Source organism: Xenopus laevis, chromosome 6L, assembly GCF_017654675.1.
Source record: "Xenopus laevis strain J_2021 chromosome 6L, Xenopus_laevis_v10.1, whole genome shotgun sequence".
NCBI classification, from domain to species: Eukaryota; Metazoa; Chordata; class Amphibia; order Anura; family Pipidae; genus Xenopus; species Xenopus laevis.
In genome coordinates this window covers 41841986-41904991 of record NC_054381.1, presented here as the reverse complement: position 1 = coordinate 41904991, position 63006 = coordinate 41841986, and the positions used below count along the sequence as shown (strand labels likewise).

General features: G+C 39.2%; 1 long non-coding RNA gene and 1 pseudogene across 1 annotated transcript; both read left to right on the top strand.

The window, feature by feature from the left end:
• The first annotated feature begins 9185 nt into the window (after positions 1–9185).
• Positions 9186–18739, top strand: LOC121394572. Its single transcript, XR_005961786.1, has 3 exons — positions 9186–9425; positions 12574–12745; positions 18159–18739. It is a non-coding gene; the product is annotated as an uncharacterized LOC121394572 (long non-coding RNA).
• Positions 18740–28684: 9945 nt separating this feature from the next.
• Positions 28685–32373, top strand: LOC121394456 (annotated as a pseudogene).
• Positions 32374–63006: the final 30633 nt, after the last annotated feature.

Here is a 63006-nt window from a genome sequence, read left to right as displayed (position 1 = left end):
TGATTAATTTAAAACACTTTCATTTTTTGATGTTACTGTTCCTTAAAGTCTACTAGAAAATCAAGTAAATATTAAATTAGCCCAATAGGCTTGTTTTGCTTCCAATAAGGATAAATTACTGTATATCTTATTTTGAATGAAGTAAAAGGTACTGTTTTATTATTCCAGAGAAAAAGGAAATTATTTTTTAAAATTTGGATTATTTGGATAAAATGGAGTCTATGGGAGACTGCCATTCTGTAATTCAGAGCTTTATGTATACCGGGTTTCCGGATAACGGATCCCATACCTGTATAAACAATAGTAGTGTTTCTGAAGCAAACATAGCAGTTTTCCCAGTGCACAGCAATACTGCGTCCAATTCTTATTACTTTAATTCACTTATTTTTTGTTGATACTGTTCCTAAAAAGGTGACTCTGAGGTTGCCAAATTAAATTGGATTTCAGTTCTGCTTTCATTATCTCTGGTGTTACTTTGAGTGATTTTATTATGAGAATGACTGTGCTCACCTAAGCTTTGTAACCCAATAACAATGTTCAGAATTATCAAACTCTGCTGCTTTTATTAAATTCAGCTTTTACCTGTATTCTCTGCCTTAGTGAGTAGGTTTATTTATTACCACAAATTAATTTTTTTATATGTACATGTTAACATATCAGATCATCATATCATAAAAATATCATAAGACATTCAAATGCTGTTCATATAACTCAGTTTAATATGTAATACAGTATGGGATCCGTTATCCGGAAACCCGTTATCCAGAAAATTCCGAATTACAGTAAGGCCGTCTCCCATAGACTCCATTATGATGAAATAATCCAAATTTTTAAAAATGATTTCCTTTTTCTCTGTATAAAAAACAGTAGCTTGTACTTGATCCCAACTAAGATATAATTAATCCTTATTTGAAGCAAAGCCAGCCTATTGGGTTTATTTAATGTTTACATGATTTTCTAGTAGACTTAATGTATGAAGATCCAAATTACAGAAAGATCCGTTATCCGGAAAGCCCCAAGTCCCGAGCATTCTGGATAATAGGTCCCATACCTGTATATAAAAAAACAATAACCAGACTGTTTTAAATAGATACAAATAAATATGGAAAATAAAAAACATGCCTGTTAAAAGTGAAAAATATAAATTAAAATTTACATGACAAAACTCAAGCTTTTAGCTGCAACTGCTTCCTGTCTGTAGCCAAAGCAAATTTCTCATATGGTTTTCACTGTCTGGGTCAGTCAGAATCCCTGACAGAAACAAATTATTCACAGTTCTACTATTTTAGGATTCGGTCGAATCCTGGATCCTCTGTGAAAGATTCGGCCGAGAACTGAATCCGAAGCCTAATTTGCATATGTAAATCAGGGAAGTAAGGGGGGGTAAATAGAACGTTTTGACATTTTTGTGAATTTTTTTGAATTTCTTGTATGTGTTTTGGCACGCAGCTCGCTGCAAAAAAAATGTTTTACTTTCTTGTTTGTGTGACAAAAAGCCATGTGATTTTTTTTTTGGATTTGGTTCGGCCAGGCACTTGGATTTGGCCCAATCCTAATCCTGCTGAAAGAGTCTTGGCTGAATTCCAAACCTGGAATTGGTGCATTTCTAGTTGTACTGAATAGGTTGACCCCCCCAAATTGATGACTTGTAGGCAGAAACAAAATATATCTCTTAATTTGGAGGCCTGGACATCTCTCTAATGTAACTATTCATTTGCTGTACTAGCCGGCATGTACATGTCTACAATGAACCGTGTACCATGTTTGTGTGTTTTCTCTTATATTACTGTTTCAGGCAGTGTCTGATTCTCTTATGGGAATACTTAGTGAATCAAAGGGCTGTCAGTTAAAGGGGTTTTTCACTTTTGAAACAACTTTTAGTATGATGTAGAGACTGAATTGGGTTTAATTTTTTATTATTTGTGGTTTTTGAGTTATTTAGCATTTTGTTCAGCAGCTCTCCAGGTTGCAATTTCAGCAATCTTGTTGCTAGGGTCTAAATTACCCTAGCAACCATGCATTGGTTTGAACAAAAAATGGAATATGAATAGTAGAGAACCTGAATAGAAAGATGAGTAATATAAAGCAGCAATAAACAGTATATGTGTAGCCTATTTAACCCTTTCAACAACCAGTGTATGTGTATCACTTGCCTATTGTGTTCCATAGGACTGACTAGTACTTTCCATTGAGCAGAGTGTTGAGCTGGTGGATACGAATGATTTTATTCATGGTTCTCCATTAAGCACCATGGTTATCCAAATTCCCTATGCACTATACCTCTTATAAACACCAGTGGTTCTTTAAAAAATGTAAAATTAACAAAGTGACTGAGTTGCAACAGGTAATTTCCCTGAAATGTGAGTGAAACAGTAGAGAAGAAAATGTGTGTATTGTGGGTTTTCCAAAATATTACAGGAGTCACAGCATGGCAGGTTAATTCATATTTATTTGTTTTTAACAGCTCTGCCTCTCCTCATGACCCTTTCAAATCTCCCTCTGCTCCTCAACTGCCTCACACACAATTACTTCCTGCTTCCTGTTTCCCTGCACTGGTTACTTCAGCCTGATCACACACATCACAGTATCCTTGTCCTTGAAATGCATGTTCAATGTGCCCTGCATTAAAGCACACTTTGGATATCCTGCTCTATGGGGCACAACAGGGTCTGACAGGGCCAGCGGGACACGGGTGAAAAATGATTGCTTAAACACAGCTTAATAATGTATGGTCAGAAATAACAGGCAAAAATAAATCAATCACTGTATCTCTGTCTGTCTCTCTCTCTGTCTCTCTCTCTCTCTCTATATATATAGTCAACTACAAGAGTCCTCTGCACTCAACCCATTATCAATATATTTAAGACAGCGACATTTTGTGCATACTGCTACTAAAAAATGCCTTACCCTTTAAACAACACAGGGATTGTTTGTCCATATATTGCAATATATTTAAGCTGGCCAACTACGTCAAAGTCATCCATATCTGGCCAGTCCTACGCTTAATTTTCATCTGATTCATTAAGAATTCAATTGCTTCATTATACATTTTACAAAGGGACTAGGTTTTACCTGCAACTTACTAGCTGCTTTCAAAGTAAAACTCCCAAACTTGGCTGCCCTTTAATTAGACACCAGTGGGATCACCTGACTATAGCTGGGAAGAGTGGGAGCTACAACATGGAGCTGGTCACTGCTCCTGTATAACTATAACAAACAAGGGAAAGTTGTGCTCACCACTATTTTTTAAAACCATTAGGCGGGGGTGCAATGAGGGTGTGACCACAAAATACATATAGTCAACTACAAGAGTCCTCTGCACTCAACCCATTATCAATATATTTAAGACAGCGACATTTTGTGCATACTGCTACTAAAAAATGCCTTACCCTTTAAACAACACAGGGATTGTTTGTCCATATATTGCAATATATTTAAGCTGGCCAACTACGTCAAAGTCATCCCATATCTGGCCAGTCCTACGCTTAATTTTCATCTGATTCATTAAGAATTCAATTGCTTCATTATACATTTTACAAAGGGACTAAGTTTTACCTGCAACTTACTAGCTGCTTTCAAAGTAAAACTCCCAAACTTGGCTGCCCTTTTATTAGACACCAGTGGGATCACCTGACTATAGCTGGGAAGAGTGGGAGCTACAACATATATATATATATATATAAATATATATATATATTTGTAGTGAATACAATAGAAATAATAGTAACCTGTACTAACACTGGCATACCTCCCAACTGTCCCGTTTTTAGAGGCTCAACCTGCAGTCCCTCATTTATACTGGAAAGTCCCGTTTTTTCTGTGCACTGAACCGGCAGAAAAAGAAGCAATGTTTCTAACTTAATTGGCTTTTGGCAGAAAGCCCAGAACAGCCACAGCAGAAGATAAGATACTTTTGTAACAATTTCTAGATAAGAAAATGTAACAATATAAGATAACAGGTCTCTTGGGAAAAGTTAAACTCACAGCAAAACTGTAGTAACTGAAAAAAAAAAACAGAAATATGTTGAAACTTTCATAACCTGCCAAATTGTGCAAAATGAACATGGTAATTAGGGGGTGTGACCGCAAAACTGGACGCTGTGAAAAAATTATACCCGCATTACGCGCGCAAATTTTTTTGTCCCTCTTTTTATTTCCAAAATGTTGGGAGGTATGCTAACAGTAGTTAGTTTTGTTATCAGTTATAACACGTCACATGACTCACTGGAACTTGTGTATTATATGGGAAAATGTACCCATCCCCAAAGGCAGCCGGGAGTTTCACAGGCTGTATAAAGGCAATTGTATTATTACTTGGGCAGGGAAATCAGGTGCTGAGCTATCTAGAGTGATCGAGGTTAGTCTATATCAGCTGGTCTTGCTGTGTAATCTCAACAATGTTTCATCACTCGACTAAACTGAAAAGCCGCTCACATGACTGCTGAGGCATTTTGGGGATTACTGAGCATATTGAGCTGATTAAATTCTTAAACTTCTGACGTCTCTGTCAGATCTGCTCATCCCATCCCAAGTCCTGGCTATTGTCGCTTATGGGTAGGACTACACGGACGTTTTTGGCGCACTCGGACACGCTGTGACAAACTGCTGGTGTTAAATCGCATGTGACGGGAATGAGGTAAATAATGGAAATGTCGGATGAAGTCGCAGTGTTAATCAGACGCGACACGACTGTAGCATGCAGCATCCGACAATGCATTCACTTACCTTATTTCCATTGCGTGCGATTTGACGCAGGCGTTTTGTCGCAGCATGTCAGATCACGCCGAAAACGTCCTTGTAGTCCTACCCTATCTCTTCTCTGCAAGTTGAGACAGATCAAGGCAAACATGGGAGGGGATGGGTGGCAGGGGAAAAAAGTGCCAGAAGATGGCGCCGACGAGCTTCGCTATGCTTCCTCTGCACTGCTAGGCGAGTAAAGGATAAGGGGCACTTAAATGTGTTATAACCTATGCGGGGATCGGGGACTATGTAGGGTACTGGCCTGGGTAAGAGTTTTAATTAGTGGGGGGTTGAGTTCTCCTTTAAGGTAGGAGAAGGGAGAAAAAAAATAAAATATAGAAACAGTGAAAGTGACAATGCACATGAGAATATAGAAGTTGATGGATGGGTGACAGGGAACTGAAAAAGAACAGGCTGAAAATGGTAATACTATGGCCTTTACGCCATATATCAATGGTGTAAGGGTATAATATCAGGTTCAAACTCATCACCTTTAAAAACCCATGTTTTGTTGCATTTAGTGGTACTCTGTAGAATGCTGAACTCTGCATGTATAGCCATCTTTGAATGGTGGTTCATTATTGGAGTGGGGCTGAAGTTTTGTATATAAAAATGCCTGAGAAGTTTTGTTAAATTGGTCTTACCACGTTCAGACATATAAATCATACGCAGAAAGTGAGAAAGGGCATTGCCCTAAATATGCAGTGTGTGAGAACAATAGTGCATTAAAAAGTAACACTTAAAGGTTAGTGCAGAGAGCTGACTGATTCATAATTTTGATTTATTTTGTAAATGCAGTACAAGGTTTACCAGGGGGCACAGCCATACATATACTACAAAAACAAAACTTGTATGCTATTCCAAATGGTGTAAAATACCTAAATTGCTTGAAAGTTTGTGGAGTCTGACACTGACATTGGCCAAGCAAGACTGGCCTGCTGCTAGTCTTACCCTAGCCCCTTCCTTCTACAAAGAACCCCCAGCAACTATATTGTTTGAGGAATTAAATGAAGTAGGCTTTTCTGTGGGACTAATGAATTTTAACTTGTATAAATAAAATGTGACTTTTTTTTTTAACTCTCAGGCTTTACTCTATCAGGGGCAAAACTGGAGGTTCTGCTGTAATCCCAGGGCACCCCTGCTAGTCAAAAAAATGTGTTGGTGATGCCTCCTCCAAGACCATTATGACCATGACTTGTTGAGATGAAGGTCTTATACCCAGTGCTGAATGAGTCCCTGGGGGTACTTTCAATCCATTTCCCCCCCAATTTTTAACAGGAAAAATGAATGGAACCCACAGGCCCTAGGGACTAATACTTCTGCCACCCGTTCTGTCCATGTCAGTTAACACATGCCTAGTCAGGCAGCTCTGATAGAAAACACAAATGTGGCAGCAGCACAGTATGCTAAGGGGATTCCACTGATCAGGAATATCAATCATTTTCCTCAACTTTGTGTGTACTGATATTATTTAGGGACTCACAGGGTTAACAGTCCCTATGGATAGAAATCCTCTTATTCAGGGATAGCAAAACCTTTTGAACCCATGAGCAACATTCAGAAGAAAAGGGAGTTGGGGAGCAACACAAGCATGAAAAATGTTCTTGGGGTGCCAAATAAGTGCTGTTATTGTCCATTTGGTAGCCCCTATGTGGATTGTCAACCTACATTGAGGCTTTGTTTGGCAGTACACCTGGTTTCTATACAACCAAAACTTGCCTCCAAGACTTTGCACCTGCTTTGAGGCCACTGAGAGCAACATCCAATTGGTTGGAGAGCAACATGTTGCTCACAAGCTACTGCAGTGTCGGACTGGCCCGGCGGGATACCGGCAAAATACCCGGTGGGCCCCGACCCTAGTGGGCCCCGCCGGGCCAGTCCCCCTCTCCCAACAGTTTTTTAAAAAATAATAAAAAAAATGTTGGCGCATAGCAGCGCCGTTTGCGCATGCGCGCTTTCCGTTTGCGCATGCGCGCCGTTTGCGCATGCGCGATGCGCCGCCTGGGCGCCGAGCAAGGGTTCGCCTAACAAGTAGGTAGCGGGGCCAGAGGGTGGCCCTGGACACCAGTCCCGGTGGGCCCCGGACCCCCCAGTCCGACCCTGAGCTACTGGTTGGGAATCACTGCTCTAGTTGATGGGCAGAAGCCTTTGTCTCTAGGTTTCCTAAGTGAGATGTCTTTGTATTGGCCAATAATTTAGCTACCACTTCCTGTCACACTTTTATAGAGAGACTAGAAAGGGGCGTTTCTTCCTCTTTTGGCCTCTAGGTGGATTTTTCTGGGAGCCTGGTGCTAACAAGACCCAATAAAGAGATTTGCTCTAGAGGGACAGTCCATGTAGAGAAAGTTGGGCAGCAGGGCCCCTATTAAAAAGGTTTATGATTATAGGACTAGCTGTGTGTGTGTGTATGTTGTAAGAACGAATGAAAGAAAGTATGGATGAACCTAATCCACTGTTGGGATTCAACCGCATCCGCATACCGAACCAAATCATATTTTGCATATGCAAGAAAGCTTGCCACTGACTGAAGCCTCATTCATAGGACACCTGCTCCCCAGCTTTGCATTTATAAAGTCGGGCGGGAAAAGAAAAAGTGGCAAAAAAGTTTTTACTTCCTTGTGACGAAAAGTCACGTGATTTCCTTTCCCATCCCCAATTTACATATGCAAATTAGGATTCGGTTCGGCAGGCACCTTTCAGGCAATACCGCCCCAGGCTTACCTTAAGATCTCCAACGGGCGGTCCAGTGAGGGGCGCATTGCTAGCACAGAGTGTGAAATATCGCTCTCTGCGATAGAAAAGCCGAATTTCCGGTTTAATAACCGGAAAGTGGGCTCTTAAAGTTAACAGTAGTGGCTTTTTGCCGTCCCTGGAAACTTCCGGGGAGCTGTCGTCTGAGGCAAGGTACTCACCTTGTCTCATGGCAGAAACGCCAATGTGGTTCGGGCAGGCACAAGGGGTTGGCTGAATCCAAATCCTGCTGAAAAAGGCAGAATCCTTGCAGAATCCTGGATTTGGTGCATACCTAATAGAAAGGCATTGTATGGACCCATAAGTTTAGTATGCCCCTCTGACTTTAATTCCCTTCACTTCCTTATTTCTCCAATTACAAGACAAAAGCTCATGTATCCATTTATTCACCTACATATCTCTATTACTGGCCCATAGGCTTATGACCACTTAAATATAGTGTTTGCTTGGGGTGGATCTTTTTTTTTAGCCTGCATCTGTTGGATTGGGTGGAAGCTGCACTGAGCCTGGGATCAACAAGGCCCAATAAAGCTGTGCTGCCATAAAGGGACAGCTCCTGTTAGTGAAAGTCGGGGAGCAGGGACCTCGTGAATAAGGCTTTAGTCCTGACTACTGGCTGGTAAACCAGGCAACTCTACACTGGTGCAGTGGTTAAACTCTGATTGTATTCTCAATATATGTCTCTTATATATCTGTTAGCATAACCCTGCTGTATTGCATACATATTTTGTTATATGTTCAAAACAGCTGATGTTATATAAATCTCTTTACAGCAAAGGGAGGTGTAGTTTCACAACACACCCATCCTTCACTTAGGGAGGGTCCATGTGGAAAGAGGAGTGCTGTGGACTGGAGGGTCCATGTGGAAAGAGGAGTGCAGTGGGACTGGAGTTCTCCCATCAGTAGTTGGAAAGGGCATTTGGGCACCATGTTAGAGTTACAATTCAGTTGGCCGCACTATGATGAATCTGCTCAGCACCAACTCGCTTCTGTAAAATCAAATCTGTAGTACAGCTTGTTTTTTATTACTTTTAATCTACAGCTAAAGCTGTAAAGCTTGCAAGGAAAAGCTAGCTCCATGTGCTACCAGCCAACGAGAGATTTTTTAACTCAGAAAGGCCGAAATAAAAGGGGAGAGAAAGAAGCAAGAGGTGACAGTAAAGTATGTTGCTGTACCCCACAGAGTGCCAATGCTGATACACTGATCGCAGGATTGGGGAGCAGGTGCGCACTTGGGAAGAATAGACAACTAAATTCTTTTTGTTGAGCTTGGCGGTAGTTCCTACAGTTACAGCTCGGATGGACTGTCGCTTGCAGTATCTTGTCTTGACAGGACTCCTCCTCCCACACACAATGGCAATGGAAGAGCAGGAGGCAGAGTTTAGACTGAAGGCTGCGCTGTGTGGAATCCCCCGTGCAGTCTTTATGTAGGGTCCCATAGGGTTAAGTACCCCTGCCTTGCCAGCTAAGTGCTGGACCTAAATTGGATAAGGGAGGGGGAGTAAATCCCTTGTCCCTAATGCAGTGTGCCTTGACAGATTTGGGATTTGGCCAGAAGGTGTCACTGTTGTGTAACATCTTCATATAGCGAGCTGCCATGTGCTCAGTTCAGTCTATTTCCTGGTTGGGAGTTTAGGCACTGCAAGTCAAGATGTAGGGGCCTAAAGATATGAGGGACCCTGAAAGGCTTGGGGTACAGGAACCCCAGGCCTGAAAGCTCGACCAGGAGGGACTTGAGCTTGGATTCAACAGAGATAATTGATGTGCACGCATTGCTGATAGTACTGGGGGCAGTGTCATGAGGAGTAAGGGGTTTTGTTGTGCTTGCACTGTGGATAGTGTTGGAACTGTACCCTGAATATTAAAGCAACCTTGTGTGCTTTACTGGAGGATTGAGTCGCTGTGGATGCCTGACCCATCTCTGTGAGTCCCTGGTGAGTGTTCTGCCTGAGGGAGGTTAGTGAAAGGCTTGTTGAGAAATTGGTGTTTTTCATGTGTCTGCTATGTGGGAGCAACTACCTCTGTCCACCTGGAGAGGTATTTGGCAGGTAGTGCTACCTGGGGAAAGTTTAGAGCTGGAGGGTGAAAAGGGACTGTGACTTTCTTTGTCCACCCAGAGTGGAATGTGGGACTGAGCCTGGTAGGTACTGTGCCAGGGTTGGACAAGGGTTCCCCAGGATAGAGGGTATTGAGATCTGATTGTAATTTACTCTGCACTTTTATAGTTATGTATGGACCTATAGGATATCCTATTCCTATAGAGTTAATCCCCTACCTTTCCTTGTAGTTTCTCTTATCCTTTGTTATTGGGCAAAGCCCTTGCAACAGTTTAAGTGTAACCACCTCACCTACTGGACAAATAGTGTAATGACACTCCCCTGCCACACTGCTATATAGTGTTGTGCAGGGAGTGGCCTCTTCCTCTTTGGCTCCTGGTGCTGCTGCTAGGTGATCTCCATTGAGCCTGGGATCACCATAGGCCCCAGTAAGTCATTTACCCCAAAGGGACCTGACACCTTTGGTGCTTAAATCGGGGACCAGGTAACCCCGTGAACGAGGAACAGCTAGCATAGTAAACTCCTGTAATAGACTCTCTAGGAGAGTAAGACAGAGAGGTGTAGCAAATATGAGCAGTTGTCGCTCCAACAAGGATTTGTAGAAGGAAGTAGCTTTCCCACAAGGCCTGTTTGCCTTTAGAGCAGGGAACTCAGTTGATAGGCATTTAGGTTAGCAAAGACTTCCTGTACCCTACCTGATCGATCCAGATCCCCTCACTGACAACGTCAGTTAACTGGGAATTGATGTACACCTATCTGCTGATATCTCAAGGAGTCGCTTCTGTCTGACTGTATTCCTTACTATGTCCTAAGTGATTCCATCTGCTGTATCCTGTACATGCTGTGAGTAAACCTGAGGTCAGCTGCATTTGTGCATAATAATCCGTTCACCTGCTTTACTATTCAAGAACCTCCTGGCGTCCAATTCATCTATTTTTACACTAATTAGCTTGTGGGTTGTAGTTTTACCATATCAACAAGGGGAAGCTTCCATTTAGCGAAGGCTCTGCCTTGAGTGTAGATTCACAGTGTAACCCATGCTCATACGCTAGCTGGACATATTTAACTATCTATGTGCTGAATAGCCCAAGAAAGCGTTACAGTTATATAAAGTTAATTTGTTTTATTGTAACTGTGTGGTTAATCATTTGTTTCTAGTGGGGCCACATTTAGCAAAGTGGATTCAGGAACTGTAGTGTATTTGCGTGAGCCTTATTAGTTGTTTCCCTTTTTTTTACTGATAGGAGGGAGTTGCCTGCTGCATAATGTGCTGGCATAAGGTGAGTATCCAGTTATAAAATAACTCACTCCCTCTAGTAGCAAAATAGTCACGGTCACTTGTTCCCTTACGCCGGGGGTCCTTCAAATGCCTCAGTTATTTTTACTACATGAACCATTGGAAATGCTTAATAATAGTTTATTAAGCATTTATAATAGTTTATCGGAAAGGTGCTTAGCATTATACTTTAATTAAACAAAAAAATAAAGAAATGGGGCTGGAGTTGTTTAGCAGAAGAATGGGTCCATTTGGCATCTCTTATTGTATGTAAATACATGAAAAGTCTTGTGTCTTGGCACTCAGTTAGGGTGCCAAGACACAAGACGCCAGGCTGAAGATCTCAAAGCACAGTGCTCTACTCTCAGGAGGAGTTGCCTCAGGAGTGTGGTAACTTACACTTTGCCTGTTTTACCTCTCGGAGGGATCTGTCACTACTGTATTCTAATGTGCCTTTAAAGGAGTGACTGCTTATTTCAGTTATTGAATGAACTGTTCTGCTGTTAATAAACCAGTTATTTCTGCAAAGAAACTTCTCTGTAATTGAATCCTTGATGCAAAAAGAAGTCTAAAAGGTACTGGGAGTTGCCCAGGTACAAGTGGATCAGAGGCACACTACATTCAGAAATAGTCCTGGTCACACACTATAATTCACACAGCTAAAGTGCACTAAAGGGTGTGCTACATACAGTACTGGGTAAAAATGTCTTTATTATTGTGTGCTAACTACATGGTAAATGTATAATCTTGCAACATTGAGCATGCTGGCTTTAAAGGAGATGTACAGGATAAGTAAAATCCTCCTCATTTTGTAGGCAATAGTAAATAATACTTGGTACCGGTTTAACTCTAGGCTAAAATGTATCTCTAACTTTAAAAATTGTCCCTTAATTGGAGCTCCCAGTAGATCTGCTGCAGTCCCTGTATATGTTTCAAATGAGGGTGAACAGGCCCGGACTGGCAATCTGTGGGTTCTGGCAAATGCCAGAGGGGCTGCTGTAAATTGCCATAGACAGTCAGTATTTATTGGGCTGTTGAGGTGCTGCTTGGGCCTGTGTGTAGCTGAAATGCCAGGGCCTATTTTGAATCTCAGTCCAGACCTGGGGGTGAACGTGTACAGGTATGGGGCCAGTTATCCATAATGCTTTGGATAGCCAATCACAGCCCTGCAGTTACACAAGCAAAGACATTCTTCAGTTCCCTATCAGGTCAGCCTCACTGCTGATTGATTCCTGTCCTATAGTGTAGTATGCTGAGTACTGCCAGCTCCCGTAGACAGCCTGGGAAAGGAGGCAGCAGGGAGGGGAACAACTGGGAGGGAGTAGCAGGGTTTTTGTAGAAATTCGTAATAACAAATTACTTGGTATTTTCTTCTTGGTGAATACATAGTATTTGCCTATCAGTGCTCAAACTGAGCAAATTTCTGCATGGAAACAAAAATATACATTTTTTGCACCAACAACTTCCTGCGTAGTCTGACAGGCAGACCCCACAAAAAACACCAGTTGTGGCCCTGCCCTATACAGTTTTGCACCACATAATAACCTACAATTTAGATGGCACTTGAAAGGCAGAGTATACAGTATTTGTATTAGTCAGAAGACTGCATTGTACACTGTGCAATTTTAGTAGTCTCCTCACCAGCTGTGTTTGATTCTGAAATATATATATATTTATGTATGCTGTTCATCTCCTACCCAGCACTTACCTACTCTTACCAACTGTGCCATTTGTTCTCTCAATTTAAAGGCAGATTCGTTTGCATCATCCTCTTATACAACAGCTGCAGGAGAATAGAAATGATGTACTGTGTATTGTGAAAGAAAAGATTGTGACCACACAGAAGTGTATTATTACAGAGCACACGCAAACAGAGGAAACTTTCAAAGGAAAAGTCGGCATGAAAGCAAAAACCATAAAGGTAGGGAAAAATATTATTTATGAAATTATTGGCAGCACTGGTGAAAGTAATGCTTGTGTGTGTGTGTGTGTGTGTGTGTAGATATATATATATATTTGGATAAACAACTTTTTTTTCTAATTTTGGTTCTGTACATTACCACAATAAATTTTAAATGAAACAACTCAGATGCAGTTGAACTGCAGACTTTCAGCTTTAATTCAACTGTTTAACTGTGGACTTCCATGAACGTCCAGGTCTTTTTGCATTGCTGAGTTCACCGGTGCTTTCTTTCTTTCTTAGGATGTACCAAACTGTAGATTTTGTCACTCCTAATATTGTAGCAATTTCTCTGAGGTTTTTTTCTGTTTTTGCAGCTTAAGGATGGCTTGTTTCACCTGCATGGAGAGCTCTTTTGACCACAAACAAGCACCCCCCCTCAAATCAACTCCAGGGCTTTTATCTGCTTCATTGATAGACATAATGAAGGAATTGCCCACACCTGCCCATGAAATAGCCTTTGAGTCAATTGTCCAATTCATTTCGAGCCATGAAATGACATGATTGTGTTAAAAAAAGGCTTTATTTCCTCACATTTTTGTGCAATCTTTTGTTCAACCCAGTGAATTAAAGCTGAAAGTCTGCAGTTCAACTGCATCTGAGTTGTTTCATTTAAAATTCATTGTGGTAATGTACAGAACAAAATTAGAAAAAAAGTTGTCTCTGTCCAAAGATTTATGGGCCTAATTGTAAACTTTTATTGAGTTTTACATGTTAGACATTGAACAGTAATACTGAGTAGGAGAATGTCTGATACACAATCATTATGTAGCACATAAAAAGCCGTCAAAACAATTTTAGATGGAATTTCAAGGTAATCAGAGTTCTGCATGTATCAAGCACACTTTGCTCTTAGTAGGGGGAGGAAGGGACCATTGAAATGGTGTGGGGTTGAGGGGATAAGGAAGAAGCTTCTATGATTTTCGGGTCTCTTGTATGTATAATAGTCACTCACAACATCAAGGAAGTGGCCCAGGTGCACCGCCCTGAGCCCTCAGCACAAGGGGGCGGACAAACCGACGAACAATGGAGCAGGCACTCAAAAAGGCAAGACTTCCACCAGGCAAATGTTCAAGTGAAGAATTTATTGTGTCAAACAGCCTGACGCGTTTCGTGTTCCAAACACTTAATCATAGCTATTCATTCCTTTATTGGCGGGGGCGTGATTTCCAATGTAAAGGAATTTTGATTGGCAGCATTCAGTAAGTGCAGCTCAGTGGAAGAAAAAAGTGGAAAGTGGTTTATTCAAGTGGAAAAGTAAGAGGTAAACTGGGCTGTGAGGTATAGAGATATTAAGTATTTAAGAGGCTTCTGTCACCCAAAAGGGTTGAATTTTAGGGCACTCCCAGAAAATATGGAATAATGAGACCACCATTTCCTTGCAGTGTCAACACAAGTCTGAGGCAGTTCACCATAACTTGGTGTGGTGTGTAGTGCCACCTTAGTAATACAGGTATGAGACCTGTTATCCAGGATGCTCTGGACCTGGGGATTTCTGGATAAGGGGTCGTTCCGTAAATTTGAATTTCCATATTTTGTCTACTAAAAATATAAGTTTGGATCAGCTACAAAATACTGTTTTATTGTTAAAGAGATAAAGGAAATCATTTTCAAAAAAATTAGAATTATTTGGATTAAAGGGAGTCTATTGCAGATTTGGATTTGCCTGATAATGGATCCCATACCTGTATTTTACAGTAAAGGTTGTATTATGTTTCATGAATCACATTTTTCAATGTGTTATGTGACACCAAATAAAGCTAAAAACATTACTGGACAAATCTATAGATATGAGCCACAGGTAATCCATGACTTTGTGTACTGTAATACTAAATAAAGGAAGAGCTCAAACACCCTGTATGAATGGAGAATAATATTTGCTTTCATAGCAGTACAATGAACATCTAAATAGAGGTTATTGACCCTGGAGGCATGTGAATATGAAAGCCAGTGATAGGAAATGTCAGTACTGTTATTCAGCTACAAACACCAGTCTCTTGCATCTACCCCAAGGATTTTTTCATCTAAGGTTTAGTACCCAAAATGAGTCACCATGCTGTTAGTTGGTCCCCATGATCCCCTTTAATCATATTATGTTTTTTTACTATAGTGCAAAATAGTAATTATAACTAGATGGTGTCGTTTCTGAAGAAACCACAAGATGTTGGCTTTGAAACGCAAGAGGTGTTGGGGCCAGTCGCCCCTGGTGCATAGAGAGTACACAAAGTTGGTAGAATCTGGTTTAAAACTGTGGAAATTGAAGCAGATCAAATTGTACCATTAAAATCAATCAAAAAACCTGATTGGCTGTTTTTTGGCTCCACCCACTTTTAAAATTTGAATCCCAGTCCCCCTGTGACCAACTGTGCCAAGTTTGATGTCCCTGCCATTAACTGTGAAAGAATGGCAGCAACTTATATATTGACATTGATTAGCAATAGGTAACATTTGATTGGCTGTTTTAAGCTCCACCCCCAGTTTTCTGAATTTTAACCCCAGTCACCCAGTCATGGTCTGTACCAAGTTTGGGGCCTCTGGCTTTAAAACTGTGAGAATGGCAGTATTTGAAACTTTGACATTGAAGTCAATAGGTAAAATCTGATTGGCTGTTATTGGCTCTGCCCACTTTTCCTAAATTTTGACCACAGTCACCCAGTGAGTAATTGTGCTGAGTTTGGGACACTTGGCATTGACGCCATAATAATAGCAGCAATTTGGCGTTTTTCATTAAGGTCAATGGCTGAAATCCGATTGGCTGTTGTTGCCCCGCCCCCCTTTTTTCCTAATTCTGAACCAGAGTCACCAAGTGAGTAACACTTTAAGGTTTCGGAATCATGACATTTAACATGTAAAAATGGCAGCAATTTTATGTTTTTCTATTGAAAATCAATATTGGACATTTGATTGGTTGTTGTGGCTCCACCCACTTTTCCTAACTTAACTGAAGTGCAAACACACAGTGACCAAATTTGTGATATTCGAGGTCCATGACATCAATAACGTGCAAATGGCAGCAATTTTAATTTCCCCTTTTTCCCATTTAAATCATCGAAGAAATCTGATTGGTTGTTTTTGACTACACCCACTTTTCCAGATTTTGATCCCGGTCCTCCAGTGACCAACTGTGCCAAGTTTGAGACCCTCCCATGAACAATCTAAGAGCGACAGTTTTAACTTTTCCTATTGAAACAAATGGCTAATATTTGATTGGCTGTGGTAGACTCCGCCCACTTTTCAAAATTTTAACCCCAGTGACCCATGGTGCCAAGTTTTGGGTCTCTGGCTTTAACACTGTGGGAATGACAGTGTTTGACATTTTCTCATTGAAGTTAATAGGGAAAATCTGATTGGCTGTTTGTTGCTCCGCCCACTTTTTGGAGTCCCCAAAATGTGACAGAACTTTTCAGGTTGACCCCATGACTAAGTGACCCAAGTTTGGTGAGTGTAACTTGAATGCTGGACGAGTGGCAAAAGTTTCAAATTTTCCAATGAAAGTCTATGGGAAAAATGGGTCTTTGGGGGCCGCCACAGGGCCACGGAGGGTGGGATTGCTTAACACAGCACAAGCAACCTATTCGGGTATGAGCCGAACAAGTGTGCAAAGTTTCATAATTGTACTCCTAAAACTCTGGGAGGAGTAGCGTTTAGAAAATTGCTAAAATTTCATTGGCTGTTGGTAGCTCCGCCCACTTTGGGGTGCCCCCCAAAATACATATTTTTATTCGGGGTGGCACCAACAATATGTGGTCCGAGTTTGGGAGTGTCGATTCAAAACTGTACGAGCGGCAGCGATTTGAAAATTTTCCCTGTCAAAGTCAATACGGAAAACGGCGTCTTCGGTGGTCCGCCGCACGGGCGCAGTGGGTGGGATCGCTTACTAAAGCACAAGCAACTTACTTTGCTATAAGGCGAATAGGTGTGGAAAGTTTTGGCGCTTGTACCCTTAAACTGTAGGAGGAGTAGCGTATAGAAAATGGGGGGGGCGCTAATAATAAGAAGAAGAAGGAGAAGTAGAATAATAAGAACGAGCTGAACTAGTAGATCAAATTTGGCTTCTTCAAAGCCAACATAATAACAATATCCAGTAAACTGGCAAAAAGGTTGCCATTTGTGATGTGATGTCATAATGAGTGTAATGTAAACATAATCAGGTTGCCATAGCGATGTGATGTCATAATGTATGTATCAGTTTATACTCCGTGTAACGGACACAATCAGATCAGAGTTGTGAAAAGCTTTCGAAGTGTAAGCAACTCCCTACCATTTATCTGAAAGAAACTTTATTTCTACAAATTCTCGACATTCAATTTTAAAGACATTTAAGGTAAATTACGTTAATTACTTTATTGTCAATTATATATATACAGTATATTTATTGCAGTCTTAAGAGAATAACATTAATTGTATAGGGATATTAAAGTTAGAATTTAGATAGTTTGTTCTTATAGGTACAGTACAAACCAAGAATAGTGATAGATATATCATTATATTAGGATATGTGTGTGTTGAGATACAGGCTTCATTTTAGAATAAAATGTAGATTTTAACCATTAAAAGACCTGGAGGCATTGAGAGAGAGTATATTTTGATTCTGATTTAAGAGAGTTAGATGGATCCATATTAGTTGTATAGTTAAAAGATATTAACAAGAGAACAGAAAGGACAGCGAGCATAAGACTAAAATGAAAGATTCGAAAGTTTAACAGTATTAGATAAAATGCAAAATATTATCAATAATTATATAAAGGTTTGGGATGTGATGTGACAATTTAATATTAATTAAATGGTATCTGGGTGCCATATTGATGTGATGTCATAATGGTACCTGCAGTTTATACAGAGTATAAAAACAAAAATCTGATCAGAGTTGGGAAAAGCTTGGGGATCCATTATCTGGAAACCTGTTTTCTGGAAAGCTCAGAATTATGGAAAGGCTGTGTTTGTGTTTGAGCTAATAGCTTCATTTTAGAATGTAATATACATTTATATCATTAGAGAACCTAGAGGCTTTGAAAGAGAGCATATTTTAATCCTGATAAAGCATTTAATGGTGTTAGGTGGATTAGTATTAGTTGGGATAGTTAAAAAAGATTATCAAGAGAACAGAACAGAATAGATAGCGACTATAGCGAGCATCAGACTAAAATAAATATTAGAGAGTTTTGCTATATAAGATAAAATACAGACTATAAGAATGGGATGTGATGTCAAAATGGCACCTTCAGTAGTAATGAAATATTGTCTGGTTGCCATAATCATGTTGGCGCTTTATAAACACATGTTAGTAGTAATAATAATAATATAATATATATATATAATGTATTCATTAGATGAAGTTTAGAGAAATAATATAATCTTTATTTTGATGATGCAGAGAGAAAAATGAAGAACAAAACAAAATTTAATAATAATACTGATTCGGAAGACTCTACTTATCGAGATCCAGCCCAGAAACTCTTCTATATAGTCATATTTCTATTTGTATTCGCGGTTATAATATCTTGCTGGGGACAATGGGCACAACATCAGAAGATGATTGAAACGGAAAAGAGGATAAAGCTCCTTGACCTCCAAATGAGAGAGACGGAGGAAAAAATTAGAACAGCTGAGGCAAAGATGGCAGAAATTGCGAACAGAATGGCCGAATACCAGTTAGAGATCCAAGAAACCAGCAACACAGTGGCCAAAATTAATGAAAAACTGAAGGATGCACAAGAACCAACTTGGCCATTGACTTCGTTATCTGAGATTCTCTGTTATTACTTCTGCTCAGAGTAACACATATATGGATGAAGGCATTATTCTAAAGAAAAAGTAAAAAGTTGGACTTTCCAGCGACCAAGTCCTACATTAATGATGATACCACCATGGAAAGTGGCCAAAATGAGAAAGTTGTGAATGTAACATTACTCCATGATAAAGACTGGCTAAGACCTACCCGTCATCAGGACTGTCCAACAATATGGCCTTCATCGTACCCATTCCAGCCACAGGGCCAAAACTACTACCCAGTCTTGGCCCTAAGACATCAACAGCTGCTGGAAAACAAAGCAAAGCACAGCTACAATAAATAAATATTTTTTTTTTTAAAATTGCTGTACAGTACAAGCCCTATATATTTGGCTTATACATTTGCATTTGATCTTTGTACCATAAATTAATTTAGAAATAAATTTGTATTAAAATTCATTTCTGGTGAATTGTTTTCTGTTATTAGTGCTACAAAATGTATATTTAGTACTGAGAGTCACCTGCCAGCCTTCCATGGAATACACAGGATTAAACAAGGTTTGGCACAGAGAGGAGAAGTCTTAGAAGGGATAATAAGGAGAGCAGAATTCTTGTGGGAAAGCCTCATAGAAGAGGAGGTGTGGGGAATAACCATGAAGGGAAGCTTGAGGGGTCAGTAGAAAAGCTATAGAGTGGAGGGGTCATACACAGAAACTGAGGATAGGAACAGGTATGTAGGAAGATGGGGGCAGTATTACTTTTGGGAGCATATTTAAAGGAATCTTGAAGGGAGATAAGAAATTCTGTAGGAAACTAGGAAGTGGAGAAGTCCTGTAGGACTTTCTTTCATTCCTTCTCTGAATATTTGTATTTGCCATAATGTTTCCCTTAAAGTACAGTATGAGGGTATAGCTTATTATGTGCCCAGAACATTCCTTCTCTGTATATTTGTATTCATACATATGGGAAGGAGGTGCCATATTGTTTCTCTTAGACAGTACAGTATGGGGTATAGCTTATTGTGTGCCCAGAACATTCCTTCTCTGTATATTTGGATTCATACATATGGGAAGGAGGTGCCATATTGTTTCCCTTAGACAGTACAGTATGAGGGTATAGCTTATTCTGAGCCCAGAACATTCCTTCTCTCTATATTTGTATTTATACATATGGGAAGGAGGTGCCATATTGTTTCCCTTAGACAGTACAGTATGGGGGTATAGCTTATTGTGTGCCCAGAACATTCCTTCTCTGTATATTTGTATTTATACATATGGGAAGGAGGTGCCATATTGTTTTCCCTTAGACAGTACAGTATGAGGGTATAGCTTATTGTGTGCCCAGAACATTCCTTCTCTGTATATTTGTATTTATACATATGGGAAGGAGGTTGCCATATTGTTTCCCTTAGACAGTACAGTATGGGGGTATAGCTTATTGTGTGCCCAGAACATTCCTTCTCTGTATATTTGTATTTATACATATGGGAAGGAGGTGCCATATTGTTTCCCTTAGACAATACAGTATGAGGGTATAGCTCATTGTGTGTGTCATCTCTCCAGCATAAGCTGTCATCATATTTACTATTTCTATTACTCCATTTTGGTGAACTCAATCTGCTGGCTGTTCGCTGTAATTACACAAGACCATTTCAGGTATCTATTCAGCACCTCCATAAGGCCATTTACATTGTTGCATTTGAACTTATCTGGCTACTTTATTTCTATCATGTGACCCAGCACAGTGCTTTGTGGGAGATCAGACTTAATTTTACAGCTCATGGTGTGGATGAAGCACACGGTTTTACATTCTCTCTTATGGTAGCATCGCTGGTGAGCAAATGGACTTAAATCTACATTAAGCCACCTATAGGCACATGAAGGCCAGGGTTGTTACTAGATAACAAGAATAAAGGTCTCCATACAGTTTATATCTGATAAACCTGGCCTGATTAATTTAAACTTACCCCGAGCACTTTTGCAATTTCTATTAGTTGTTTTTTTTTTAAAGATATTTGCAGTTGAGACTGCTAATAGGAAGCTTTTCGCACATAAGGTACCCGCAAAAATATACCTTGTGCACCATGAGAGCAAGACATAAAAATAAAACATAAAGGATTAATCGCTTAGACAAATGACCAACAATAACTACAACAAAAAGTAAACTAGATGGTGTCGTTTCTGAAGAAACCACAACATGTTGGCTTTGAAACGCAAGAGGTGTTGGGCCAGTTGCCCCTGGTGCATAGAGAGTACACAAAGTTGGTCAAATCTGGTTTAAAACGGTGAAAATTGAAGCAGATCAAATTCTACCATTAAAATCAATCAAAAAACATGATTGGCTGTTTTTGGCTCCACCCACTTTTAAAATTTGAATCCAGTCCCCCTGTGACCGACTGTGCCAAGTTTGATGTCCCTGCCATTAACTGTGAAAGAATGGCAGCAACATATATATTGACATTGATTAGCAATAGGTAACATTTGATTGGCTGTTTTAAGCTCCACCCAGTTTTCTGAATTTTAACCCCCAGTCACCCAGTCATGGTCTGTACCAAGTTTGGGGCCTCTGGCTTTAAAACTGTGAGTGGCAGTATTTGAAATTTTGACATTGAAGTCAATAGGTAAAATCTGATTGGCTGTTATTGGCTCCGCCCACTTTTCCTAAATTTTGACCACAGTCACCCAGTGAGTAATTGTGCTGAGTTTGGGACACTTGGCATTGACGCCGTAATAATAGCAGCAATTTGGCGTTTTTCATTAAGGTCAATGGTTGAAATCCGATTGGCTGTTGTTGCCCGCCCCCCTTTTTTTTCCTAATTCTGAACCAAAGTCACCAAGTGACTAACACTTTAAGGTTTCGGAATCATGACATTTAACATGTAAATTATGGCAGCAATTTTAGGTTTTTCGATTGAAAATCAATGAATGACATTTGATTGGTTGTTTCCTAACTTTGAAGTGCCAACACCCAGTGAGCACATTTGTGATATTCGAGGTCCATGACATCAATAACGTGCAAATGGCAGCAATTTTAATTTTTCCCATTTAAATCATCAAAGCAATCTGATTGGTTGTTTTGGCTCCACCCACTTTTCCAAATTTTGATCCCGGTCCTCCAGTGACCAACTGTGCCAAGTTTGAGGACCCTCCCATTAACAATCTAAGAGCGGCGTCAGTTTTTTAACTTTTCCCATTGAAACAAATGGCTAATATTTGATTGGCTGCGGTAGACTCCGCTCACTTTTCCAAATTTTAACCCCAGTGACCCATGGTGCCAAGTTTTGGGTCTCTGGCTTTAACACTGTGGGAATGACAGTGTTTGACATTTTCTCATTGAAGTCAATAGGGAAAATCTGATTGGCTGTTTGTTGCTCCGCCCACTTTTTGGAGTCCCCAAAATGTGACAGAACTTTTCAGGTTGACCCCATGACTAAGTGACTCAAGTTTGGATTGTGTAACTTTAATGCTGTACGAGTGGCAAAAGTTTCAAATTTTCCAATGAAAGTCTATGGGAAAAAATGGGGTCTTTGGGGGGCCGCCACAGGGCCACGGAGGTGGGATTGCTTAACAGAGCACAAGCAACCTATTCGGGTATGAGCCGAACAAGTGTGCAAAGTTTCATAATTGTACTCCTAAAACTCTGGGAGGAGTAGCGTTTAGAAAATTGCTAAAATTTCATTGGCTGTTGGTAGCTCCGCCCACTTTGGGGTGCCCCCCAAAATACATATTTGTATTCGGGGTGGCACCAACAATATGCGGTCCGAGTTTGGGGAGTGTAGCTTCAAAACTGTATGAGCGGCAGTGATTTGAAAATTTTCCCTGTCAAAGTCAATACGAAAAAAGGCGTCTTTGGTGGTCCGCCGCATGGGCGCAGTGGGTGGGATCACTTACTAAAGCACAAGCAACGTACTTTGCTATAAGGCGAATAGGTGTGGAAAGTTTGGAGCTTGTACCCCTAAAACTGTAGGAGGAGTAGCGTATAGAAAATGGGGGGGGCGCTAATAATAATAATAAGAAGAAGAATAAGAACGAGCTGAACTAGTAGATCAAGATGTTGGCTTTTTCAAAGCCAACATAATAAGAATAAGAACGAGCTGAACTAGTAGATCAGTATGTTTGCTTCTTCAAAGCCAACATAATAAGAAAAAGAATAAGAATGAGCTGAACTAGTAGATCAATACTGTATGTTGGCTTTTTCAAAGCCAACATAATAAATTGGATGATTGGTTGTTAACCAATTTTTGATCCTCAAAGCTGATTCATTGACTTAATCTGGGTCCCCTAAGGAAAGAGACTAAGAAATACTGATCTACCTGGTCTTACAGGAGATTCAGGGGGACATTCTAACTGCCGTCTGTCCATCTGTATGTAGGGTTACCACCTGGCCGGTAAAAATGATGATTGATCCTAATGTTATTAATAGGGAAAAAAGATAGAAATATAGGAAGGCTGGTATTTTTTTCCAGAAAAGGTGGCAAACCTATGTGTATGCAGGGCCGAGCCAGGGGTAGGCAGGGTAGGCAACCGCTTAGGGAGCATTCACTGAGGGGGCGCAGTTCTCAGGGGGAATTTTTTTTTGTTTGTTTTTTTTTTTATTATTTTTACTATTAAGTTCATTTGGATTGTTGGCCTTTATTAGAACCATTATAATTCATCAAATTCGCATGCACAAACCCCCTATGGGGTTTGTTTTAGCCTGGCAAATATCTGAACGGTGAGCACGCTTCCCCACCCTGGAGTGTGACTTACAAATCACATACATTATAGCACTCTCAGTATTGAGCAGGTGCCATATCCTGCTCACTCACTACTACTACTCACTACTAATTTTTACTCTTTCTGAGCTATATTTATTAGCAGGCACAGCAGCCGCAAACTACAGTGAATCATAACTTCTTCTTCTCCTACAATGGTGTGTGTGTGTGAGGCATTATGGAAGATTCCCAACCGGGTATTACCACCTCCACAATTAATTCAACTCTTGAATACCAGTTTCCTAAAGAGAACATCAACAAGAACCACTTGAAGAAGCCACAGAAACCATAAGTAAGGCACCTCTAGATATCTACCATACCCTATTGGCACTCAAAAATGTGCAACTGATCTGATATACAGGGTAAATTTTTAAATCTCTGAATTTACTGCCTTCATGCAGAAGAAATGATTGAATTTCTCAACTACAAAGACAGATGTGTTAGTTACTTGACCTCTGATTCCAGGGTCGGACTGGGCGGCCTGAGACTCTGGGCCCCCCACCACTATGCTCTGCTGCATGCGCACTATGTTCTTCGGGCCCTTCTTCAGGCCATTTGTAGCAAGAAGAGGAACCACAGGGTGCGGATTTGGGCCAGCAGGACCCACGAGAGCGGGCGGTCCACTGGGTTTTTCCCGGTGTCCCTCCAGCCCAGTCCGACCATGTCTGATTCCAGGCACGTGCTCAAAACGCAGTTTACATGAGGTTTTAACTTAAATAAAATAAATAAATGACTGAGCAGCACCAATGTGCAACTATACAGAAGTGCGAGGGGGCATTTTGTTCCTTTAATGATAGAGGTTTTAGGGTATTCCCACTGCAGAGAAAAGTTACACTGCACTTGCATACATAAATGAGACTATATAGGCAGTAACATAACTATAATAAGGTGGGGGCGGGTCGTGCAGCCAGGCCACCCCCCCCGTGCCGATTTTTTCCCCAGCTGCAGTCGACTACAGCTGGCTGTGATCTGCTGGGGGGCCCTGCAGGGGTGCGGGCCCTGGTCCAATTGCACCCCTTGCTCCCCCGGGAGTTAAGCCACTGTATATAGGGCCAGCGCTCTCTTGGAGCTTGAAATAAAGGAAAATTCCATACATGCAACAACTACAAAGCATCCTGGGGCTCATTTATTAACGCAGCGCAGCGCTAAAAAGAGCGCAGTGGCCAGACATTTGCCCAGCGCATGCGAGTATTTAATAATGTAGCGCACGATACCTTAACAGTGCGATTTGCGCTAATGTAGACACAAGACAGGTGCGACGTGTGAAACTGCGTATCAGCTGTCGCAGTGCTTATAATAAATTGTGCGCACAGGAAGATACCGCAAAGGTAAGGATTAGTTGTGCTCATGTATGAATGCGCTGCTTTAATTAGTTGCGTCACATATTGCGCATATTGCGTTCACTTAGACGCATCTGCATTTGTTTCTGTGCTAATATTTGTTTGGTTGCAAAGGTGTTTAGCCTACCTGATACCCTTAAAGGAACCTTGGTCAATATAAACATGTTGGGGTGGAAGGCGTGGTTAATATGCACTTTACAAGGGTTGTTCATCTTGAATATACTAGCGCAGCTGGGCAGGAATGCGCATTTGAAGAGCGTTACTATTACGCCACGAAGAGGCAGGCGTAAAAATTGTGTGCTGTTGCCCGGTGCAGTTTTGCACATATACAGACGCAAATCTGCGACGGCCGCAGTGCAAGCGCATTGTAGCCACGCCCACAGCCACGCCCCTAACAACCACGGCATCGTTTGCGACATAAATGCCCAATCTTTTGCGCAATGCGCATAAACAAAACCATCGCAAAAGCTCTGTGTTATGCGCAATATCACGCAAATATATTAGCGATCACGCTTGTGATGGCGCAGACAACTTTTGCGTCCACTTATGCGCTGCGCTGCTTTAATAAATGAGCCCCCTGTCTTTTTATTGCCACTAGGGACTTTTTTTTTTTTTTTTTTTTTTTTTAAATCAAAACCCTTACAGGTTGAGTTTTGTCAGGCTCCCCTTAGCAAGGTTACACATATAGGAAAAAACACTCAATTATCAGTTATTCAACCATAGTTCCTAGAATATCTATAACAAAAAAATAAGCTTTTCATCCTTTTAACCTAACTGAATTGAAAGCTAGTTTTCTGCAATTTCTGATGAACAAATAGACTTTCTCCCCAAATTGCACAACCTTCAGACTGAGCACAGATTCCACTGCTACAGCCCCCCCCCAGGGAGTCAGCCCCACAATTTGGAAACCACTGTTATAGAGCATTCTACCCAAATGTGCTGTTCATTTCAAGAATCTTCCCTACTTGTTGTTATTTACTGATCATTTCATTACAAGCCCTAGAACCAGTCCTGCACTGGGAGTCAAAATAGGCCCTGCCATTCCAAGTACACGGAGGCCCAAACAGTCCCCCACCAGCCCAAACAGCCCCCTACCAGCCCACTATATGGTATTTTTTCTATTGAACCACACAGCAGCCCCTCTGGCATTTGCCAGAACCCACAGATTGCCAGTCTGGGCCTGCTAGAACCCTCTGCAAATGTAATTTTGTTTCTGCAGCACTGGATAGCAGGATAGAGAAGATACCATGCAAGAAAACTAGGTTCAGACACTGAGACAAAGCTATGACACCTGTGTTGAAGTTGTGTTTCGAGAACAGATTGACGGTCAAAATGTAATGTACATTATGCTTTAATTAAAGGATATTTTCTTTAGAAATGCCTCCTCTTGGACTTTCCTGACCACTCCAGTCATTACTTGAGTTACTACAGTAGGCTAATGCCACACTGGGCTGTTTTACAGCCGAAATCCACCCATGTGTTTGCACCTGGGCTGAGTGTAGAATTAGCCTTAGCATCCTCATCCATCTTGTAAATGATGCCAGAATTTTGTTGGCTTATAGATAGCTGCATATAAACAGCCTTCGCCTGTCCATCACCAAGATTAACTGCTGTGTTAGCTTTATTGTGCCATTCCAAATGAAAACAATGTTTCAGCAAATACACACCTCCCCTTGTCAGGTTGATTTGGTATAGTACAATAAAGCTAACACACTAGTCAATCATGGTGAATGCTGGACTCCCTTTATCTATATGAACTACACTAAGGGGCTTCTCTGCTGGAGGAGTCAACGCTAATTCTGCCCAATACTGCCCTACAGTATGGGGCAAATTTATCAAAGGTCAAAGTGAAAATTAAAATTTGAATTTTGAGTTTATTTTAGTATAATTTGACTAGGGAATCGTCCATATTTGATTCAAATTTAAAAAAAAAAAAAAAAAATGTGAATATCAAAATTTATCATGTACTGTCTCTTTAAGAATTTAAATTCAACTATTCACCATATAAAACCTGCCAAATTGGTGTTTTACCCTATTGGGGAACTTCTACAACCAATTTGGAGTCATTTGATGGACTTTTGAAAATCGAAGGTTTTTTTGTTGCCAACGTACATAAATATTTTATCACATTATTGCACAGCTCGGTACAATTGAAGGATGATTACATCAAACATACAAATCTAATTAAATAAAAACATACTAACTAAGGATACAGAGGGTTGCCACGGCCCTGCTCAGTAGAGATTAGAATATGTGTTTCTAAATATAGAGTTATTTTGCTATAATTTTTTATTCTAAATATAAGTATTTATATAATAGATAATGTAATAGCTTTGAATAGATACAGAATGGAAATCCAAATAATGAATAATAAAATCCAAATGAATATAGAAAAAAAAAAGAAACCAGTAATATTAAAGAAGAAAATGAATGGGAAAAAAGCCAAACATTAGTAAGTTACTTGTCTTTTCTACTAGATATAAAACAGGTTTATAATATATGATGGTATTTTTAAACTTTGGAGTTATTTTGCTACAAATATTTTAATTCTAAATTTAAGTATTGGTATAACAGATTATACAAATCTGTATAATCTGTTTTGTATAACAAAAAATACAGAGTAATAGCTTTGAATAGATTTAGAATGATATATTCTAGTAGAAGCCAGAATGTTCCGGCAATTACAGGCTATTGTGACATCATGAAGTGGCTATTATGACATCATCAATTACATCACAATACCCTATTATGACATCATCAATTACATCACAATACCCTATTATGACATCACCGATTACATCACAATAGGTTAGTATATCAGACTATTGTGACATCATCATTTGGCTGAATGCCAATCTATCCCTATTATGATATCATCTGTGACAGTTGTGCAGTGTTAAGGATTCACAGACACCTGTCATTATTGTCTAAGCTTACGTGGAGAGTGGAAGCACGTTTGTGCCAAGCTCTTGCGTAAATTTAGAAAATGACAAATTTAAATTTAAATAATAATGAAATACATATTAATATTGAAAAAGAAAAGAAACCAGTTATATTAACGAAGAAAATGAAAAGAAATCAGCCAAAGACTAGTAAGTAACTTTTTAGAGATAGAATGATAGATAAATGATAATAGAACCAGTAGTAGATACACATATGATTGAAATTATCCCAATGATTGCCTTTTATTGAATATAATGATGGCTGTACAGATCCTCTTGTTAGCTGTAAATGTGGGAGAGTCTATTGCCATTTACATAGTTATATTTTTAGAAATGTAATGTTATTCTTTATAGGATTTTAGCGCATGTCTATATTGGGCATTATATAACCAGTAGCTTTTTTATGTAACAGTGTAACAGTGTTTCCTGAATTTGATAGAAATGTTCTTTGTATTCCAAATTCTAGTTGTAGCAGTAGTGATGTTAGTAATATTTATTTATTTATTGGGGTTTTCAGCAACCAAATGCATATCACTTAAATATTTTTGTAGTTACAAGTTCTGATGAGCAGAAAGACCCTTTTAATCTCCTGTATCAGTCAGTATTTAACCTGTATGTAAGATATATACACCCATGCATTATACAGCGTTGGGAATTGTTTGGTTTTATAAATGGGTCTTACTAACAGACTCCAGCAAGCAATGATAATTGTACTTAATGAGTTGATTTCTGTCCTTTCAGCATTGGAACGGATCTTGGCTAAAATGCTCCCTACGTTGCTTTTCCGGTTTTTCTTCAGCAACAGTAATGAATATTATCAAGTGAAGTATTTCCTTGGAGCAATTGTTGGATTATGCATCGGAAGCGGTAAGAAAAAAAGTGAAAAAATGAAGTGTGTGTGAGAGACTGATACAATGAGAGTATGGCATATAATAGGGGTAAGGTGTGCGTAATCCAGTCTAATACCTTTTTCTCTTTCTCTAGCACTTTACTTTTTGCTGGTTTATCCATTAACCACCTTGAATGACCAGATAAAAATCTGCATGTTTATTGTTAATAATGGTGAGTATATACTTCTTTCACTGTTATCACTATTTATTTGTTATTTTATTGTTTGTAAGTATGTTCCTGTAATTTTTTCCTGTTATGGGCCCTGTATATTTATGTGATAGCAAGTTATGGCCCTTGTTGTACTTATAGGCTGAACCTAATGCATCTCCCCCTGTTGCTCTTTTCTCAGCTATATTTTCCTTCGGATGGGCAATGTCCACTAATTTCCGCTGCTCGACATTGATGATATTCCTGCTTATCATGTGCCAAAGGACAGGTGCCCTAACAACTACAGTTGCTATCAAAGCAATCACTGATGGTATGTACTGGCTAGTCATTCTACTTACTCCGTATTTGTTCTTTACAATGTACTAAACCCTCTTCTCTTTTTAGGCCCTGTTCCTAATATGATGAAAAATATAGAATTACTTGTAATGAGCTTTGAGTGTACAGGAGAGATGACCCTTAACCACACAAAGATGATGTACACATCAATGATGGAACCTGTAAAGAGGATATTTGGTCAATTGACGGTAATGAAATTTATATTTTTTAGCAGAAAATGGTGGACCACAATTATGATAATTAATGACAAATCTTCATAAGTATTTTTGTAAATGATGCAAGATGTGTTATTATAGGCTTAACTGTATGGCTCAATAATTTATAGGCCTGGGATTAAAAGCCCTTTCACATTTGCACCTTTTCTTTACAAAGTGCACTTAATGCTTTGAGGTCTTGAGTGGTACAGTCCTGTCATGTTAGATCAATGTGTATTGTTCTCTCAGTAATAATTTCATGGTCACCAGTTTGTGTATCAAATGCTGCAACTATGGGGAAAATAGACCTCCCAGTTCACCCAAGTGGACTTACAGCCTCTTCTGTTCACTTGAATTGGATTTTTAATGGCACATTTATCAGGGTGAAAAGAGAGTTTGATAAACAATTCCTAAAAATCCTATACAAGTAAATGAAGTGGAGTTTCACACTTTTCACAAACTGTGTTGAGCTCTACTTCTACACTATTTCATATATATATGCCCCCTATATGTCTCTTTTTCTTTTTATAGAAACGGTCATCGAATTTGACAAAGGACACCAAAGAAATAACTGATGATTTCCGTGAGGTAGAAGAAGAAGTTGAAAGCACTGAGGGATACGACAATGTGAGAGAGAAAGAACTGATAATGGAAGAAATCGAGAGAAACAAAACGTTACTAATGAATACTCAGAAGAAATTTAGCATGAAGACTTTCCTACGCTGTGAATGTAAGTTTCCAAGTACACCCACTTTCATCTCACTGCATTTCATTTTCCCAAATACTTTATGTGCTCAAAATATATCACTGTTTCTCAAACCAATGGCCACATGCAGGGCTGGAACTAGGGGTTGGCAGAGTAGGCATGTGCCTAGGCCCAAAGCTAGGAGGGCAGCAGACATGTACCTGCTCTATAGCCTATTCCATGCTCGGTCCCCTCTCTCTACATCTTTTTGCGCATCCGCCAATTCAGGCTTTCACGCATGCTCGTACACTGATGATTCACTCAACCGGTGCAGAGGCTGGCCAGGTTGCCTGGGGCTCCTGCCGCTCAGGCCCAGCTCTGGCCACACGTGGTTTGATACCCCATGAATCAGGTAAAACTTGGTGTAGGGGTTCTAGTAGCAGGACTGGTACCCTGTGTTCCTTTGTTCTGCCTGGAGCTGGAATGTTACACAGTGCAGTCTCCATATTCCCAAGCATTAAAGATCCTGAATCTTTTCATGATATTTATGTGTATGTAGAGAATTATGCACATCCTATATACTAGATACCCGATAATTGTGAGATGCAGGGTAACATGTAGGCTTTGGTGACAGCTCCATTACACAAATTAACGATCCATTTTCTTTCTAACAGATCTCTTTGAAATGGGCATAGGGAAGTGCCATGAATGGTTTGATCAGAAATATGATGAATGCATGGAGACAATATGGTTACCTCTTCTCAATCATGCATTGTGCTGGCCAATGAAATGAAATTTGTCTGCGGCGCTTTAAATTGTAAGTATCTTTAAACAAAATGTGAAACTTGTAACAAAAGTAGAAATTGAATTTGGCATTTTCACCATATATAGTTATTCAGTGACAGGGGGTTACAATTGGACAGCTTATTTGTGCTTTAAGCAAAACTTTTTATAAAAAAAATAAGCATAAATTGTCTATAAAATCCATAAATAATAAAAAGATAAATTTCAAAGTATGTTTGATTTGACCCATCTATATCATAATATAACATGTAATGTAAAGGTAATTTTCCCCTAAAATCCAACAAGAAATGTTTGACAGTAGTGGGAGGGAAGTATTTGTAGTTGTTTATTGACTTGCTGCTTTATTTCTAGGGTTCCTGCCATTGTGCAAGAAGCACATCCGCATCGACCCTTTGTTTGGAGAACTCTATGATAATATCAGTGGGGCCATTGACACATTCAAGCAAAATGTCACCATAGATGTTCAAATTACGGTAAGTTTCACATAATATGCCTCATCGGAGACTCTCTCCATTGCTGATAGGATCCTGTTTGTATATTTCCTTTATTTGCTATGAAGTTCATCTGACGTGTCTTGTGATCCCCTTGGCTAGTATTTTCATATACTTTTTTCTCTCTTTGCCTGAACACAGGTCAGAAACAAAACCATATTTGATACGACACTGAAGAAAGTCAAACAAAATGTGTCTGAAACCGTTGAAGAGAGCGAATCAGTTTCACAGAAAGCTATGAAGGCTATAAAAATAGTTTTGTCTCTACTCTTCCTCCAATACATCAGTTCGTAAGTACATTCGTTTTATTTTACCGATACTACAGAAGCCAAATATCGATGGTTTACTTTGTGTGAGGTTTTTGTGTGGGGTTCACTCTGGTCCCTTTGTCTTTGCAGAGCTTTTGGCTATGTTAAGAATTACAATTCAAACCTTCGCCACGACAATGTGTACATAACAACGTACTTCAAACAAATCGACGCTCGTAGGAGGAAGCAGGTTAGTTTGGCAGCAAACATACTGTCTTTTGTTATATATGTATATATTTATTTATGCTCTATAAATGCACTCATTTCTTAATTACATTTGAAATGTATACAAGTTATTATAAAGGTTTAGGAAGTATATAAGAATTAAGATGAGTGAGAATCATAATGTGCTCTTCTTCTGTACATTAAATACTGCATGAGGAGCTCTAGGAGAGTAGATTTCAGTTTTTGAGGAAGAGTAACTTTGTTGTTGGCCCATTTTGTTCAGAAGTGTTTGTTTTTCAAGTTAAGGATATTCAAAAATGTAAGTGAGAGACCAGGAAATCACTCTTTTTTTTATTTATCCTATAGGGAAAGAGGCACCTGCTACCGCTGAAAAAAGGGGAACGTGCAGATTTAATTTACCCAATAAACTTTGCCCTCCATGGACCAGAGGTGAAAGCATTGGTAAGTACTTATCAAATAATCTCTAGCAGATTATGGTATGTTCCCTGCTTTCATAAATACAATAATGAACTTTTCTTTCAGACAAGCGCTATGATAAAGTGCATTCCGCTGATTGTTATTTGCCTGCTTTTACTTGGACTGGATTTGGGTGTCCAAAATATCATGGACATCACTATCAAGCACTCCAATATTAGCTACAACTTTGGCTGTAAGTATGTCTTGAATGTATTACTGTTTGCTTCTAACAGCAATTTGTTAATAGTTCATACTTCTCTCTGTTCTATATGCTTAATCCACCTCTCTTTTTACCCTGCAGTTAAACACAATCTAGAAGTGATTGTTGGTGGGACCGGATTCCTGGCAAGATTTCTCCGGAACACAATCGGAAATATCAATACGTCCTCTAATGCGCTTCATGTGACCAATAATACTGGTATGTGCAAAGCTTCACTGACATTTCCTATGTGCTGTACTCCATGTGTTTAAAGTTTTGTAGATATCAATAGAACTTACATGTAGCAAGCAGTTTCATTTAAATGGGACAATCACACAGGTAGCTGATATGAATTGTATGGCCAAACAATCTGTAGAACCATTAAGGTGAAATTGTTTTGGTTGACTTGCTTAACAGTTAAACTGCTTAGTTACAGTCTGAATGAAAGGAATTATAAGTATCTTTCGGGGCTTAATTTGCTATTCATTTCCAACAAGACATATCATTCATACTGGCAGCATTACTAATACTCCAGTTTCTTTCTGATTCTCCACAGTTTGTCTGGCGCAACCGATTCATCTGACGTCCCAGCAATATATCGGCACTTGTTTACTACTGACCATCACGCTGATCCTTCCTTTTGTCCAAATATACATGAGCCGACTGCGCAGAGTCCTGGCTGCTTACTTTTACCCTAAGGTAAGATATTATGGGCTGAGAGAGTTTTTTATTTCAAATATTTTAGAATTTAGTAACCTGGGGGCTTTTTTAGCTTCTGGTAAATTTGCCCATCTGTCTATTTTCTCACCTTGGCTCATGGCAGAAAGGGCACTACTAAATTTTACTTTTTTTGTTCTACTATGAACTGATGTATTTCTTAGTGTAAATAACTGTGTAACACCACCACCTGCTGCTTTGTTTCCTTTAGACGAGAAAAGGCGAATTCTCCATCTCTATAATGAGCTACTGAGGTACAGGGACTTGTATTTAAATATAAAGAGGAAGAACTTAATGATCACTGCCAACCGCCACAGAAACTTTGTAAGTATTAACCTGAGCTTCTGCTTTTACAGCTCATCACCCTACAGCACATTAGTTGGCACCCAACACACAGCACCTTGCCTAAGCTTTCATTTTCCTACATTAGCTGCACTATTATTGTGCACAAAATACATTCGCTTACTCTTCTAATGCATTACTTAGCTGCTATTGCTGTACTGTAATAGATTCTCATGCCCCTTGGATTGGTAATGACTATATTGTGTTGTCCACAGATGATGTCTATACCTGGTATGCTATTCCGACAAATGAAATGGCTGAGAGTAATTATAAAGCGACGCTGTTTGGTTTGTAATGCCAAAGAAACCAAGACTTCCTATATTTGCAAGACATCAAACTGTGACACAGCCTACTGCCTCGACTGCTGGAAGGAGATAAAGAAATGCTGCTTTGTTTGCTTACCAGATGATTTGATTGAAAATTACTTCTGTGAAGACTAATACTACAGTGATGGCGGCCCCTCCCCTTTTTTTAATATATTTTGTATAATATACTTTTTTAATATATTTTTATAAAATATTTAAAACATATTTTATATAATCAGTATTTAATAAACTTTTCTAAATATTTGTTTTAGATGTGTCTTTTGTATTTGAGACTGTATTTCATTGTTCAGTACTATCCGTAGGTAGGGAGGCAGTATTCAGATACATTACTGCTTAGTGATCTCTGATTGATCATAGGCACATTACAGCACATGTAGCATCTATTTACATACAACCTCATATAAATTAAACATTCTAGTTAGGTGGCAAGCCAGAACAGTTACTGTGCTTTCTACCCTTCGAGGATGGAACTTCGTTCAAGGATCCAATGGACATAAAGGCAGAAAATATTTATATGCAATCACAACATGTCAAGGTACTTAATGCAGTACATTTCCTATGTGATGCAACAATGGATAGCTTACAATTGACCGCCAGATGGTCTGCTTTATCGGTAGCCTCTAGGCTGGCTCTATGGATGAAGACATGGAGTGCTGATCCGGCATCCAAGAAGAATCTCATTGCACTACTATTCACTGGATCTTCACTTTTCAGGCCAGAATTGGATTACCTTATATCTAAGATTACTGGAGGAAAGAGTAATTTTCTTCCCCAAGATAAAACCAGGCAATACTATACCAACTCAAAATTATCTTTTCATTCCGCTAACTTCTCAAGGAACCACCACAATAACAGGTGGCAAAGTTCCTTCTCCAACACATCAAACGGATTTCGTACCTTTTAAAAACCCTCCTGGACCCACCAGAAGTGCTCCTTAGCCAAAGGTTTTTCCACCCTAGTAGTACGCACACTGCTGCACGTTCGTAAACTCACCATTGCCAGAATCTACTACTGCATCTGGCACGTATTCATTTCTTGGTGCAGTGCCAAGTCCATTGACCACTTCCAGTGCCATATTTTTTTCCTTCATGGAATTCCTCCAGGATGGTCTCAACAAGGGACTCGCGGGTAAACTGACTCAAGGTTCAAGTATTGGCTTTTTCCCTGCTGTTGCAACAACAGTTAGCCCTGCTCTATGACATTAAGATATTCCTGCAGGCCACAACATATAAACAACGCCAAGAAAAGGATTTATCGGTGAGTAAAACAAATCCTCTTTTTAATGGTTTATCATTCATAACAGTATAAAATCATAACTGTTATATAACTTAAATCCACTCTTAAACCCAGTTAAAATGATATAGAATGTCTCTGCATCTTATAAGTAAATAGGCAATGTATCCTTTGGAATAAGTTAATATCTTTCATAGGAAGCTTTTGTTACTCCTATACTGCAATATATACTTTGGTGTCAGGAGTCAATAACTGACTATATCAGGTCATAGCTAGACTTTTATACCAAATAAATTGATGAATTGACTTTCCAGTTGATGAAACATAGGTACAATAGCAGCAGGTTACTTACAGCTAGCTACAAATTGTGTGAGTTGGGTACTTTCTACTGAGGTTTTTGTTTAATTTGGGTGATAATATGCCTTAAGTGCAATTGAAAATTCTGCCACCCCAATATAAAATTGTAAATATGGTAACACATGAAAACAATGAATGGACTGCAAATTCACTGTGGGAAAGATTTCTATATGTGATGCAGATAAAATACATAACACAAAAATTGCACAGAATTAAACAAAATGGGATCCCCCAGACTGCTGGTGCATGCAGCGTGATATGACTGGGTGAGGAAAAGGGGGCAGTCGGCAATGAGTTTGTACCGAGTTAAGTATTGGTGCCATGTTGTTTTTCTCAGGTTTATTTTCATTGAGGCAGCTTACTAGTAGACAATATACTTTCAGTAATCTGTTAAATTGCATTTAATTGTTTACAAAAAACTTATTAAAGGAACAGTAACACCAAAAATTAAAGCATTTTAAGTACATTTCACCTAATTCAGATATAATATACAGTTAGCTTCCACTGGTAAAAGCTATATGTTTGCATCAGAAAGACTACTATAGTTTATATAAAGAAGCTGCTCTGTAGGCTTGGAGGCAGCCATTGAAGCTGGAAAAATGAGAAAAGTTATACAAGTTATATAGCACAATGCAATTTCAACAACAGTTTAACCCCCCCTCTCCCTTATTTAATAATGCCAAGTCATTAGTTGTAAGTCATATTTTATAAAATATTCACAGACAAATCACTTTGTTAACTTGGAGACCCAAAAAGAAAGGAAAAACTTGATAACCTCTTTAAGGGGAGACAATAAATATATGCAGACTATGAAATAGTGAACACTGAAGCCATTTTATGTTAAAGGCCAATTGAGTTCATATTGACTGCATATGTGCACACGTAATAGGGCTCACAACCTTGGTCCCTACCAAACATTGGTCATTTAAGGAGAAAGTCACAAACTAAAAGTGCCTAGTAGTATCTAAATAAGTATCTATAGCTATAGGAATGCAACAATTTCCCCCAAATCATTGCACCACTACAAGTCATTTTGCATAGACTGTGCTAAGGCAATCAATACTAAAAATACTATAGGATTGAATAGAAAGTAAACAAGTTTTTCTGTGGGGAACTCTGATGAACTCTGGTGAACTCTTCACACTGATAAATCTGCCCTTATGTTCACCCAAAGTGGGCTGTGTAAATGTAGGCCTGTGGTCCCGGATTAGGCCCTTCTTTTATTAAATTATAATTTGAACATAGTCAGGACCTAAAATATGTAGTGTAATTAATAATCTTCAGATTCTATTAGAGATGTGGACATCTTTTCCCATCGAGTAATACTTGCCTATTGTGTATGACAGAGCAGTGTACTTTCCATTAAGCTGGTGGATAGGAATGTCCCAGAAAGGAGCACAGCGATCAAAACTCCCTATGCACTATACAACTACATAAACACCAGCGCTTGTTTAATAAATAAAAAAAGTACAGTATATGATGGCAGGGACTGAGATCTTGTAGTTAGAGCTGCAAAAAACAATTCCCTTAAATGTTACTATTCCTAACTAGAAAAATATATATATAAATATATCACTCATATGGTAGACTTGGTACTAACTTTCAAAATTAAGAGACAGCCAGACCCTGAGTTGCTTCAACTTGAAATCTGCTTGTTTTATTTATAATGGAGGTTTCCTACATGGACATGGCTTTTAACAGTTCATAACAGAAGTGGCAGAACTTTGATCATTAACCAGAACAGCCTGGTCACTGACAGACTGTCTGTACAAGTCTTGCTCTACAGTAAAGTCCCAGCTCCACTTAGGACAGTTTCATCTTTATTTATATATATATATATATATAAATATCTGCCTCTCCAGGGTAATCACAATGCTAATTTTGCCACAAATGCTACTTTGTATGCTGTTTTGAGCTATTACGTGATGTGAATGTTTTAGCAGAGGCAATTCTCAGTATTGTCTATGACAAGGTATTTTCTGGTGTTTTGTAGGTGCGAAAAATCGTGCAGTGATAAGTAGCACCGTGTGTCATTGCCCTCAAGACGCTTTCAAATCTCCCTCTGCTCCTCAACTGCCTCACACACAATTACTTCCTGCTTCCTGTTTCCCTGCACTGGTTACTTCAGCTTGTCACACACAGCACAGTATCATAAACATGCCTCACTCAATTTTGCCTATTAAACAGATACGGGTTTTGCTCTGTAATGACGGATTGCTGTTCTCTACAATATACTATGGGATGTCTGTAAACTTAATGCATATGTGCCTCACAGTCTGATATATATCACTGAAACCCTCCTTCATGGTTTGCTCTTGTATTCAGTGTGTAACACAGACTAGCATACATAAACATTTGGTGTGGCAACCTGGAGTTTTATGTAATATAAAACAACTATTTGGATTTCATAACTGCTTTGGATTTTCATAATAACATTTAAACATCATTAATAAAATGGTTATGATTGCTTACTGAGCTGTATATGAGTTTAATCTCCTAAATTTAAATTTGTAGGTATATATGAAGGATAATGTTTTTCCGATGATTAAATATATAGAATAGATAGTAGAAGCCCTGATGTAGTTCATACAAGACCATATAAATGTATGCGTTTGCAGGCTGAGCTCAACAGTTGGGGCCTCTGGCCTCTGACCCTCCAGTCCAACACTGGGGCACACAACTTAATTCTGACTCGGGTCAGACACATTATGAACACAGTATAATTTTGCACGTGTATACAGGTTTGGATATTGTAAAATGTTTTCAAATGCATTTGTCAGCGTTATGGTAACTATTACTGTAGTTGTTGTGTGACCAACATCCATCCCCAATAATAAGTAATTGAACCCTGTTGTGTGGAGTTATGCAACTGCCTCAAAACACAGCCCACCTTGAATGGACATTTTAATTAGATCAGTTACGCAGCTGCTGGCTGCTTCTCCCAGGGGGACTCAAAAGCAGGCTACCAGCTATTGAGTCATATATCGCTCTTATATAACACACACGTTATATATAATAATACAGATGTCAGGATCTCCTTATTGGTTTCCATCAAATGCATTAGGATCTAGAGAAACTGGAATGCTCACAAACAGTGCCTTATAGCTGCCCCAAAGAGCTGCCAATCTGCTGTGAAAAGAATCTTACATACAAAATCAATGTGGCAGGTCAGTTGGCTAAGATACAAAAATAAAATATTTTGACATTTACTTAGCAGGAAGGGAAAACAGCTTTAGATAGATTGCCCTATATCTGGTATTTCCCATTAATATTTATTTAGCAAATGTGTAAACCAAAAGTCACCAAAACTTAAGATTTTTCAAACAAATTCAAAATCATTCTGAAAGCACTGGAATTTATATTGTGTGTGGCAAAAGTGATCCTGTAGTAGAGCAAGTTCAGACTGTATATGGCTGTGTAGATGAAGTGTTTTTGTACTGGTACCTGCTTGGCAAAATGTCCTAGGAAATGACCTAAGAGCAAGACTTGCATGTGTCTTAAAAAGCTCAACATATTTATAAAGTGACATAATTTGACAAAATAGTATTATATTTGCATATTACAATGGTTTTGTGACTACTGGCAAGTGTGAAGTATCACTGAAGTTGAGTTGAGTTTTTACATGTTAAGCTTTTTGAATAGAAGATTGGTCAGATAGAAAATGAAAAATAATGAAGATTGAAGTAATGTATAGAGCAAGAGTCAAGTAGAATTAAAAGAATCTGGAAGAATGAATGAGTCATAATAGTTAAATTAATGTATTTTAGCACAAAGCTTCTGTATAGTTTATAGTTGCCCTAAAGAGCTAACGATCAGCTGGTAAAAGAAGAAGTGCTTCCAGCATTCCCTGTGAAACCAATAAAGGTTACTCCACATTGCTTCATCAGTCATGTCATGTGACAGCAGATCTACTGTATCTGGATGTACATCCCTTCTGGGATGACTGTTGTTGACACCTTTGTCTATCTTGTGAAATCCAAGTTGGCCTGCTTTGTGATACATCAGATTTTCTCAGACTGGAATAGTGATTCTATTTTTGAATAGTAGAAATAAGTGGCTTGGCCCAACAGAATTCGATCACAAAGGTGACTGCTTGAATAATTAATAATTTGGAGCTGATACAGTTGTTAAGATTAGATTAAGCAATACACTGTAACATGGACAGTTAACTGCCCATTTATAGTGTTCCACACACCTGTTCATTTTGTCTTCATTTCACTGTGTAATTGACTCTACAACATCATTCCCCCAATATGATTCCCAGCATGTCACTGTGTAGGCCTATTCAAAGAGCACATATACTATATAGACTGTAATCTCTGTGGGACAGGGACCTCCTTCCTACTGTGTCTCATAGAATATAATTAATCTTTGTGTATTTATAATTATTGTATTTATTAGAATACTTGTCTTCCCGATGTTTGCTTTTGTACATTGTAAAATTGTACAGCACTGTTTCATTGTAGCATTTTATAAATAAACTTATACATACATACTTAGAATGAAAGTTTAGGGTTTGATCGAGCTAGTATATACATACATAATTGTATACTATATTTATATAGCCCTTCTTGTATACACATCATTGTACATTGAAACAGTACATGCATATTACAGATGGGGACACTCTATGATAATGTAAATACACACCGAGATATGTTGGGAATTATATTGAGGGGAATGAGGTTGTGCTTTATGATTATACTGCAACACAAAATTCTCTATGAATATCGGTCAATAAGTAGGATCATTTACCTGAACATAATCATTTATTTATAGATACAGTGTTCAGTCAGAATACCTAGTGATGCTACTTGTGTCACATGACTCACTAAAAATTGTGTATTATAAAAACCAATAATAAAAACCAGGATATTAGAAGCCACTTTAAAGTTCTGTGACCTCACAGTTGATGGCATGTTGTCTGGGCCCCAGAATGTGTCAGAGGGACCCCAAATATGTGTGAACATGGTCCATGTGATGCTAATAACTGTGGGCATATACTTACGTATATGTGTGTACCTGAGGCTACCAAATGCCCTTGTATCTAGTGTAGTTTAAAATAGCCTTCGGATTTGATTTATCTAGCATTTAAATATATCTGCTTCTGACTATAAATAAACATTGTGTTTTCTGTAATGGCCTTAATTGCATATACAGTACTTGCATGTACACTGTACTAGAGGTTTTCATGTTCTAGCCTAGTATAGTATAGTAAAAGTAGTGTCAAGATGAATCTTACAATTAATAAAGTGACTCTGAGGTTGCCAAGTTAAATAGGATTTCAGTTCTTACAGGTATGGGACCTGCTATCCAGAATACTCGGGACCTGGGGTTTTCCAGATAACAGATCTTTCCGTAATTTGGATCTTCATACCTGAAAGGAACAGTAACACCAAAAATGAAAGTGTGTTAAAGTAATGAAAATATTATGTACTGTTGCCCTGCACTGTTAAAAATTATGTGTTTGCTTCAGAAACACTACTATAGTTCATATAAACAAGCTCCTGTGTAGCAATGGTGGACATTGAAAAAAGGTTAAATAGTGGATAATAGATAACACCATTATGTTCTACAGAGCTTATCTGCTGTGTAACCTGAGCCTTTTCTCCTTTAAATGGCTGCCCCCATTGCTACACAGCAGCTTATTTATATAAACAATAGTAGTGTTTCTGAAGCAAACACACAAGTTATACCAGTGTAGGGCAACAATGCATTATATTTTGATTAATTTAAAACACTTTCATTTTTTGATGTTACTGTTCCTTAAAGTCTACTAGAAAATCAAGTAAATATTAAATTAGCCCAATAGGCTTGTTTTGCTTCCAATAAGGATAAATTACTGTATATCTTATTTTGAATGAAGTAAAAGGTACTGTTTTTCCAGAGAAAAAGGAAATTATTTTTTAAATTTGGATTATTTGGATAAAATGGAGTCTATGTAGAGCTTTCCGGATAACGGATCCCATACCTGTATAAACAATAGTAGTGTTTCTGAAGCAAACATAGCAGTTTTCCCAGTGCACAGCAATACTGCGTCCAATTCTTATTACTTTAATTCACTTATTTTTTGTTGATACTGTTCCTAAAAAGGTGACTCTGAGGTTGCCAAATTAAATTGGATTTCAGTTCTGCTTTCATTATCTCTGGTGTTACTTTGAGTGATTTTATTATGAGAATGACTGTGCTCACCTAAGCTTTGTAACCCAATAACAATGTTCAGAATTATCAAACTCTGCTGCTTTTATTAAATTCAGCTTTTACCTGTATTCTCTGCCTTAGTGAGTAGGTTTATTTATTACCACAAATTAATTTTTTTATATGTACATGTTAACATATCAGATCATCATATCATAAAAATATCATAAGACATTCAAATGCTGTTCATATAACTCAGTTTAATATGTAATACAGTATGGGATCCGTTATCCGGAAACCCGTTATCCAGAAAATTCCGAATTACAGTAAGGCCGTCTCCCATAGACTCCATTATGATGAAATAATCCAAATTTTTAAAAATGATTTCCTTTTTCTCTGTAATAATAAAACAGTAGCTTGTACTTGATCCCAACTAAGATATAATTAATCCTTATTTGAAGCAAAGCCAGCCTATTGGGTTTATTTAATGTTTACATGATTTTCTAGTAGACTTAATGTATGAAGATCCAAATTACAGAAAGATCCGTTATCCGGAAAGCCCCAAGTCCCGAGCATTCTGGATAATAGGTCCCATACCTGTATATAAAAAAACAATAACCAGACTGTTTTAAATAGATACAAATAAATATGGAAAATAAAAAACATGCCTGTTAAAAGTGAAAAATATAAATTAAAATTTACATGACAAAACTCAAGCTTTTAGCTGCAACTGCTTCCTGTCTGTAGCCAAAGCAAATTTCTCATATGGTTTTCACTGTCTGGGTCAGTCAGAATCCCTGACAGAAACAAATTATTCACAGTTCTACTATTTTAGGATTCGGTCGAATCCTGGATCCTCTGTGAAAGATTCGGCCGAGAACTGAATCCGAAGCCTAATTTGCATATGTAAATCAGGGAAGTGAGGGGGTAAATAGAACGTTTTGACATTTTTGTGAATTTTTTTGAATTTCTTGTATGTGTTTTGGCACGCAGCTCGCTGCAAAAAAAATGTTTTACTTTCTTGTTTGTGTGACAAAAAGCCATGTGATTTTTTTTTGGATTTGGTTCGGCCAGGCACTTGGATTTGGCCCAATCCTAATCCTGCTGAAAGAGTCTTGGCTGAATTCCAAACCTGGAATTGGTGCATTTCTAGTTGTACTGAATAGGTTGACCCCCCCAAATTGATGACTTGTAGGCAGAAACAAAATATATCTCTTAATTTGGAGGCCTGGACATCTCTCTAATGTAACTATTCATTTGCTGTACTAGCCGGCATGTACATGTCTACAATGAACCGTGTACCAGAAAATGTTCTGTGTGTTTTCTCTTATATTACTGTTTCAGGCAGTGTCTGATTCTCTTTATGGGAATACTTAGTGAATCAAAGGGCTGTCAGTTAAAGGGGTTTTTCACTTTTGAAACAACTTTTAGTATGATGTAGAGAGTGATATTCTGAGACAATTGGGTTTAATTTTTTATTATTTGTGGTTTTTGAGTTATTTAGCATTTTGTTCAGCAGCTCTCCAGGTTGCAATTTCAGCAATCTTGTTGCTAGGGTCTAAATTACCCTAGCAACCATGCATTGGTTTGAACAAAAAACTGGAATATGAATAGTAGAGAACCTGAATAGAAAGATGAGTAATATAAAGCAGCAATAACAGTATATGTGTAGCCTATTTAACCCTTTCAACAACCAGTGTATGTGTATCACTTGCCTATTGTGTTCCATAGGACTGACTATGTACTTTCCATTGAGCAGAGTGTTGAGCTGGTGGATACGAATGATTTTATTCATGGTTCTCCATTAAGCACCATGGTTATCCAAATTCCCTATGCACTATACCTCTTATAAACACCAGTGGTTCTTTAAAAAATGTAAAATTAACAAAGTGACTGAGTTGCAACAGGTAATTTCCCTGAAATGTGAGTGAAACAGTAGAGAAGAAAATGTGTGTATTGTGGGTTTTCCAAAATATTACAGGAGTCACAGCATGGCAGGTTAATTCATATTTATTTGTTTTTAACAGCTCTGCCTCTCCTCATGACCCTTTCAAATCTCCCTCTGCTCCTCAACTGCCTCACACACAATTACTTCCTGCTTCCTGTTTCCCTGCACTGGTTACTTCAGCCTGATCACACACATCACAGTATCCTTGTCCTTGAAATGCATGTTCAATGTGCCCTGCATTAAAGCACACTTTGGATATCCTGCTCTATGGGGCACAACAGGGTCTGACAGGGCCAGCGGGACACGGGTGAAAAATGATTGCTTAAACACAGCTTAATAATGTATGGTCAGAAATAACAGGCAAAAATAAATCAATCACTGTATCTCTGTCTGTCTCTCTCTCTGTCTCTCTCTCTCTCTCTATATATATAGTCAACTACAAGAGTCCTCTGCACTCAACCCATTATCAATATATTTAAGACAGCGACATTTTGTGCATACTGCTACTAAAAAATGCCTTACCCTTTAAACAACACAGGGATTGTTTGTCCATATATTGCAATATATTTAAGCTGGCCAACTACGTCAAAGTCATCCCATATCTGGCCAGTCCTACGCTTAATTTTCATCTGATTCATTAAGAATTCAATTGCTTCATTATACATTTTACAAAGGGACTAGGTTTTACCTGCAACTTACTAGCTGCTTTCAAAGTAAAACTCCCAAACTTGGCTGCCCTTTAATTAGACACCAGTGGGATCACCTGACTATAGCTGGGAAGAGTGGGAGCTACAACATGGAGCTGGTCACTGCTCCTGTATAACTATAACAAACAAGGGAAAGTTGTGCTCACCACTATTTTTTAAAACCATTAGGCGGGGGTGCAATGAGGGTGTGACCACAAAATACATATAGTCAACTACAAGAGTCCTCTGCACTCAACCCATTATCAATATATTTAAGACAGCGACATTTTGTGCATACTGCTACTAAAAAATGCCTTACCCTTTAAACAACACAGGGATTGTTTGTCCATATATTGCAATATATTTAAGCTGGCCAACTACGTCAAAGTCATCCCATATCTGGCCAGTCCTACGCTTAATTTTCATCTGATTCATTAAGAATTCAATTGCTTCATTATACATTTTACAAAGGGACTAAGTTTTACCTGCAACTTACTAGCTGCTTTCAAAGTAAAACTCCCAAACTTGGCTGCCCTTTTATTAGACACCAGTGGGATCACCTGACTATAGCTGGGAAGAGTGGGAGCTACAACATATATATATATATATATATAATATATATATATATTTGTAGTGAATACAATAGAAATAATAGTAACCTGTACTAACACTGGCATACCTCCCAACTGTCCCGTTTTTAGAGGCTCAACCTGCAGTCCCTCATTTATACTGGAAAGTCCCGTTTTTCTGTGCACTGAACCGGCAGAAAAAGAAGCAATGTTTCTAACTTAATTGGCTTTTGGCAGAAAGCCCAGAACAGCCACAGCAGAAGATAAGATACTTTTGTAACAATTTCTAGATAAGAAAATGTAACAATATAAGATAACAGGTCTCTTGGGAAAAGTTAAACTCACAGCAAAACTGTAGTAACTGAAAAAAAAAAAAGAAATATGTTGAAACTTTCATAACCTGCCAAATTGTGCAAAATGAACATGGTAATTAGGGGGTGTGACCGCAAAACTGGACGCTGTGAAAAAATTTATACCCGCATTACGCGCGCAAATTTTTTTGTCCCTCTTTTATTTCCAAAATGTTGGGAGGTATGCTAACAGTAGTTAGTTTTGTTATCAGTTATAACACGTCACATGACTCACTGGAACTTGTGTATTATATGGGAAAATGTACCCATCCCCAAAGGCAGCCGGGAGTTTCACAGGCTGTATAAAGGCAATTGTATTATTACTTGGGCAGGGAAATCAGGTGCTGAGCTATCTAGAGTGATCGAGGTTAGTCTATATCAGCTGGTCTTGCTGTGTAATCTCAACAATGTTTCATCACTCGACTAAACTGAAAAGCCGCTCACATGACTGCTGAGGCATTTTGGGGATTACTGAGCATATTGAGCTGATTAAATTCTTAAACTTCTGACGTCTCTGTCAGATCTGCTCATCCCATCCCAAGTCCTGGCTATTGTCGCTTATGGGTAGGACTACACGGACGTTTTTGGCGCACTCGGACACGCTGTGACAAACTGCTGGTGTTAAATCGCATGTGACGGGAATGAGGTAAATAATGGAAATGTCGGATGAAGTCGCAGTGTTAATCAGACGCGACACGACTGTAGCATGCAGCATCCGACAATGCATTCACTTACCTTATTTCCATTGCGTGCGATTTGACGCAGGCGTTTTGTCGCAGCATGTCAGATCACGCCGAAAACGTCCTTGTAGTCCTACCCTATCTCTTCTCTGCAAGTTTGAGACAGATCAAGGCAAACATGGGAGGGGATGGGTGGCAGGGGAAAAAAGTGCCAGAAGATGGCGCCGACGAGCTTCGCTATGCTTCCTCTGCACTGCTAGGCGAGTAAAGGATAAGGGGCACTTAAATGTGTTATAACCTATGCGGGGATCGGGGACTATGTAGGGTACTGGCCTGGGTAAGAGTTTTAATTAGTGGGGGTTGAGTTCTCCTTTAAGGTAGGAGAAGGGAGAAAAAAATAAAATATAGAAACAGTGAAAGTGACAATGCACATGAGAATATAGAAGTTGATGGATGGGTGACAGGGAACTGAAAAAGAACAGGCTGAAAATGGTAATACTATGGCCTTTACGCCATATATCAATGGTGTAAGGGTATAATATCAGGTTCAAACTCATCACCTTTAAAAACCCATGTTTTGTTGCATTTAGTGGTACTCTGTAGAATGCTGAACTCTGCATGTATAGCCATCTTTGAATGGTGGTTCATTATTGGAGTGGGGCTGAAGTTTTGTATATAAAATGCCTGAGAAGTTTTGTTAAATTGGTCTTACCACGTTCAGACATATAAATCATACGCAGAAAGTGAGAAAGGGCATTGCCCTAAATATGCAGTGTGTGAGAACAATAGTGCATTAAAAAGTAACACTTAAAGGTTAGTGCAGAGAGCTGACTGATTCATAATTTTGATTTATTTTGTAAATGCAGTACAAGGTTTACCAGGGGGCACAGCCATACATATACTACAAAAACAAAACTTGTATGCTATTCCAAATGGTGTAAAATACCTAAATTGCTTGAAAGTTTGTGGAGTCTGACACTGACATTGGCCAAAGCAAGACTGGCCTGCTGCTAGTCTTACCCTAGCCCCTTCCTTCTACAAAGAACCCCCAGCAACTATATTGTTTGAGGAATTAAATGAAGTAGGCTTTTCTGTGGGGACTAATGAATTTTAACTTGTATAAATAAAATGTGACTTTTTTTTTTAACTCTCAGGCTTTACTCTATCAGGGGCAAAACTGGAGGTTCTGCTGTAATCCCAGGGCACCCCTGCTAGTCAAAAAAATGTGTTGGTGATGCCTCCTCCAAGACCATTATGACCATGACTTGTTGAGATGAAGGTCTTATACCCAGTGCTGAATGAGTCCCTGGGGGTACTTTCAATCCATTTCCCCCCCAATTTTTAACAGGAAAAATGAATGGAACCCACAGGCCCCTAGGGACTAATACTTCTGCCACCCGTTTCTGTCCATGTCAGTTAACACATGCCTAGTCAGGCAGCTCTGATAGAAAACACAAATGTGGCAGCAGCACAGTATGCTAAGGGGATTCCACTGATCAGGAATATCAATCATTTTCCTCAACTTTGTGTGTACTGATATTATTTAGGGACTCACAGGGTTAACAGTCCCTATGGATAGAAATCCTCTTATTCAGGGATAGCAAACCTTTTGAACCCATGAGCAACATTCAGAAGAAAAGGGAGTTGGGGAGCAACACAAGCATGAAAAATGTTCTTGGGGTGCCAAATAAGTGCTGTTATTGTCCATTTGGTAGCCCCTATGTGGATTGTCAACCTACATTGAGGCTTTGTTTGGCAGTACACCTGGTTTCTATACAACCAAAACTTGCCTCCAAGACTTTGCACCTGCTTTGAGGCCACTGAGAGCAACATCCAATTGGTTGGAGAGCAACATGTTGCTCACAAGCTACTGCAGTGTCGGACTGGCCCGGCGGGATACCGGCAAAATACCCGGTGGGCCCCGACCCTAGTGGGCCCCGCCGGGCCAGTCCCCCTCTCCCAAACAGTTTTTTAAAAAATAATAAAAAAAATGTTGGCGCATAGCAGCGCCGTTTGCGCATGCGCGCCGTTTCCGTTTGCGCATGCGCGCCGTTTGCGCATGCGCGATGCGCCGCCTGGGCGCCGAGCAAGGGTTCGCCTAACAAGTAGGTAGCGGGGGCCAGAGGGTGGCCCTGGACACCAGTCCCGGTGGGCCCCGGACCCCCCAGTCCGACCCTGAGCTACTGGTTGGGAATCACTGCTCTAGTTGATGGGCAGAAGCCTTTGTCTCTAGGTTTCCTAAGTGAGATGTCTTTGTATTGGCCAATAATTTAGCTACCACTTCCTGTCACACTTTTATAGAGAGACTAGAAAGGGGCGTTTCTTCCTCTTTTGGCCTCTAGGTGGATTTTTCTGGGGAGCCTGGTGCTAACAAGACCCAATAAAGAGATTTGCTCTAGAGGGACAGTCCATGTAGAGAAAGTTGGGCAGCAGGGCCCCTATTAAAAAGGTTTATGATTATAGGACTAGCTGTGTGTGTGTGTATGTTGTAAGAACGAATGAAAGAAAGTATGGATGAACCTAATCCACTGTTTGGGATTCAGCCGCATCCGCATACCGAACCAAATCATATTTTGCATATGCAAGAAAGCTTGCCACTGACTGAAGCCTCATTCATAGGACACCTGCTCCCCAGCTTTGCATTTATAAAGTCGGGCGGGAAAAGAAAAAGTGGCAAAAAAGTTTTTACTTCCTTGTGACGAAAAGTCACGTGATTTCCTTTCCCATCCCCAATTTACATATGCAAATTAGGATTCGGTTCGGCAGGCACCTTTCAGGCAATACCGCCCCAGGCTTACCTTAAGATCTCCAACGGGCGGTCCAGTGAGGGGCGCATTGCTAGCACAGAGTGTGAAATATCGCTCTCTGCGATAGAAAAGCCGAATTTCCGGTTTAATAACCGGAAAGTGGGCTCTTAAAGTTAACAGTAGTGGCTTTTTGCCGTCCCTGGAAACTTCCGGGGAGCTGTCGCCTGAGGCAAGGTACTCACCTTGTCTCATGGCAGAAACGCCAATGTGGTTCGGGCAGGCACAAGGGGTTGGCTGAATCCAAATCCTGCTGAAAAAGGCAGAATCCTTGCAGAATCCTGGATTTGGTGCATACCTAATAGAAAGGCATTGTATGGACCCATAAGTTTAGTATGCCCCTCTGACTTTAATTCCCTTCACTTCCTTATTTCTCCAATTACAAGACAAAAGCTCATGTATCCATTTATTCACCTACATATCTCTATTACTGGCCCATAGGCTTATGACCACTTAAATATAGTGTTTGCTTGGGGTGGATCTTTTTTTTTAGCCTGCATCTGTTGGATTGGGTGGAAGCTGCACTGAGCCTGGGATCAACAAGGCCCAATAAAGCTGTGCTGCCATAAAGGGACAGCTCCTGTTAGTGAAAGTCGGGGAGCAGGGACCTCGTGAATAAGGCTTTAGTCCTGACTACTGGCTGGTAAACCAGGCAACTCTACACTGGTGCAGTGGTTAAACTCTGATTGTATTCTCAATATATGTCTCTTATATATCTGTTAGCATAACCCTGCTGTATTGCATACATATTTTGTTATATGTTCAAAACAGCTGATGTTATATAAATCTCTTTACAGCAAAGGGAGGTGTAGTTTCACAACACACCCATCCTTCACTTAGGGAGGGTCCATGTGGAAAGAGGAGTGCTGTGGAACTGGAGGGTCCATGTGGAAAGAGGAGTGCAGTGGGACTGGAGTTCTCCCATCAGTAGTTGGAAAGGGCATTTGGGCACCATGTTAGAGTTACAATTCAGTTGGCCGCACTATGATGAATCTGCTCAGCACCAACTCGCTTCTGTAAAATCAAATCTGTAGTACAGCTTGTTTTTTATTACTTTTAATCTACAGCTAAAGCTGTAAAGCTTGCAAGGAAAAGCTAGCTCCATGTGGCTACCAGCCAACGAGAGATTTTTTAACTCAGAAAGGCCGAAATAAAAGGGGAGAGAAAAGCAGAGGTGACAGTAAAGTATGTTGCTGTACCCCACAGAGTGCCAATGCTGATACACTGATCGCAGGATTGGGGAGCAGGTGCGCACTTGGGAAGAATAGACAACTAAATTCTTTTTGTTGAGCTTGGCGGTAGTTCCTACAGTTACAGCTCGGATGGACTGTCGCTTGCAGTATCTTGTCTTGACAGGACTCCTCCTCCACACACAATGGCAATGGAAGAGCAGGAGGCAGAGTTTAGACTGAAGGCTGCGCTGTGTGGAATCCCCCGTGCAGTCTTTATGTAGGGTCCCATAGGGTTAAGTACCCCTGCCTTGCCAGCTAAGTGCTGGACCTAAATTGGATAAGGGAGGGGGAGTAAATCCCTTGTCCCTAATGCAGTGTGCCTTGACAGATTTGGGATTTGGCCAGAAGGTGTCACTGTTGTGTAACATCTTCATATAGCGAGCTGCCATGTGCTCAGTTCAGTCTATTTCCTGGTTGGGAGTTTAGGCACTGCAAGTCAAGATGTAGGGGCCTAAAGATATGAGGGACCCCTGAAAGGCTTGGGGTACAGGAACCCCAGGCCTGAAAGCTCGACCAGGAGGGACTTGAGCTTGGATTCAACAGAGATAATTGATGTGCACGCATTGCTGATAGTACTGGGGGCAGTGTCATGAGGAGTAAGGGGTTTTGTTGTGCTTGCACTGTGGATAGTGTTGGAACTGTACCCTGAATATTAAAGCAACCTTGTGTGCTTTACTGGAGGATTGAGTCGCTGTGGATGCCTGACCCATCTCTGTGAGTCCCTGGTGAGTGTTCTGCCTGAGGGAGGTTAGTGAAAGGCTTGTTGAGAAATTGGTGTTTTTCATGTGTCTGCTATGTGGGAGCAACTACCTCTGTCCACCTGGAGAGGTATTTGGCAGGTAGTGCTACCTGGGGAAAGTTTAGAGCTGGAGGGTGAAAAGGGACTGTGACTTTCTTTGTCCACCCAGAGTGGAATGTGGGACTGAGCCTGGTAGGTACTGTGCCAGGGTTGGACAAGGGTTCCCCAGGATAGAGGGTATTGAGATCTGATTGTAATTTACTCTGCACTTTTATAGTTATGTATGGACCTATAGGATATCCTATTCCTATAGAGTTAATCCCCTACCTTTCCTTGTAGTTTCTCTTATCCTTTGTTATTGGGCAAAGCCCTTGCAACAGTTTAAGTGTAACCACCTCACCTACTGGACAAATAGTGTAATGACACTCCCCTGCCACACTGCTATATAGTGTTGTGCAGGGAGTGGCCTCTTCCTCTTTGGCTCCTGGTGCTGCTGCTAGGTGATCTCCATTGAGCCTGGGATCACCATAGGCCCCAGTAAGTCATTTACCCCAAAGGGACCTGACACCTTTGGTGCTTAAATCGGGGACCAGGTAACCCCGTGAACGAGGAACAGCTAGCATAGTAAACTCCTGTAATAGACTCTCTAGGAGAGTAAGACAGAGAGGTGTAGCAAATATGAGCAGTTGTCGCTCCAACAAGGATTTGTAGAAGGAAGTAGCTTTCCCACAAGGCCTGTTTGCCTTTAGAGCAGGGAACTCAGTTGATAGGCATTTAGGTTAGCAAAGACTTCCTGTACCCTACCTGATCGATCCAGATCCCCTCACTGACAACGTCAGTTAACTGGGAATTGATGTACACCTATCTGCTGATATCTCAAGGAGTCGCTTCTGTCTGACTGTATTCCTTACTATGTCCTAAGTGATTCCATCTGCTGTATCCTGTACATGCTGTGAGTAAACCTGAGGTCAGCTGCATTTGTGCATAATAAATCCGTTCACCTGCTTTACTATTCAAGAACCTCCTGGCGTCCAATTCATCTATTTTTACACTAATTAGCTTGTGGGTTGTAGTTTTACCATATCAACAAGGGGAAGCTTCCATTTAGCGAAGGCTCTGCCTTGAGTGTAGATTCACAGTGTAACCCATGCTCATACGCTAGCTGGACATATTTAACTATCTATGTGCTGAATAGCCCAAGAAAGCGTTACAGTTATATAAAGTTAATTTGTTTTATTGTAACTGTGTGGTTAATCATTTGTTTCTAGTGGGGCCACATTTAGCAAAGTGGATTCAGGAACTGTAGTGTATTTGCGTGAGCCTTATTAGTTGTTTCCCTTTTTTTTACTGATAGGAGGGAGTTGCCTGCTGCATAATGTGCTGGCATAAGGTGAGTATCCAGTTATAAATAAAACTCACTCCCTCTAGTAGCAAAATAGTCACGGTCACTTGTTCCCTTACGCCGGGGGTCCTTCAAATGCCTCAGTTATTTTTACTACATGAACCATTGGAAATGCTTAATAATAGTTTATTAAGCATTTATAATAGTTTATCGGAAAGGTGCTTAGCATTATACTTTAATTAAACAAAAAAATAAAGAAATGGGGCTGGAGTTGTTTAGCAGAAGAATGGGTCCATTTGGCATCTCTTATTGTATGTAAATACATGAAAAGTCTTGTGTCTTGGCACTCAGTTAGGGTGCCAAGACACAAGACGCCAGGCTGAAGATCTCAAAGCACAGTGCTCTACTCTCAGGGAGGAGTTGCCTCAGGAGTGTGGTAACTTACACTTTGCCTGTTTTACCTCTCGGAGGGATCTGTCACTACTGTATTCTAATGTGCCTTTAAAGGAGTGACTGCTTATTTCAGTTATTGAATGAACTGTTCTGCTGTTAATAAACCAGTTATTTCTGCAAAGAAACTTCTCTGTAATTGAATCCTTGATGCAAAAAGAAGTCTAAAAGGTACTGGGAGTTGCCCAGGTACAAGTGGATCAGAGGCACACTACATTCAGAAATAGTCCTGGTCACACACTATAATTCACACAGCTAAAGTGCACTAAAGGGTGTGCTACATACAGTACTGGGTAAAAATGTCTTTATTATTGTGTGCTAACTACATGGTAAATGTATAATCTTGCAACATTGAGCATGCTGGCTTTAAAGGAGATGTACAGGATAAGTAAAATCCTCCTCATTTTGTAGGCAATAGTAAATAATACTTGGTACCGGTTTAACTCTAGGCTAAAATGTATCTCTAACTTTAAAAATTGTCCCTTAATTGGAGCTCCCAGTAGATCTGCTGCAGTCCCTGTATATGTTTCAAATGAGGGGTGAACAGGCCCGGACTGGCAATCTGTGGGTTCTGGCAAATGCCAGAGGGGCTGCTGTAAATTGCCATAGACAGTCAGTATTTATTGGGCTGTTGAGGTGCTGCTTGGGCCTGTGTGTAGCTGAAATGCCAGGGCCTATTTTGAATCTCAGTCCAGACCTGGGGGTGAACGTGTACAGGTATGGGGCCAGTTATCCATAATGCTTTGGATAGCCAATCACAGCCCTGCAGTTACACAAGCAAAGACATTCTTCAGTTCCCTATCAGGTCAGCCTCACTGCTGATTGATTCCTGTCCTATAGTGTAGTATGCTGAGTACTGCCAGCTCCCGTAGACAGCCTGGGAAAGGAGGCAGCAGGGAGGGAACAACTGGGAGGGAGTAGCAGGGTTTTTGTAGAAATTCGTAATAACAAATTACTTGGTATTTTCTTCTTGGTGAATACATAGTATTTGCCTATCAGTGCTCAAACTGAGCAAATTTCTGCATGGAAACAAAAATATACATTTTTTGCACCAACAACTTCCTGCGTAGTCTGACAGGCAGACCCCACAAAAAACACCAGTTGTGGCCCTGCCCTATACAGTTTTGCACCACATAATAACCTACAATTTAGATGGGCACTTGAAAGGCAGAGTATACAGTATTTGTATTAGTCAGAAGACTGCATTGTACACTGTGCAATTTAGTAGTCTCCTCACCAGCTGTGTTTGATTCTGAAATATATATATATTTATGTATGCTGTTCATCTCCTACCCAGCACTTACCTACTCTTACCAACTGTGCCATTTGTTCTCTCAATTTAAAGGCAGATTCGTTTGCATCATCCTCTTATACAAACAGCTGCAGGAGAATAGAAATGATGTACTGTGTATTGGTGAAAGAAAAGATTGTGACCACACAGAAGTGTATTATTACAGAGCACACGCAAACAGAGGAAACTTTCAAAGGAAAAGTCGGCCATGAAAGCAAAAACCATAAAGTAGGGAAAAATATTATTTATGAAATTATTGGCAGCAACTGGTGAAAGTAATGCTTGTGTGTTGTGTGTGTGTGTGTGTAGATATATATATATATTTGGATAAACAACTTTTTTTTCTAATTTTGGTTTCTGTACATTACCACAATAAATTTAAATGAAACAACTCGGATGCAGTTGAACTGCCAGACTTTCAGCTTTAATTCAACTGTTTAACTGTGGACTTCATGAACGTCCAGCGTCTTTTTTGCATTGCTGAGTTCACCGGTGCTTTCTTGTCTTTCTTAGGATGTACCAAACTGTAGATTTGTCACTCCTAATATTGGTAGCAATTTCTCTGAGGTTTTTTTCTGTTTTTTGCAGGCTTAAAGGATGGCTTGTTTCACCTGCATGGAGAGCTCTTTTGACCACAAACAAGCCACCCCCCCCTCAAATCAACTCCAGGGCTTTTATCTGCTTCATTGATAGACATAATGAAGGAATTGCCCACACCTGCCCATGAAAGTCCTTGAGTCAATTGGTCCAATTCATTTCGAGCCCATGAAATGACATGATTGTGTTAAAAAAAGGCTTTATTTCCTCACATTTTTGTGCAATCTTTTTGTTCAACCCAGTGAATTAAAGCTGAAAGTCTGCAGTTCAACTGCATCTGAGTTGTTTCATTTAAAATTCATTGTGGAATGTACAGAACAAAATTAGAAAAAAGTTGTCTCTGTCCAAAGATTTATGGGCCCCTAATTGTAAACTTTTATTGAGTTTTACATGTTAGACATTGAACAGTAATACTGAGTAGGAGAATGTCTGATACACAATCATTATGTAGCACATAAAAAGCCGTCAAACAATTTTAGATGGAATTTCAAGGTAATCAGAGTTCTTGCATGTATCAAGCACACTTGCTCTTAGTAGGGGAGGAAGGGGACCATTGAATGGTGTGGGGGTTGAGGGGATAAGGAAGAAGCTTCTATGATTTTCGGTCTCTTGTATGTATAATAGTCACTCACAACATCAAGGAAGTGCCCAGGTGCACCGCCCTGAGCCTCAGCACAAGGGGGCGGACAAACGACGAACAATGGAGCAGGCACTCAAAAGGCAAGACTTCCACCAGGCAAATGTTCAAGTGAAGAATTTATTGTGTCAAACAGCCCCTGACGCGTTTCGTGTTTCCAAACACTTAATCATAGCTATTCATTCCTTTATTGGCGGGGGCGTGATTTCCAATGTAAAGGAATTAATTGATTGGCAGCATTCAGTAAGTGCAGCTCAGTGGAAGAAAAAAGTGGAAAGTGGTTTATTCAAGTGGAAAAGTAAGAGGTAAACTGGGCTGTGAGGTATAGAGATATTAAGTATTTAAGAGGCTTCTGTCACCCAAAAGGGTTGAATTTTAGGGCACTCCCAGAAAATATGGAATAATGAGACCACCATTTCCTTGCAGTGTCAACACAAGTCTGAGGCAGTTCACCATAACTTTGGTGTGGTGTGTAGTGCCACCTTAGTAATACAGGTATGAGACCTGTTATCCAGGATGCTCTGGACCTGGGGATTTCTGGATAAGGGGTCGTTCCGTAAATTTGAATTTCCATATTTTGTCTACTAAAAATATAAGTTTGGATCAGCTACAAAATACTGTTTTATTGTTAAAGAGATAAAGGAAATCATTTTCAAAAAATTTGAATTATTTGGATTAAAGGGAGTCTATTGCAGATTTGGATTTGCCTGATAATGGATCCCATACCTGTATTTTACAGTAAAGGTTGTATTATGTTTCATGAATCACATTTTTCAATGTGTTATGTGACACCAAATAAAGCTAAAAACATTACTGGACAAATCTATAGATATGAGCCACAGGTAATCCATGACTTTGTGTACTGTAATACTAAATAAAGGAAGAGCTCAAACACCCTGTATGAATGGAGAATAATATTTGCTTTCATAGCAGTACAATGAACATCTAAATAGATTCAGTTATTTGTTATTGACCCTGGAGGCATGTGAATATGAAAGCCAGTGATAGGAAATGTCAGTACTGTTATTCAGCTACAAACACCAGTCTCTTGCATCTACCCCAAGGATTTTTTCATCTAAGGTTTAGTACCCAAAATGAGTCACCATGCTGTTAGTTGGTCCCCATGATCCCCTTTAATCATATTATGTTTTTTACTATAGTGCAAAATAGTAATTATAACTAGATGGTGTCGTTTCTGAAGAAACCACAAGATGTTGGCTTTGAAACGCAAGAGGTGTTGGGGCCAGTCGCCCCTGGTGCATAGAGAGTACACAAAGTTGGTAGAATCTGGTTTAAAACTGTGGAAATTGAAGCAGATCAAATTGTACCATTAAAATCAATCAAAAAACCTGATTGGCTGTTTTTGGCTCCACCCACTTTTAAAATTTGAATCCCAGTCCCCCTGTGACCAACTGTGCCAAGTTTGATGTCCCTGCCATTAACTGTGAAAGAATGGCAGCAACTTATATATTGACATTGATTAGCAATAGGTAACATTTGATTGGCTGTTTTAAGCTCCACCCAGTTTTCTGAATTTTAACCCCAGTCACCCAGTCATGGTCTGTACCAAGTTTGGGGCCTCTGGCTTTAAAACTGTGAGAATGGCAGTATTTGAAACTTTGACATTGAAGTCAATAGGTAAAATCTGATTGGCTGTTATTGGCTCTGCCCACTTTTCCTAAATTTTGACCACAGTCACCCAGTGAGTAATTGTGCTGAGTTTGGGACACTTGGCATTGACGCCATAATAATAGCAGCAATTTGGCGTTTTTCATTAAGGTCAATGGCTGAAATCCGATTGGCTGTTGTTGCCCGCCCCCTTTTTTTCCTAATTCTGAACCAGAGTCACCAAGTGAGTAACACTTTAAGGTTTCGGAATCATGACATTTAACATGTAAAAATGGCAGCAATTTTATGTTTTTCTATTGAAAATCAATATTGGACATTTGATTGGTTGTTGTGGCTCCACCCACTTTTCCTAACTTAACTGAAGTGCAAACACACAGTGACCAAATTTGTGATATTCGAGGTCCATGACATCAATAACGTGCAAATGGCAGCAATTTTAATTTCCCCTTTTTCCCATTTAAATCATCGAAGAAATCTGATTGGTTGTTTTTGACTACACCCACTTTTCCAGATTTTGATCCCGGTCCTCCAGTGACCAACTGTGCCAAGTTTGAGGACCCTCCCATGAACAATCTAAGAGCGACAGTTTTAACTTTTCCTATTGAAACAAATGGCTAATATTTGATTGGCTGTGGTAGACTCCGCCCACTTTTTCAAAATTTTAACCCCAGTGACCCATGGTGCCAAGTTTTGGGTCTCTGGCTTTAACACTGTGGGAATGACAGTGTTTGACATTTTCTCATTGAAGTTAATAGGGAAAATCTGATTGGCTGTTTGTTGCTCCGCCCACTTTTTGGAGTCCCCAAAATGTGACAGAACTTTTCAGGTTGACCCCATGACTAAGTGACCCAAGTTTGGTGAGTGTAACTTGAATGCTGGACGAGTGGCAAAAGTTTCAAATTTTCCAATGAAAGTCTATGGGAAAAAATGGGGTCTTTGGGGGGCCGCCACAGGGCCACGGAGGGTGGGATTGCTTAACACAGCACAAGCAACCTATTCGGGTATGAGCCGAACAAGTGTGCAAAGTTTCATAATTGTACTCCTAAAACTCTGGGAGGAGTAGCGTTTAGAAAATTGCTAAAATTTCATTGGCTGTTGGTAGCTCCGCCCACTTTGGGGTGCCCCCCCAAAATACATATTTTTATTCGGGGTGGCACCAACAATATGTGGTCCGAGTTTGGGGAGTGTCGATTCAAAACTGTACGAGCGGCAGCGATTTGAAAATTTTCCCTGTCAAAGTCAATACGGAAAACGGCGTCTTCGGTGGTCCGCCGCACGGGCGCAGTGGGTGGGATCGCTTACTAAAGCACAAGCAACTTACTTTGCTATAAGGCGAATAGGTGTGGAAAGTTTGGCGCTTGTACCCCTTAAACTGTAGGAGGAGTAGCGTATAGAAAATGGGGGGCGCTAATAATAAGAAGAAGAAGGAGAAGTAGAATAATAAGAACGAGCTGAACTAGTAGATCAAGATATTGGCTTCTTCAAAGCCAACATAATAACAATATCCAGTAAACTGGCAAAAAGGTTGCCATTGTGATGTGATGTCATAATGAGTGTAATGTAAACATAATCAGGTTGCCATAGCGATGTGATGTCATAATGTATGTATCAGTTTATACTCCGTGTAACGGACACAATCAGATCAGAGTTGTGAAAAGCTTTCGAAGTGTAAGCAACTCCCTACCATTTATCTGAAAGAAACTTTATTTCTACAAATTCTCGACATTCAATTTTAAAGACATTTAAGGTAAATTACGTTAATTACTTTATATTGTCAATTATATATATACAGTATATTTATTGCAGTCTTAAGAGAATAACATTAATTGTATAGGGATATTAAAGTTAGAATTTAGATAGTTTGTTCTTATAGGTACAGTACAAACCAAGAATAGTGATAGATATATCATTATATTAGGATATGTGTGTGTTTGAGATACAGGCTTCATTTTAGAATAAAATGTAGATTTTAACCATTAAAAGACCTGGAGGCATTGAGAGAGAGTATATTTTGATTCTGATTTAAGAGAGTTAGATGGATCCATATTAGTTGTATAGTTAAAAGATATTAACAAGAGAACAGAAAGGACAGCGAGCATAAGACTAAAATGAAAGATTCGAAAGTTTAACAGTATTAGATAAAATGCAAAATATTAAATCAATAATTATATAAAGGTTTGGGATGTGATGTGACAATTTAATATTAATTAAATGGTATCTGGGTGCCATATTGATGTGATGTCATAATGGTACCTGCAGTTTATACAGAGTATAAAAACAAAATCTGATCAGAGTTGGGAAAAAGCTTGGGGATCCATTATCTGGAAACCTGTTTTCTGGAAAGCTCAGAATTATGGAAAGGCTGTGTTTGTGTTTGAGCTAATAGCTTCATTTTAGAATGTAATATACATTTATATCATTAGAGAACCTAGAGGCTTTGAAAGAGAGCATATTTTAATCCTGATAAAGCATTTAATGGTGTTAGGTGGATTAGTATTAGTTGGGATAGTTAAAAAAGATTATCAAGAGAACAGAACAGAATAGATAGCGACTATTAGCGAGCATCAGACTAAAAAGAAATATTAGAGAGTTTTGCTATATAAGATAAAATACAGACTATAAGAATGGGATGTGATGTCACAATGGCACCTTCAGTAGTAATGAAATATTGTCTGGTTGCCATAGTCATGTTGGCGCTTTATAAACACATGTTAGTAGTAATAATAATATATATATATATATATAATGTATTCATTAGATGAAGTTTAGAGAAATAATATAATCTTTATTTTGATGATGCAGAGAGAAAAATGAAGAACAAAACAAAATTTAATAATAATACTGATTCGGAAGACTCTACTTATCGAGATCCAGCCCAGAAACTCTTCTATATAGTCATATTTCTATTTGTATTCGTGGTTATAATATCTTGCTGGGGACAATGGGCACAACATCAGAAGATGATTGAAACGGAAAAGAGGATAAAGCTCCTTGACCTCCAAAGGAGAGAGACGGAGGAAAAAATTAGAACAGCTGAGGCAAAGATGGCAGAAATTGCGAACAGAATGGCTGAATACCAGTTGAAAATCCAAGAAACCAGCAACACAGTGGCCAAAATTAATGAAAAACTGAAGGATGCACAAGAACCAACTTGGCCATTGACTTCGTTATCTGAGATTCTCTGTTATTACTTCTGCTCAGAGTAACACATATATGGATGAAGGCATTATTCTAAAGAAAAAGTAAAAAGTTGGACTTTCCAGCGACCAAGTCCTACATTAATGATGATACCACCATGGAAAGTGGCCAAAATGAGAAAGTTGTGAATGTAACATTACTCCATGATAAAGACTGGCTAAGACCTACCCGTCATCAGGACTGTCCAAAAATATGGCCTTCATCGTACCCATTCCAGCCACAGGGCCAAAACTACTACCCAGTCTTGGGCCCTAAGACATCAACAGCTGCTGGAAAACAAAGCAAAGCACAGCTACAATAAATAAATATTTTTTTTTAACATTGCTCACTGTACAGTACAAGCCCTATAGATTTGGCTTATCCATTGCATTTGATCTTTGTACCATAAATTAATTTGAAATAAATTTGTATTAAAATTCATTTCTGGTGAATTGTTTTCTGTTATTAGTGCTACAAAATGTATATTTAGTACTGTGGGTCACCTGCCAGCCTTCCATGGAATACACAGGATTAAACAAGGTTTGGCACAGAGAGGAGAAGTCTTAGAAGGGATAATAAGGAGAGCAGAATTCTTGTGGGGAAGCCTCATAGAAGAGGAGGTGTGGGGAATAACCATGAAGGGAAGCTTGAGGGGGTCAGTAGAAAAAGCTACAGAGTGGAGGGGTTATATACAGAAACTGAGGATAGGAACAGGTACGTAGGAAGATGGGGGCAGTATTAAATTTGGGAGCATATTTAAAGTCTTGAAGGGGGATCAGAAAGTCTGTAGGAAACTAGGAAGTGGAGAAGTCTTGTAGGACTTTTCTTTAATTTCTTCTCTGAATATTTGTATTTGCCATCAGGGTATAGCTTATTGTGTGCCCAGAACATTCCTTCTCTGTACATTTGTATTTATACATATGGGAGGAGGTGCCATATTGTTTCCCTTAGACAGTACAGTATGAGGGTATAGCTTATTGTGTGCCCAGAACATTCCTTCCCTGTATATTTGTATTTATACATATGGGAAGGAGGTGCCATATTGTTTCCCTTAGACAGTACAGTATGGGGGTATAGTTATTGTGTGCCCAGAACATTCCTTCTCTGTATATTTGTATTTATACATATGGGAAGGAGGTGCCATATTGTTTCCCTTAGACAGTACAGTATGAGGGTATAGCTTATTGTGTGTGTCATGTCTCCAGCATAAGCTGTCATCATATTTACTATTTCTATTACTCCATTTTGGTGAACTCAATCTGCTGGCTGTTTGCTGTAATTACACAAGGCCATTTTAGGTATCTATTCAGCACCTCCATAAGGACATTTACATTATTGCAACTTATCTACTACCTTAGTTCTATCATGTGACCCAGCACAGTGCTTTGTGGGAGATCAGACTTCATTTTACAGCTCATGGTGTGGATGAAGCACACGGTTTTACATTCTCTCTTTATGGTAGCATCGCTGGTGAGCAAATGGACTTAAGTCTGCATTAAGCCACCTATAGGCACATGAAGGCCAGGGTTGTTACTAGATAACAAGAATAAAGGTCTCCATACAGTTTATATCTGATAAACCTGGCCTGATTAATTTTAACTTACTCCGAGCACTTTTGCAATTTTCTATTATTAGTTGTTTTTTTTTAAAGATATTTGCTGTTGAGACTGCTAACAGCAAGCTTTTCGCTCAACTAAGAGAATCAATAAATCTCCAAAAAGTATGTGATGGTAATGATAGAACAGAAAGATTTGCTGGGTTATGTAAAATAGACAATACGGAGACTACAGAGCAGACGTCTAAGGCTCATGGCACATAAGGTACCCGCAAAATTATACCTTGTGCACCATGAGAGCAAGACATAAATATACAACATAAAGGATTAATCGCTTAGGCAAATAACCAACTATAACTACAACAAAAATTAAATAACAATATCCAGTAAACTGGCAAAAAGGTTGCCATTGTGATGTAATGTGATGTCATAATGAGTGTAATGTAAACATAATCAGGTTGCCATAGCGATGTGATGTCATAATGTATGTATCAGTTTATACTCCGTGTAACAGACACAATCAAATCAGAGTTGTGAAAAGCTTTCGAAGTGTAAGCAACTCCCTACCATTTATCTGAAAGAAACTTTATTTCTACAAATTCTCGACATTCAATTTTAAAGACATTTAAAGTAAATTACGTTAATTAGTTTTTATTGTCAATTATATATATACAGTATATTTATTGCAGTCTTAAGAGAATAACATTAATTGTATAGGGATATTAAAGTTAGAACTTAGATAGTTTTTTCTTATAGGTACAGTACAAACCAAGAATAGTGATAGATATATCATTATATTAGGATATGTGTGTGTGTGTTTGAGATACAGGCTTTATTTTAGAATATAATGTAGATTTTAACCATTAAAAGACCTGGAGGCATTGAGAGAGAGTATATTTTGATTCTGATTTAAGAGAGTTAGATGGATCCATATTAGTTGTATAGTTAAAAGATATTAACAAGAGAACAGAAAGGACAGCGAGCATAAGACTAAAATGAAAGATTCGAAAGTTTAACAGTATTAGATAAAATGCAAAATATAATTATATAAAGGTTTGGGATGTGATGTGACAATTTAATATTAATTAAATGGTATCTGGGCGCCATATTGATGTGATGTCATAATGGTACCTGCAGTTTATACTGAGTATAAAAACAAAATCTTATCAGAGTTGTGAAAAGCTTGGGGATCCATTATCTGGAAACCTGTTTTCTGGAAAGCTCAGACTTATGGAAAGGCTGTGTTTGTGTTTGAGCTAATAGCTTCATTTTAGAATGTAATATACATTTATATCATTAGAGAACCTAGAGGCTTTGAAAGAGAGCATATTTTAATCCTGATAAAGCATTTAATGGTGTTAGGTGGGATTAGTATTAGTTGGGATAGGTAAAAAAGATTATCAAGAGAACAGAACAGAATAGATAGCGACTTAGCGAGCATCAGACTAAAAATAAATATTAGAGATTTTTGCTATATAAGATAAAATACAGACTATAAGAATGGGATGTGATGTCAAAATGGCACCTTCAGTAGTAATGAAATATTGTCTGGTTGCCATAATCATGTTGGCGCTTTATAAACACATGTTAGTAGTAATAATAATAATAATAATATAATATATATATAATGTATTCATTAGATGAAGTTTAGAGAAATAATATAATCTTTATTTTGATGATGCAGAGAGAAAAATGAAGCACAAAACAAAATTTAATAATAATACTGATTCGGAAGACTCTACTTATCGAGATCCAGCCCAGAAACTCTTCTATATAGTCATATTTCTATTTGTATTCGCGGTTATAATATCTTGCTGGGGACAATGGGCACAACATCAGAAGATGATTGAAACGGAAAAGAGGATAAAGCTCCTTGACCTCCAAATGAGAGAGACGGAGGAAAAAATTAGAACAGCTGAGGCAAAGATGGCAGAAATTGC